This window comes from Mesoplodon mirus (assembly GCF_964341445.2).
Source record: "Mesoplodon mirus genome assembly, chromosome: 15".
Taxonomy (NCBI): Eukaryota; Metazoa; Chordata; class Mammalia; order Artiodactyla; family Ziphiidae; genus Mesoplodon; species Mesoplodon mirus.
Window position 1 is genome coordinate 21371129 of NC_138991.1, and position 71664 is coordinate 21442792.

Sequence of the window (71664 nt, forward strand, 5' to 3'; positions counted from 1 at the left end):
CTGTGCTAGAGCACTGAGGAAGCCTCAGCCAGCCCAATGGGGAGCTCTGGCACAGAGGCTGTTTATAGAAGAGTCCCATATCAGGCAGAAGGGGCAAACCCTTGTACACAGGGTGCTCAACCAGGGGCTGTCCAGGAAGCATGTGTCCTCAGCTACAAGCTGTATCCTGAGTCATCCACAGCTCACCGAACTTCCTGCAGCAGGCTTTCTGTTGAAGGGACATGTGAGTGGCACACTCCATGGCCAATACAATACCTTGGAACCTACTCATGTTAATAAGGGTGTGTAGGGGGCAAGACTCAAACCCAAGCCTTCTGTCTGCAGAGCCTGTGTCTTCTCCAGTGTCAATCTTCCTTGTACATTAGGGACCACAGATGGTAAATAAGCCTTGTCTGTAATGCCAGCTCATATTGATTGGTAGCAGCTGCCTGGGCTCTGTGTTGAGGAGGATTCTGAGGCTGCTTTTAGGTTCAGCAGGAAGTTCCATGACTGATTAATGATGTCTACTGTGGGTAGGAGAGGGGTGAATGTACACACGTGTGCCAAGTATTTCCTATCCTGATAGTAGGAACAAATAAGTATTTATTGAATGAATAAATTCTGAACCCCATGATTTTTTTTTTTTTTTGCAGTATGCAGGCCTCTCACTGTTGTGGCCTCTCCCGTTGCAGAGCACAGGCTCCGGACGCGCAGGCTCAGCAGCCATGGCTCGCGGGCCCAGCCGCTCCGAGGCATGTAGGATCTTCCCGGACCAGGGCACGAACCCGTGTCCCCCACATCGGCAGGCAGACTCTCAACCACTGCGCCACCGTGGAAGCACCCCCCATGACATTTTTTAAAAATTAGGCAACTGTCTTCCCACAAGTAAGACTGTCCCCTGATGAGATGTCCTGGCATCTGGCCCTGGGAATCTCAGAATCATAGGTAGAGCTGCCACTTGCCAGGCACTGTGTGAAGCCCTTTCAATGCATTATCTCATTGGATTCTCACAAAAATCTCATGAGGAGAGGATTATAACCTCCATTTTATGCTGAGGATACTGTGGCCTCAATCTGTGCAAGGCTACTCAGCACATCAGTAGCAGAGCCCATTTCCACATCCCTTCCCGGTTTTCTCCACTCTACCATACGTAAGACCGGTGATGGATTTTGTTATTTCTCCAAATTCAGTGTAGCAATTGGAGCAAGATTCAGTTATTCATTTACCAAAGAGAGAGGAAATGAATACTTGAATAGTCCTTGGAAAATCCTTTGGAAATTTCCTGAGAGATGAACCAAATCCAATCCAGCAGTTAAATTCTTGTATTTAGAGGCTGATTTCACAACGATTCGTCCCTAACACAAACACCACCGTTTTATGTGTTGTATATTAATTCTGCTGTGTACCAGACACAGTGCAAAGCACCTTACACTCATTAATTCACTTAATCCCCACCATGATCCTATGAAGTAGTAAATATTATTCTCTCTGGCTTACAAAGGATGAAGCTGAGGCTCAGGAAGGTGAACTTTTTTGAGGTCACACACAATATGAGGCCAAGGGGATATGGATACGTATGTGAGTGTATATCTTTGGTTGGATGTGGAATTGAACCATCTAAGTAGAAAGTATTTTTGGAAGAACATGTGATAGTAATAAAGTTGCAAAGAATGTCAAGAGACCCAAGGAATGGACTTTATAATGAGAACTTGTGGTTTATATGCAATTTCAGATCCATTCCCACCCTTCATACGCAACCTAATTTCCCTTTGGATGACCAGCTGTTCCTGATATGTTCAGGGTAGTGGAACCTTGGGCACATGGCCCAATGAGCATCTCTCTTTTAAGTCTTTGAACCTGTCAAGGAGAGACGCATAGCTTGGGATTCATTGTGGTAGCACAGGAAGGTAGTTTGTACCATCATTTCTAGAAATGGGTAGCCTTGTTCAATTTTGGACTCCACAGTTAACTCCTATCCAACTTTAGGCAAGCTACATAACCTCTCTGTGCCTCAGTTTTTTTTCTTCATCTGCAAAATGAGGACAATAATAGAATCTTCATCATAACTCCGTATTACACACTTAGAGAAGTACCTGACACAAGGAAAGTTCTACTTTGGTGTGTTTGTCTGTCTTGATGTAATTCCATCGGTCATCAAGGGTTTACAACTCATTCCTGCCCATGAGACTCCTGGAGCATCTCACTTATCTTGTGCTTTTCAGAGGATGGATCCAAGCCTTCTCACTGATTCTGTGAGCACCCGATACTCCACCAGTCCTTCATTTCTCTGCCTAACTCACAGTCAGTCCTGCTGCCTGCAAACCCAGAACACTAGATGTCATGTCAATTCTGTCTCACTGCAAAGCTGGAACTCTAGAACCTGCAAGTTACGATCCCCCCACCTCCCAGCGGAATTCTGCACCTGACATCAACAAGTCTGTTCTCTTGAAAACTCGGGTCTGGAGTAGTGATACCAAAACCATCCAGACCGGCTCTTGCAGGTTGGAGAGGGTTTATTTGATTGCTGAATACATACCATTGAGGGATTCCCCCAGGCTGAATGGCACGGGAAGCTAGTGGGGATTCTTAGTCCCGAATTAACAATGAACAAATGGAGGTCCAGGGATGTGAAGGGACTTGTTGAAAGTTACATAGCAAGATGGAATGGCTCCTAGCTCCGGTTCTATCTGCTAAAAGACTGGTTAACCTATGTGGGTTGGGAGATGGGCTGTGAATGTTGCTTGGACTTTGAACTTAAACCCTTACTACTATACTCTGTTTTCAGTTCTTCACTTACTCCCAATTTTTTTAAGCTTAGTACCACCTCAGGGCCTTTGTACATGCTTTTTTTTTGGCCTGGAACTCTGATTCTCCCCCCCACCCCATTCCCCACTCTTCACCTAATTCCTTCCCCCTTTAGATCTAGGCTTCTCTCCTCCTTCCTAGACCACCAGCTCTAGGCTGATCCCCCTACTGTGTCCAATGCTAACATTTGTCTGTTTCCTTATTAGCAGTTCCCACACTCAGGTATTACTTTTTTCTGTTTTTCTGTTTCTTGCCAATCTTCCCCACTAGGTTGTACATTACCTGAGGGCAGGGGCTCTGTCTTGCCCTGGCTCAGTGCTTGGTACAATGTTTGATAAAGTAATGGGTGAATCCGAGAGTCATCCAACCAGAAATAACTTTAGTTATCGTCTAGTTTCCCAGTCTCCCTCCAAAGCTGAGGCCTAGCAGGGAACAATGGCTTGGCCACAGTCATACAGCCAGTCACTATTTGAAAGAAACAAGACCAGAACTCACAAACAGCCGCCATCATCTCTAAGCCACGAGTTGGGTGGTCCTGGTGGGGTGTATGTAGGTGGGCTTCACAGGGGAAGGGCGTTGGGACATATGCTTACTCCTCACCACCAAATCTAAGAGGCAGGTACTATCATCACCATCATCACCATCACCATCAGCATCCCCATCTTACAGATGAGGAAACTGAGACCTAGGAGATTTCGTGACTTGCTGGAATGCCCCAACGGGCAAATGCATGAGGAAGAGATTCGACCCCTGTTCTGAATCCGAAGTCAGTACGCGCTTCACCCAGTGTCTGGACTGCGCTGGAGCCTCGCTCTGTGAAATGGGCGCTTCCCGGGGATGGGCGGGCTGCGAGACAAGGGAGGCGGGAGTGCGGGGAAGGAGAGAGAAGCAGCGCCGGCTGGAGTTCCCCTTGGCAGCCGCGCGGTCCTGGGCCGGGAGGGGGGCGTCTGGTTCTCATCACACGCCGCGGCGGGCGGGGTGGGAGAAAGGCGCCGGCTCCGAGGGGCGGCCTTTGGCCGCCGCCGGGTCCCACGCAGGGAGCAGCCCCCGCCCCGCCCCTGCGGCCGCCCTCGGTAATGGCCCGGCCGGCGCCGCCTGCGGCTCTTCCAGTCTCTCCCTGTCTCCAGTCTCGGTCTCCGCGCGTCTTTCCCGCACCCCTTCTCTCTGTCTCTCTCACCGTCTCCCCAGCTCCCTTCGAAGATGAGGCAGGGGTCGGCGCCCAGGGCCAGCCCGCTCCGCCCGCTCCAGGGCTAGGCGGGGGGCCGGGGGCTGCACCGGACAGACCGACGCGCGGACCGGACCCAGTGAGCCGTCGCCCAGGAGAGGAGCAGCCGCCGCCGCCGCCACCGCCACAGCTTGTACCCCGTCACCATGGTAACGCCTGCCAAGGCCTGGACCACCTTGCCCTGTCCCCTTTTGATGGGGCACAGCCCTCGAGGGGGTGTCCAGGGCAGACCCCCTACCTTTGACACTGAGACAACCCTCAATTACTGGCTGGGGGTCTGTGCTTAACTGCCTCAGGGGAGGGGTGGAGGGTGCAGGAATCCATCTCTGGCAACGATGTCCTCGCCATCTGTCCATGTGTGAAGTGGATGGAATAAGATTGCATGTCTGGTAAACTTTGGTACTGCCCTATCCCATGGCACAGATCAGAGCTGAAAACCTACCTCTGCGCCTTGGACAAACTTGAGGCGGTGTTGCATTTCAGACTTGGGGCTGAGGGTCAGATATGCCCACTGTTGCCACACGAGTTTGGATGGGGTTGGGGGTTAAAGTCCCCTCTCAGCCCAGTCAGGCAGCACAGGGCAAGGCGGGTTAGGGTACAGAGTGGAGAGGAGGGAATTGCTCACCAGAACTTGGGGTGGTATTGCTCCTTTAGACTCAGGGCAGCAGTGTCAGATCTGCACATTGGCCCGACATGAGGTGCTCCCATGGGAATTGGGTGGGGCGGTAGGCCTAGGGGAGGGGGAGGGCAGAGGGCAATACCCCACACCGTGTCTTCCTGGGCTGGCCCCTCAAGAAGGTTGCGGTGTTGTGTGTTTGTGTTTGTGTCAGTATCTGGTAACAGAAAATGAAAGAAAAGCCTGTTAGCAGGGAATCTCAGCCCAGCTCCAGCCAGGCCGAGGAGCCCCAGGCCGGTTCACAGGAGCAGTAGGGATTTGGAAAAGGGCTGTGGGGACAGGTCATGGCTTTAGCCCCTTGACTGTGATCGACCAGGTTGAATTTGTGTCGGCTGAATTTGTGCACACGCAGAATTCTCTACAGACATGTTCACACATACACACAGAGAGCATCCAAACATGCTCCCACTGACTCCCACGGCTGAATACACGTGCCCTCTCACACATGAGCCATGTCCACCTGCTCTCCCGGATTGCTGGAATATGAGCATACACCTGCATACATACTACAGACATACTACAAAACCAGGCTCCTAAATCCATGTACTGCAGGGCAGGTGTACACACACGTCACTCTTGGAGCTGTTTGGCAGTAATCATCATAAGCTAATGGTTATTCACCTCTCACCACAGGCAAGGCTCTGAGCTGGGCAATTTACATGCAGGAGATCACGTAACTCACACCTAGTCTAACAGTAAACCTGCTGGTGTCTCCACTCCACAGATGGAGACCCAAGGCTCTGGGAACTTAACTGGCTGCCCAAGGTCACTCTACCAGGAAGTGGCAGTCAGGACAGCCTGAATTCTGAACGTGACTTGGCTGTCATGGCCACCCCAGAACCACCTGCACCAAGTGGTGTTTGCCAAACTTTGCCTGGCTTCAGACTTAGCCCAATTATTAGTTTTCGAATCCAGAAATTCCTCGCTGAACCCCAGACCCCTCAGATCAAGGGTCAGGCACTGGGTGGCTCCTCTCAAAGGGTGAACAACTCTTTTCTGAATGGGAGTCAGGGACAAGTTTTCCTCCCACCTTTGCCTTTAAATATTAAAGGTTGTCACCTGCCCATCTCTCTGGCATCACCTCTATACTCCAGCCACTCTGACTTTGGTTCAGAGCCTCTTGTGTTTCGTGCTCCCTCCTGCCACAGGGCCTTTGCACATCCTGTTCCTGCTAAGTGGAGCACCTTCCCCTAATGAATTCCTGTTCATCCTGTGAATCTCCACCCAAATGTCACCTCCTCAGGAAAACCTTTCCCGAGTCCCCTGACTTTCACTCTAGCATGCTGTATATCTCTCCTTCATGGTACCCATCACAGTTGTAATGTTTGTGGGGCAATTTGATTAATGGCTATTTAGTGTTCTGGGGCAGCCCAAGGTCAGAGCATCTTATGACAGGGGGATGTAGGGTTTATCCCATCCCACATTTCTGAAGTTTCAGTATTGTCATAACAAATTTTGCATATCCACTTACTGGATAAGGTATTATAAAAAAATTATAAAATTTACTACTTATTATTTGCTTAATATTTTTCTTTAAATCAACTTACTTTATAAACTGAAAAATATATTTAAATAGGAAATTTTATATCATGACCATGAAAAATCAGTATTCATTGTCATAAATAGAAAGTAACTGTCAAAATACATACAATGAAGGCAAATATATGTTAGAAAATTCTGGCTCCATCAAGTTGGCTATGGATGATTCTAAGCCTGAGGACAATTTTCTTTTTCTTAAAAGGAGTAATAACTAAGTGTCTGAGAGGTGTCCAAGGTATACTGGCACTGGGGCTTCCCTGGTGGTGCAGTGGTTGAGAGTCCGCCTGCCAAGGCAGGGGACGCGGGTTCGTGCCCTGGTCCAGGAAGGTCCCACATGCCGCAGAGAGGCTGGGCCTGTGAGCCATGGCCGCTGAGACTGCGCCTCCGGAGCCTGTGCTCCACAACGGGAGAGGCCACAACAGTGAGAGGCCCGCGTACTGCAAAAAAAAAAAAAAAAAAAAAAGATATACTGGCACTGAACTTTCTCTTTGGTGTCATCAAGAGGACTGGGAGAGAATTGGAGTAACTTTCTTACTGTGATTTCACGTCAAGTTCGTGTCCTCCCCACATCGTCTTGTGGGCCACCTGTGATCCCATCGCATGCTTTGAGAAAAACTGATTGAGTCCAATTCAGTTCATTTAGCATTGCCAAAGTACTTACCTGATGGTGGTCCCCCAAAGTACCTACTGTGTGCCAGGCCCTGTGTAAGGATCAGGGCCTGGAGATGAGTCAGCCCTGCTCCCTGCCTGGGGGGCTTGCAGTCCCTGGTGAAGGCAGACCATTCACTGAGAATTCTGTGCTGTATGATGGGTAGTGGGAGTCTATCCCTTTGCCTAGAAGCACATGTATCATGAAAAAGAGATGCGGGTCGAGCAGGGCTCTGAAGGGTGGGAAGGAGCTCACCCAGTCTGGAGAGGGGTGAGTGGGAGTTCAGGCAGTGCTTCCCAAAGTGAGGAACCCACCAAGGGTCCTAAGGAGGGGAGACTTTTGATGGCACTTAGATGAACATTTTTTGTATAGCTTTTCATCTTAATGGGTGTTAGGAAGTGATTTAAACAGCACAATCACATGATAATAAATACAAGTTGAAAATGAAGTGACAAAAAGACTAAAATGAAGTAAATAATTAATATTAAGGAAACAATAAATTAGGTTAGGTGAACAGCAAGAAAAACTCATGAATGTGACGCATGGGTCTTCGGGAAGCCCCGAGCTACAGTGTTGTGTGTATTAGACATAGGAAGGGTATGCTGGGTGTAGATTGATGGGCCACTGATGCCAGGCTGAGTAGCTCAGGCAATGGGGAGCCACTCAAGATCGTTGAGCAGTAGAGGGTCACAGTTGGATCTGTGTGTTAGAAAGGCTATTGTCGTGGCCAAAGGGGAGCCTGGCCTGGTGGCAGAGAGCCTGGGGAAGAGGCAGAGGAAATGGGAGTTATGTGGGCAGGTTCATACCCCAGCTCTACCATATACTTGGGCTCAGTTTCTTAATCTGTAAAATGGGAATAAATATACCCATCCCATAGAGTTGTTGGGAAGATGAAATAAAAGAATGTACAAAAAGTTCTTAGGATAAGGCATGTCACAGAAGCCTTGCTCAGTAAGAAGAAGCTCTAGTAAAATTGTTATTATCCTTATGTGGTTTAGGTGGGGGATGGTGAACCCCAGGGCAGAGGCAAAGGGGATAAGAGGGAAAGGAACAAACACAAAACTAAGGCCCAGAGAGGTGAACTGGCTTGCTCAAGGTCACAGAGATGATACATAACAAAGCTGGACTTGAATGTGGGTCATCTAACGCCCACTTGTTTCTCAGTTCACTGCATCTGGGTTGTTTTTCCAGTTTCTGAAAGGTTTTATTAAGGAGCCAATTCTCACTCATACTTCCACCCCCACAAAAAAGGATTTAAAGCAGGAGAAGCTTTAGTTGGATGTGAGCAATAACTTCCTGGCAGCCAGAGCAACAGAACGCTGGGTTTAGACTCTCCAGCCTGGAGAAGTTCAAGAGGAGGGCCCCTGGTATTGAGCCTTGTGGTCGCAGCTTGACACCCACTGGGCTGCATCTGGCTTACAGATGTGTTTGGTTTGGCCAACCTTTAAAATTTTGGGAGGTTTTACTAAAATTTCAATAGACCTGGCAATGCTGGGCAAAGACAACTCTTGGCTAGAGCTGATGAGATGCGGTGTGTGCCCCAGGCCCCACCACTCCCTATTGTTTCCCTGACACTGAGGCCGACTGTCAGGGGCCACTTACCAAGGGGCTAGAGAGGTTATTTTCTCACATTTGGACCAATTCTGTCTTCCATGTCAACTCTCAGGACCCTGTAGGCATTTGTATTTGTGGCTGCTGGTTTAGACCCTCCCTGGACCTGAATAGGGAGATGGATGAGACAGACCTTTGTTAACTTTCTCACCAACTGTGGGTTAACTGATCCCATTTGGGAGCCATCCCAGCTCCAAACTTCCTGAACCTGATTGTACCTTGAATTCTAGAATGGCCCCGCTCGGAAGGGCCCTTAGAGATAGATAAGCCCAATGGTCCCATTTTACAGATGGGGAAACTGAGGCTAAGATAACCTAGTGAGTCAAGGGTGGAATCTCACCTTTCCTAGGCGTTTCTGCCACGGAGGAGAACAGGGGTTGAAGGTAGTAGCCCTCGGACACTGCCTACCTCAGCTTTTCTTAGTTCTCTCTCTTCCCAAGCTAGGAGGTGTCGATGCTAAGTGATGCTAAAATCTTTGCCTGTTGGAGTAAATGGATAAATCTGGACCTTTAAGAAGAGTTCAGCCCACCTCTCAGAAGGCCCAACTAACAGCATCTGGTGAGACCATTTAAAAAGGGAACCAGAGGGCCTCCCTGGTGGCGCAGTGGTTGAGAGTCTGCCTGCCGATGCAGGGGATGCGGGTTCGTGCCCCGGTCTGGGAGGATCCCATATGCCGCGGAGCGGCTGGGCCCGTGAGCCATGGCCGCTGAGCCTGTGCGTCCGGAGCCTGTGCTCCGCAACGGGAGAGGCCACAACGGTGAGAGGCCTGCGTACAGCAAAAAAAAAAAAAAAAAAAAAAAAAGGGAACCAGACTTAAAAACACACACACACAATCACACTTTTATATCCCCACCCCCAATTATAAGAGCTCCACAGTCTGGTAACTGAACGTCTGGAAAATCCAGCAACTATGAGGAAAATTAAAACTGTGACTTACAAGGCCCCTGTCCCTCACAGCCCTCAGGGGTAACTGCAGTTAACACTTTATTTCATGGCCTCTCGGCTTACACACATTTTTACACAGTGGAGATCACACTGCATGGGAATTTTCTTAAAAATTCCAATGGTCAGAAGAGTAGTTACTGCTGGACTGGGGGCTTGGCCTTGGAGGGGGCTTCTTTCTGGGGTGGTGGAAATCTTGTCTGTCCATCTGGGTAGTGGTTCCAAGGGTACATACAGAGGTAAAAATGCATCAACCTATGCACTTTATACTTGTTTATTTTACTTGATAAGACTTAAGATCACAATAATAATAGAGGCTCATTGCAAAGACATTGATCAGAAATTTACAAACACCTGTACTCCTACTCTTCCTTTGCCCAGACAGGACTGCTGGGAACAGACACTCTTCTGTGTCCTTTGGCACCATACAAGGTTCCTTGGGTCAGTCCAGAAGGTCTGTGAGCATCATATAGGTGCCAGCCCCCTTGGTGGGCTCCGTCTCTGGCCCTGAGTCGCAGGGAAGGGGGCTGAAGGGCTTCAGACTGGCTCTGGCCTGTGACACCCTCTTCTTTCTCAGCTCACACCGTCTCCTGCCTCAGCTCCTGTCGAGGAACAGTTAAAGGCCCGGCTGGGCTACGCTTATGGGGGAGGAATGGAAACATGTCGATTAAGTTTCACGGAAATCATTTTGAGGGGCCCACGTCTGGCCGATGGTGTTTGGGTTCCTGTGGTCCCAGGCTAGGCTGCCCGTTTGATTTTGAGTGGAGAGTAGCCAGCTTTCCTCCCTGCAGCCGCCTGGGCCTTGTCACCGTGTGCTTCCCCCAATACTTGGACAGCTTATGAGCCCCTGGGGCTCAGGCCTGTAGCAGGTAATGCTCTGGCCAAGAGCTCGGAGTCCCGTTGACTTGGAACATTCTTCCTTTTTACTGGCTGCCCCTTATATGGTTACAGTGTGCGGCCCGCTGAGCCAGTGTGTGAAAGCCAAGGCGTTCCAGGCTGCAAGCTTTGGTCTGTGAGAGGCAAACATCATTATTGGGCCCCGCTTGAAACAGTGCAGGATAGACAGCTGGGAAGGCCGCCTCCAAGGCTGGTGGCTGGTGGTGGCCCCAAGGCAGACACCCAGGGACAGAGGCAGAGGGTAGACTTGACCCGTCCAGACCTGCGTTGGATCCTGGCTCTGCCTTTCTCCCCTTCTCTGTGATCTTGGACCAGATAAAGAGTCTTAGTTTCTTTATCTGCAGAATGGGATGTTCCTACTTTGCCCCTAGGATGGTTGTGTGGCCAAGAAAGAGAATGTGAGTAGAGGGCCTGGTGAATCGCAGGCACCTAGAAACTGTCATTATTATGGGGGTGACCCTTGTGGATTCAGGAAGGGACCAGGAGGGGAAAGATGTCTTCAAACAGAGGCTGAGACTTGAGCTTTGTCCGACGGGATGAGTAAAAATAATAACAACAGCAAAAAACAACAGCAACAACTTTACTTTTCTTAAGACTCCTATATCTGTTATCCCCTTCTATCTCCAGAATAGTCATCTGAGCAAGGCAGGATGGGAACTAGAATCCCCATTTACAGATGGGGAAACTGAGGCAGGTCACTATTTCCCAGAAGTTGGAATGCAGACCAAAGTTGAGACACAGGTGGTCACAGACCAAAACTAAATAACACGGAATCGTGTGGTGAGAACCGGTCTCTTTTGAACTCTCCTCTGATCTTCTGAGGACCCAGGGAGAAAGTCTCCCTCTGGTGAAAAGATGTCTTTAACCCCTTTCTAGGGTGTGGCAATCTCCTTTTGGAAGAAAGAGAGATGTCTTCGCTTTCAGGAGATCACCAGATGTCCCTAGAATTTAATGGCAGTATTTCTTTTCATTGTTTACTTTTTCTTGTCAATATTTTTTTTACTGAAGTATAGTTGATTTACAAGGTTGTGTTAATTTCTGCTGTACAGCAGAGTGGTGCAGTTATACATATGTACACATCTTTTGATATTCTTTTCCATTATGGTTTACCATAGGATATTGAATATAGTTCTCTGTGTTATACAGTAGGACCTTGTTATTTATCCATCACTTTTTCTTTTAAAAATAGTTTATTTTTCTAGAAATTGAATGGTAAAAATAGATTTTATATAATAAATGTGTAATTATTTTATAGTTCTATATTAAATTATTTATATAAATATATACATAGCTATTATAATCATACATATAAATATACTTATGAATAAATATAAAAATATATATTTAAATAAATTTTAAACATATAAATATATATATTTAAATAAATAAAATAATATAAAAACCACCCAATGCATCACTGATTTATTTTTGGAGTTACATTCTATTTATGCCAATTGATACTGATTTTTCCACTTAAAGTAGTGATATCCATATAATAGTAACTATAATCTGACTACAAAAATAGAAGTGATGGCTGTTGTTTAAAGAGCACCTACTAAGTGCTAGTCCTGTGCAGAGAATCTACATGTATTCTCTCACTCAACCTCACTCAACTCTTTAAGACAGGTATAATGACAGTCTCCAGGTTTTTCTTTGTTTCATGTATTTTTTGGCCGCGCCGGGTCTTAGTTGCAGCGTGCAGGATCTAGTTCCCTGACCAGGGATCAAACCTGGGCCCCCTGCATTGGGAGTGTGGAGTATTAACCGCTGGACCACCAGGGAAGTCCCAATCTCCAGGTTTAAAGATAAGGAAACTCGGGCTTCCCTGGTGGCGCAGTGGTTGAGAGTCCGCCTGCCGATGCAGGGGACGCGGGTTCGTGCCCCGGTCCGGGAGGATCCCGCATGCCGCGGAGAGGCTGGGCCCGTGAGCCATGGCCGCTGGGCCTGTGCATCCAGAGCCTGTGCTCCGCAATGGGAGAGGCCACAGCGGTGAGAGGCCCGCGTACCGCAAAAAAAAAAAAAAAAAAAAAAAAAAAAGATAAGGAAACTAAAGCAAAGAGGGGCAAGTAACTTGCCAGGTCACATGACCAGTAAGTGGCAGAGCCAGAATTTGAACTCGGGCAGTCTGGCCACATTCTCATAACCTGTATGGTGACATAGAGTCTCCATTTAAAATGCAATTATGTACATTTTTTAAAGTAAGTGGATTTGGGGAAAACCAGTAAGTGATAATAGTACAAAAGGTATTCAGCTATGCTAACATTCATGAAGGTGACAGTGAATGATTAAATTTCCAAAAACAAAACAAAATACAGCTAGCCCAACTCCATGTGCACACAAGGAAAGAGGCCCAGAGAGGGAAAACGATTATTCAAGGCAGCACAGTGAAGTAGAACCTAGGAGAGGGGAGGGATGTGGCAGGGGAGGGGTATTGGCCTAACTGACTTAGTGTGTCTATGTATTCACGGGTGTCAGAGATGTCAGATGGGGTCCCCCAACTTCCTGTCCTCACTGCTGTCCTCAGTATTACATGGTCGGGGAGGGGAGGTGGTATTGGGCATGCTTGGGGTTTGGCCTTGCTTGGAGGAAGGTGAGGCATTGGAAGAGGTCACGAGGCCAGATGAGCCTTTCTCTGTTCTGCCAAATTGAACTCGCACCCCGACTTCAATGTGAAAGTAGCCCCTCCTCAGCTTGTACACTTGTGTGTGTGTGTGTGTGTGTGTGTGTGTGTGTGTGTGTCCGTGTGTCCCCTCTGGACTTACCAATGATGGTGCCAGGACCCTTTTTCCTTCAGAATGGGGGCTGTAGACATTCATTCATTCCTTCATTCATATATTCATTCTATAGATAGCGATGGAGGGCCTACCTTGTGCTCAGCTCTGTGTGGGTGCTGGGGACACAGCAGTAACACCAACATTTGTCTGAATGCCCTGGGCTAGCGTCTCCTATTTTACGGCCTCCTGGCATTAGAATCTTTCTGGGATGGAGACATGCTCTCTTCCTCTCCCTCAAAGTCTTTATTTTATTTCCCTGTCTCCAGGGGCCTCATTTATAAAAGTGATTTTTCTGTTCTAAATAAGCTCCCTTTATGCTGGATTCTTGTTTATTCTCATCTTCCTTTACATCCTTCAGCGATACATAGACTCAGAACTTGCAGCCAGTCTGGGGCAACCAGAATGGCTTTCATCAGGCTTTTTTAAGAGTCGAAAATCACAACCCTTGGATCCTAGTACCATACCTGGTTGGGACCCTCTGGCCTTGTCCCACTTGCCTATTTTACAGATGGAAAAGGTGTGGTCCAGAGAGGGACACTTTATTTTTCCCTCCACATTACTGAGCACCTATATTGTGCCAGGCACTGAAAACCCTAGAAGAATAGGAGTCAGTGCCGGCTGTGTTAGTTTCCATTGCTGCTGAAATTAACGACCACAAATTTAGTAGCTTACAGCAGCATAAATGTGTCATCTTGCAGCTCTGTAGATCAGCTGTCCAACGTGGGCCTCGCTGGGCTCAAATCAAGGTGTTGATGGGCTGTGTTCTTTTTTGGAGACTCTCAGTGAGAATCTGTTTGCCTTTCCCAGCTTCCAGGAGTCGCCCACATTCCTTGGCTTTGCCTCCGTTTTCAAAGCCAGCAGCATTGCCTCTCTCTGATGCTTCTTCCACAGTCACCTTTCCTTCTGACTCTCGCCCCTTCTGCATTCTCTTCTACTTTTGAGGACACTTGTGATTGGATTGGACTCACTTGGATAGTCCAGAATAATCTCCCTACTTTAAGGCCAGCTGACTGCAACTTTTATTCCATCTGCAACCTTAATTCCTCTTTGCCATGTAAGGTTCCAGAGATTAGGGGCATTGGGCGGGGGGGGGAGCATTATTCTGCTTACCACTCCTGTCCTCAGGGCGCCCTGGGTCCACTGAGGGAGACAAAAATCAGTGTGGGATTTACCATGGGAGCCCAGAAATGGGGACACCTGACCCAGCTAGGGTGGGAGTGGGAGATCAGAGAAAATCTCCTAGAAGAGACGAGGGCTGACCTGGATCTTGCAGAACGGGGAGTTAGCCTGGTGGGAATGGAAGTAGAAGGCATCCCTGGAGGAAGGAACAGCATGTGCAAAGTCCTGGAGGCAAGGGAGGGAATGTGTGTGTCATAGTGGCAGAAGCCTAGGGAGAGCAGTGAGGCTGGAGGTGAGGCCAGGTGCTTTCTGAAGGCAGTGGCGAACCTTTGAGCAGGAGACTGACAAGGCCAGATTTGCATTTGGGAAAGATCACCCTGGGGTCCTGGTGGAGAAGTGCTGGAGAGGAGGGAGACTAGAGATGGGAAACCAGTGAGGAGGTGATTCAGTGGAAGAGGTGATGGGGGCCTGGATCTGGGCGGGGCAGGCGAACAGAGCAGAGAGAGTGGGTTGGTGAGCTGATGGAGGCGAGAAGACTGTATAGGATGTGGCTGAGGGTTGTCTGTGGGCAGGGGAGGCAGGAGGAAGGGGCGGGATGATGAGCAGATTTCTGGTTTAGGAGTCTGACTGGATGGGGAGGCAATCACTAAGGTAGGGATGTGGGGAGAGGGGTAAGCTTAGGAGGGTATTGAGTTAGATTTATGTATTGGTGGTCTGTGCCCCATAAACATCTAGAGGAGGCATCCTGGATAGATGAAGATGGAGCTCGCATCAATCATATCAACTTGTGTCAGTTAGTTACTGCTGTGTAACAAACCACCCCAACTGAGTGGTATAAAACAGCAATCACTCATTATCACTCATGCGTCTGCATGTGGACTGGGGCTTGTCTCATCTAGGCTGGGCTTCGCTGGTGGCTCAGCTTCAAACTGCAGGTGTGCAGGTCTGCAGGTCAGCCAGGTGGTGAGATTTGGGGATGCTGACCTCTCCTTTCCCTCTGGCCCTGACCTGGATGCCTTCCCGTTTCTCTACTCCACCTTGGATCAGCAGATGACATTTGAGCAAAGATCTGCAGGAGGTGAGGGAATGAGGATGTCTTAAGGAGGAGTATTCTAGGCAGAGGGAACAGCCAGTGCAAAGGCCCTGAGATGGGATTGTGCCTGGTATGTTTGAAGAACAGGAAAGAAGGCCAATGTGGCTGAAGGGGGGTGTGTGAGTGGGAGGGTGTAGCAGAGGAGTTCCGAGTTAGCAGGAGCCTTAGTTATCTGAGGCCAGGAGGGTCAGGGGAAGTGGCCCCTACCCTTATTATTATTGCTACTATCACTTTTCATCCTCTCCTCCTGTCCCCCACAGGACCCCCCATCCTTGGATGCAGCCATCCAGCATGCCCTGGCAGGCCTCTATCCCCCTTTTGAGGCCACAGCACCCACCATCCTGGGTCAGGTGTTCCGTCTCCTGGATTCTGACTTCCGGGGCGATGGACTGAACTTCCTCCTGGATTTCCTGATCCCTGCCAAGCGCCTGTGTGAACAAGTGCGCGAAGCAGCCTGTGTAAGTCAGAGGGATGTGGGACCAGGGGACAAGCTCTCCCAGAAGGCCAGGGGCTGGAGGTTTGCACTTTGACTAACAGGGAGGGAGGCCAGCCTTGTGGGTTCTCTGGCCCCCCAGGAACTGGCATTGTTGGCATCGTCTGGCTGTCTTGGCTGAAGTGGTGCAGCTTCAATGGAAATAGTAGAGAATGTCCCAGACCTTCCCTGGAGCCCTCATGGCATCAGGACTCTCACTTTCGTCCCTGGAGACTCCTTCAACCCAGATCTCAGGGAGGCCTCTCCTCAGGCAAAGGGGAAAGAAAAGTGTTTTAGGCAGGACTCACTGGCTGCAAATGACAGATCCTTACTCAGACCAGGACAGGGTGATTCGGACCAGGGCCCGAGATGTTCCACTGATCAAACTCCTCCAGGACTCTTTCTGTCTCTTGTCTCTGCTTCTACTGCTTGCCAGAATCATTCTTACAGGTTAGGTGTTTCTCAAGGCTGGAGCCCAGGGCAGCACTAGGATCAAAATCCTAGTCTGGAGAGGAAAATGAACTCCTCCGCATCAGCTGCAGATAGAAAATCACAAGGAAGGATCCTGATTGGCCAGGCTTGGCTCCTGTGTCCCTGCTTGGACCAATCACTGTGGCAAGAGGAATGGGGTACCAGGATTGGCCAGGCTTGGATCCTGTGTCCATGCTTGGACCAATTATTGCAGCCAGAGGAATGGGATACCAGGATTGGCCACGCTTGAGTCATACGCCTACCTCTAAGCTCAGAGGGTGGAGACTGTTTTAAGAAAGGGTGGGGAGAGGCTTTTGGAGACCAAAGCCTCAGATGCCCACTGCTAGAACTTACCCACACCCTTCACAGAGTTGCTGACTCTGCCCTACTCTTCTGTTATTCAGTGCCCACCCCTACTGCCCTAGCGTCAAGAATCGCTAACAGCATCTTAGGTCCTACTAGCCTTTCCTGAGTTTCTCATGCCTGTCAGGGACCTGGCACATCAGGAGGACAAATAAGCAGAGGGACCATGTGCGTCGTTTCAGTGACAGAAAGAAATTGAATGTAGCAGCTCAAAGTTCAGGCTTAGGATCCAGAATTAGAGATGGTTGGAACTGGAAGGAAATAGATCATTCGTTTAAGCTCCTCAGCACAGTGCCTGACACACAGAAATAGCTCCATACACATTTGCTGTTCTTTTAGGAGAAGGAAGAGTCTTCCTGAAACATTGCAGCCGATTTCCACATATCCATGTTGACATTATTTAAGCCATATCCTCCCCATCCTTATTTCTTCTCCCTGACAAGCTGTACAACTGCCGCCTTCCTTTATTTGGCCATTAAAACTGCATTTGCACTCTTTCCCCATTTCTTTCAGGGACAAGGGTCACAACATTTAGATTTCTTTATTTCCAATTATCTTTAACTTTAATCATAATTATAGGTGAATTCGTGTCATCTCAGACCAGGGGGTAGTAGTGTGGGATTAATGTATGCCCCCAGGTTCAAATCCAGGCTCCATCACTATGAAGTTGGGGCATCTATGTCACCTCTCTGAGCTTCAGTTTTCTTATGTAGGAAGTGGGAATGTTAATAACACAGGATGTATGTACCTCACTGAGATGATACACACAGCTTAGCTCAGAGCCTGGCATGAAGTAATTGCTCAGTAGCTGCTGGCTGTTACTTTCCCACTGTCTCCTTTCTCCCTCTGAAATAAGAATGTGCCAGCCTCAAAGTCTGCCTTTATAACCACCAGCACCCAGAAAGACAGCCACCATCAATGAAGTCTAGAGGGACTAAGGACAGATACAGCTGACTCCAAATGTGAAAGTCTAGGCACAAGTCCTGCTTTTGCTACTTTTCAGCTGTGTGACTATGAGGCAGTTCTTTAGCCTCGGTTTCCTCATCTGTAAAGTTGAGGAACTTTCCTGAACTGCCTGCACCACTGAGTTACTGAGAGTCCAATAAGCTGATCGTAACAGTCATTTCTATGGTGCTTTGCTATTTGCAAAATACCTCTGGACTGTTTCGTCTCGTTCACTGAGAAGGTGACGGAAAGGATGTTGTAAACAGCAGAAGGCCATGTGAAAAGCCTGGAGTAACACAGACTCGTGGGGTTTACGGATATGAAGCTTCTTGGAGACAGCCGAATCTGCAGTGTAACTGAAATGAACTGGTTTAGCAACATGGTAGGTTCAAGTATGGTCAGATCACATTATTTCCCCAATTAATAATTCCAGGAAACACCTGCTTAATTAACAGGAAGTTGAGTGTCACCCTCTGGAGGTCTCCTATATACACATCCAAATTATATGAGATTATCCAGGGCTTATTCAATCTGTAGGAATCAGATCAGACTCTTTTCCAAAAGTCAGGTAGAGAAAGACCTGTTGTCAGGCCGGTGGAGCTGCTGTTTCTTTTGTTGCCACATGGTGTCACTGTTGAACACTGGGTCTGCACAGCCCTGACAGCCCCCCGGAGAGGCCCCAGGATGACTTGCTGTGTCTACCTATATAGAGAATTGCTGGCACCTTCTGTTTTAAATTTTTTTTTAGTGTTTCGCCTCACCTGCTGTGTTGTTAACTGCTAATGGGAAATAAATAAATAATAAACAAACAGGTAAATATTCTGGGTCTGACTTTCAGACCCAGAAGAGCAGAATGATTTTTCAGGGCCATCCAGCAAGTTCGTGGCAGGGTCAGATTTCCTATCTTCTCACCTAGTAGTGTTTCTGCTTCACTCTGTAATCTCTCTACTTTACAAATTAGAGAATGGAATAAAGGCAGTAAGTAACCTTTTATAAAGATTGAAAATCCTACAATTTTTCAAAAGGTAAATATTGTCAAAGGGAGAGGGAAATAATATTTATTGAACGTCTACTTATTATATGTTATGCATTGTGTTGGTTTTTAAAAATACATAAATGTATTTATAATCTAACTTAATCCTCATACCAACCCAGTAATACCACTATGTATCATTATTCCTATTTGCAAATAGGGAAATTGAGACGCAAAGAAGTTAAGTCATTTGCACAAATTAGTGATTCAGACCTTGGAAGCCACATCTCCCTGGCCCTAAAGGGGAGGGTTTAGCTTGAACTGGCTTGAGAGAAGTTTTGATAGATGGAGAGGAGAAGGGAGCCAGCAGGATGATCCTCGTGGGAAAGGTGCTTGCTAACTGGTGCCTGGCACTCAGAGCTTTTCTCCTTTGGCCCAGTAGGCTAGCAAGTATTTTCAAGGTCAGGGCCAGGACTAAGGTGAGCAAGAGGCATGGGAGGCACAACATTTAAGGAGGCGCTCCCTCTTGGGGCTGTGTGACTTGCAGGATGCTGAGAGTGGGGCCTCCTTGGATGCCGTGTCCTAGGCACCTTTCTTGCCTCACCTGAGTCCCCGACCCGTTCAGGGTTCCTTCTGGGAGAGGGAAGGAAGCAAACCCGTGGGCAGGGTTTTCAGGGCCAGATTCTCTGATGCTATCCCCTTCTCTCTGTAGACCCCCTACTCACACCACCTCTTCCTGCATGAAGGCTGGCCGCTGTGCCTGCGGGATGAGGTTGTGGTCCACCTGGCATCCCTCAATCCCCTGTTATTGCGCCAAGGTGACTTCTACCTCCAAGTTGAGCCCCGGGAGGAGCAGTCTGTCTGCATCATGATCAAGTGCCTCTCTGTGGACCTCCACACAGTGGACACGAAGCCTGTTCCTGAGTCATCCTACCCTATACTTTTCACCCAAGCCTGGCTGGAGGCCATCAACAGTGACTTTGAGGGCAGTCCCCTACACAACTGCCTGGTAGCTTCAGAAGACGGGATTGCCCCTGTGCCCTGGACCAAAATAACCAGCCCAGAGTTTGTGGATGACAGACCCCAAGCAGTAAAAGTCCTCTCCCCAGCCTGGAGATCCCTTCAATTAGAGGCACTGGATTTGAGCAGCCCCCAAGAGCTGCACCAGGCCAGGTCCCCAGGCAGCCAGGTGCTACTTGCCCAGAGTTTGGCCAAGGGCAAGGGCAGGACACATGGGGACAAGTATCCAGGACTCATCAAAGTGGAGCAAGCTGGGCCTGGGGAGGTGGGCTTCAGGATGGACGAAGTGGCCAGCCAGGACTTGGAGGGAGATTATGTGGCTCTCCTGGACTTTTCCCAAGAGAACCGAGGAGGGTCTCCCAGTAAGGTGGTGGAGACATCCAGTGGGTTTCCTTCTGGGGCACAGGAGGAGCTATCTGGAACTAAGGAAATCCCTTTCTCTCAAAGGATACTGCCTCTCTCAGGGGCCAATGGGGGGCCTTCTTTGGAAAAATGGACTTGTGAGAAGCCAGCAAGTTTGGGGGAGAAACCCTGTGTTTGGGACTTGAGGAGAAAGGTTAATCATAAAGTTCCCACCCAAGACTCAGAACACCAGCCCCAAGAGCCCTACCTCAGCATCCTTGTAAACCCACTGCATTGTGCCTCTGGCCTCGGTCCAGGTGTCTCAGAAGAGCCAGCTCCCTCCAAGACACAGGCACCTCTGGGAGACTCCGAGAATATAGTCCAGTTCAATCTGGGAACAAAACAAGCATCCTCTGCCCAGCTGCGCCCAGCTTCCCCCCATGCTTCTCCAGCCCCTGCAACCAAGATGGAAGAAAGGACCCAACAGGAAAATGGGAGACTTCCCAAGCCTGTGACCAAGCCGTGTCAAAACACTTCCCCCACTCCTGGGCTCAAATTCTCTTTCTTAAAGTGGCAGAGGCAAGGCCCTGTGACTCAGGAGAAAGCCTCGTTCCAGCATGACAGGCCCTGGAAAGTCTTGTGTTCACTTTACTCTCCCAAACCCAACCGAGACAAGTGCTTGGGGAAAGGTAAGTTGCCCACTCACTCAGCTGGACAGGGGAACTGCTCTCTGCATGTGATCAGGTGACAAGGTGGCACAGGCTGTCAGGGGCAGAGACCCACCTGGGCTGGCTCAGTCTCAGGGATTTAGAGCATGGAGTGGCATGTCAAAAGGCTTGAGGTCTCATGGGCCTGGAATTGGGCAAGGTTCTGTGATTGTGTTGAGATGGCCTGAGTCTACACCCCAGCTTGGCCACGCACTGGCTGGGTGACCTTGATCAAGGACGTAACCTCTCTAAGTCCAGGTCTCCCTGTCTATACAATGGGGATCTCGTCTGCCTCCTCAAGTTGTTTTGAGGGTCAAAGACACACCAGAAGTAAGGAGCTTAGCACAATGCCTGCCCCATAGAAGGAGATCAGTATTGTAAGCTGTTACTATTAGAATGTGAAAGAGAAAACATTTTCCCTGGGAAAATCCATCTTCTGCTTAACATTCTTTGTTGTTTTTTTCCCCAGCTGGAACAACTCAGACCAAAACATCTGGCCCAGACGCTGACTCAGACCCACTGACCGAGGAAAAGTCTGGCTTCCCAGAAGCTTCTGCAGGCCCTCCAGAAAAAGGACCCACTCTGAATGAGGAGCCCCCAGGGCCTGAGCCCAGGTTTGGGGCTCTGAGCATGGAGATCTTCCATTCCAGGATAGCATGCCTGCCAGGTCCTCAGGGATTGTAGGGGCAAATGGAGGTGGAGGGGAGAGAGCTGTGGGGATGGGGAATGGGGCTGGGGTCCCTGAGTACCCTCAGATGCGGGTGGGTATAGGGGAGGCAGGGAAAGTCCTAGAGGCCTGTGTTCTGGATCAAGCCTCCCTGGGACTCGGATTCCATATGTTTCCAATGAAGGAGGTTAAAGCAATTTCTAGCAATCCATCCATCCATCCATCCTTCCACCTTACTTTCAGCGAGGCCATCAAGGTGGATGTCTTAGGTCAGGTTCCCTAGAAGCAGAGCCTAAGACAGGGATCCGTGAAAAAGTGATTTATTTTACTGAGGGTTGCTGCCAGGGGAAGGGGGTAAGGGAAGCAGGGCAGGGCAAGGGAGGAGCTAAGCCTGGATGTGGCCTGATTTCCCGGGGCGGGGGATGGGGGATGGGGGGTGGCTCCTGGAGCATGAATTCCATCACAGAGATAGTTCCATCTTAAGGTTCAGGGGCTGACTTTGGTACCCCTGGATCTGTCAGTCATCAACTGCAGCCTGATCCTGGGATGGGGATGCAGTTGAGCCCATGATCCAGTTCAGCCGAGGGTAATTCTTCAGACAAGGGGACATCTCTAAGCCAATTTACAGCCAATAATTACAGTCTCTGGGGGATGGGTGCCCTGGCCTGATGAAGGGGTCTGGTTGGGCATTAACATCATCCAATACTGAGAGCATTATCACTCCTGTTTAATATTTATTCATCTTTGCAATGAATATTTATTGAGTACCACTGTGTACCACGCCCTGGGCTTAGCACTGAGGATTCAGCAGGGAACCAAGCCTGCCCTCAGGAGGCCTATATTCTAGTGGTGGAGAAAATTCAACAGGTTATTACAATACAGTGTAAAAAAATTGTGACTGTGGGGCAGTACAGGGGGCTGTGGGAGGACAGATGTGGCCCCTGGCCCAGGCTTGGGGTGGAGAAAGTAATGTGAAGCTCAGTCCTGTGGTATGAGTAGGTGTTATCCATGTAAAGTGGTGGGAATGGTGTTCCAAGCTGAGGGAACAGCATGTGCAAAGTTCTGGCAGCAAGAGAAACCACTGCACTTTCTGGGAACTGACTGTTCTTCAATTCTGTTTTACTTCATAGACTTCTAAATCTCTGCAGGACACGTCTGTGGGGACATTGCTCTGTCATTTTGAAGCTCCTGGGGAGCATTGTCTGCCATCTTCTCGGTCCTCACTGTTGAAGCGCATGCTGTTTATTCCCACGTTAATGTACACAGAATCTCACGATCCTTTTAGGGCTGTCATGTTACAAGAGCTCAGATTTTATACATCCAAGTCCCTGTTCTTAGAGGCTGGAGACCTTCATTCTAGTTCCAGCTCTACCCCTAGCTCCCCGTGTGACCTTGGAAGAGTCACTTGCCCTCTCTGAGCCTCATGCTCCTCCGTGTGTAAGAGGAGAAGGAGAGGAAGCAGACTGGACTTGACTCGCTGTCACTCTTTCCACAATTACTCTCTTATAATTTGTTTGGCTTGCAACGTATACTGATGGGTCCCAAGTGCCCGAACAGTGCCTGGCACATAGTCGGTGCTCGAAAATACTGGAGTGAATGAACATTCTCCACATGGACGTTCTTTCCATTCCCTTCCTCAGCCTCCTCTTCATCAGCGATCTTGTCCTCATTACCCCAGCTACTCCTCCCATGGCCGTCCCCCATAACTCACTGCTCCCTCCCTCATTACAGTGTCTCTCTTCCCAGATCACACATTACCTCAATTTTTTTTTTTTTTTTTTTTTTTTTTTTTTTTTTTTGCGGTACACGGGCCTCTCACTGTTGTGGCCTCTCCCGTTGCGGAGCACAGGCTCCGGACGCGCAGGCTCAGCGGCCATGGCTCACCGGCCCAGCCGCTCCACGGCATGTGGGATCTTCCCGGACCAGGGCACGAACCCATGTCCCCTGAATCGGCAGGTGGACTCTCAACCACTGCACCACCAGGGAAGTCCACACATTACCTCAATTTTAATAGCCCCTTTGTCCCCCAGAACTCTCAACCCATTGATCCAACCACCTTTTCACTGTCCCTCCCCACCCTCCATCATGTCCCCACTTCCTCCTTCCCAGCCTCCATTCTGTGGCTCGTCAATGTGATCACTTCCTTTTAAACACTCTCATCTCCCTTGCCTTTCTCTTTGGCCTTCGTACTTTCCTGGAGAAATCCCAATCTCAGTTAAATCCAACTCTCTGCCTGCTTTCCCCCCTTGCACCTTTACAGCTGAACAAAGCCAGAAAATCCACATAACCACACCGACTGGTTGCCCATTTGATTCCTGATCACTGGCCTCCAGTGGGTACCACTGGTGCCCATGGATCCTGTTACTCTTCCAGAGTCTTGAAAGGTGCCCCCACTGTCCTTCCTGAATGACGATTTCACACCTGCTCCCTCCTCTGACCTTCACCACCATCTCCCTCAGCCTCACTCTCAGCTGATGACCTTCCTTCTTGTTTCACTGAACAAGTAGAAGCAATCAAAAGGAAAGCCCACAAACTCCTGCCACCCCATTTAGCTACCTACCTGCATCGGTACCCACCCCCTCACCATTCTATTCCAGATACAGGGAACAATCCCTCCACTGGTGCACTGCACCTCCCCACCTACTCAAAGACATCCCCCTGGCAAGATTCTCCTCTCTTCTCTACATAATCACCTTTCCTCCTCTCCATTGGACCATTTCCATCAGCATAAGAGCGTGCCCAGCTTGGAATGACCCATTCTGGGCCCCTATTCTCATCTTTCTTTTACATCAAAACCCCACATAGGAGTTGTCTGTGCTCCGTATCTCAGTACTTCCTCTCCTCTTATTCTCTCATCAACTCACTCTAATCAGAGTATTTCCTCCACCTTGACATTGGAGCAGGTCTTTTCAAGGTCACCAATGACTTCCATGTTTCTAGATCCAATCATCAATTCTCAGTCCTCATCATCCTTGACGCATCAGCAGCATTTGACACAGATGACTGCTCCCTCCTTACTGAAAGCCCTTCTCAACTTGTCTTTCAGTCTTTACTCTCACCTGGGTTTCTTCCTATTTCACTGGCCACACTTGCTCAGCCTCCTTTGCTGCCTCCTCCTCATGTCTCAACCTGGAAACCTTGGAGGCTCCCCAAAGCTCAGTCCTTGGACCCCTTCTCCTCTCCCCCCTAGACTCACTTCCTTGGCGATCTCATCCCATCTCACTGGTGAATTTGTTTTAAATGTTGTCTCTACACTGATAACCCCCACATTTATTTTTCCAGCCTGGACTCTGCCCATGAACTCCATACTCATCCATCCATCTGTGTACTTGATGTTTCTACATAGATGTCTAACAGGCATCTCTAACTTAACATGACCAAAGATGGACTCCTGATTTCACACCCCCCTGCACCCTTCCCAGCCTTCTTGTCTTTCCTAGAACACTAGGTCCTGGAGGACTTTCTCTTACACCCTACATCCAATTTGTTAGCAAGTTCTGTCAACTCTTCCGTCAAATTATATACAGAATTTGATGACTTCACACCACCCAGGGCCAAACCAGCATAGTTGCTTGCCTATTACAGTAGTATCCTCACTGGTCTCTTTGCTTCCATTGGAGTTTCCTTGTAGCGGAAACAGTCCCCAAAGTCTGTGCTCCAGGATCAAGATCTGCTCCAGGCCTGTGTGAAGCAGGCATCCCAGGCTCCCTATTAGGATCTTTCCCTCACCTCCTTGCCTCCTTTCTTCTCCTCAGGTCCCTTCAGCTCCAAACTTTCCACAAAGATCTGTTCTCAGGAAAGAGACTAATCAACACTAAGGTGTGAATGACTGCTCCCATTCTGAGGATGGGAGTTACATATTCCTTTCCAATTGTGGTCATAGCAAATTACCAGAAACTCAGTGGCTTTAAAAAACATAAATGTAATATCTTACAGTTCTATAGGTTAGAAAGCCCAGATCTCGCTGGGCTGAGATCAAGGTGTCAGTGGACTGTGTTCTTTTCTGGACGCTCTAGGGGAGAATACATACCTTGTCTTTTCCAGCTTTTAGAAGTTGCCTACCTTCCTTGGCTTGTGGTCCCTTCCTTCACCTTCACATCTAGCAACAGCACATCCCTCTGACACTTCATCTGTCTTGATATCTTTCTCTGACGGGCTGAAGCCAGGAAAGGGTCTCTACTTTTAAGGATCATGTGATTAGATTGGGCCCCCTTAGATAATCTAGGCCTAGATTATCTCCCCATCTCAAGGTCCTACCTTAGTGACATCTGTGAAGTCCCTTTGCCAGGTAAGCTAGCACATCCACAGGCTCTGGGGATTCCAGAATGGACATCTTTGGAGCCATGAGTCTGCCAACCACAGGCACAGAGCCTCTGGAGAGGGCTTTTCACAAAAAGCCCCTGATGCAGAAGAGAGGGAACAGGGTCCCAGGGGTTGAGACCTCACCCTGAGCTTTCAGTTGCTCTGTACATATCTTTAAAATCTTTGTCTTTAAAATTTCTATACATTATTATAATTCTTATAATTAAGAATTATATTTACACTTTCATATAAAAATGTATATTTCAATATTTTTAAAATGCTTTAAATTGCTTGCCAGTTAAATTACTAACATCCCCCCCACCAAGACTTGGAGTGAGTGCTTCAGAAGGTACAATAAGTTTTTCAGTGCCTTTGGGTAACACCACCCACCACCTCCCAACCTGCTGTCTCCATTTCTTCCTGAGATCATAACCCAATGTGAACAGCGCAGCTTCCAGCCAGGCTCTGAGATGCTAACGATGGTATTCCTGGCACCAGCTGTCAGACAGGGCAGCATCTGGGGCAAAGGGGCCTTCCAGGTGAAAGCAGATCAGGTGGACAGCTGTCCATCACTCCAGTGCACTCAGCCAGCATCTGCATGCTCAGCCGGCCCTGGCTGTGTGCAGAGCCCTGTGCCAGGCAGAGCTTGGCGGGGGGACCAGACACTTGAACTGGTCACTGTGTCCCAGCATGGAATGTCCTGAGTGCTTGAACCCTTTGCTACTCAAAGTGTGGTCTGGGGACCAGATACATCAGCATCACGTGGAGCTAGAGAGAGATGAAGAATCTCAGGCTTGCTGGACCACGGTGTGCATTGTAGCAAGATCCCTAGCACACCAAAGTTTGAGAGGCCCTACTCTGACCATTTATTCATTGGTCAATTCCTGACATTGATTATTGGCTCCCGTCCTGTGCTGAGCACTGGGATATAAAGAGTTTGAGCCAGTGAACACCCTTAAGGAGCCCTCAGTCTTGCAGGATCTAAAAGAGGCCTAGGTTTGCTGGGGGAACCTGGGGTGGGAGAAAGGTCTCTCTAGAGGGCAGGGAGGATGTCTTCCTGGAGGAGGTGGCATCTCAGCTGGACTTTGAAAGCTGAGGAGAGTTTCACCAGATGGAGAGGGGACAGGGAAGGGAACCTCTGGCGGAAGGAACAGTGTGAACAAAGGTGGGGAGGTGGGAAGGGGTCAGGCTAATTTACGCAGTGACAGATGACCCATTCCAGCTGGGCCATTGGTGACAAGGAGAGACATAGTGTATTAGTCTGCTAGAGCCGCCCTAACAAAGTGTCATAGACTGGGGGGCTTCAACAACAGGAATTTATTTTCTCACAGTTCTGGAGGCTGGAGGTCCAAGATCAAGGTGTTGGCAGGGCTGGTTTCTTCTGAGCCTCTCTCCTTGGCTTGTAGATGGCCGTCTTCTCCCTGTGTCCTCACATGGTCTTCCCACTGTGTGTCTGTGTCCAAATTTCCTCTTCGTATAAGGACACCCGTCATATTAGATTAGGGCCCACCCTAATGGCTTCATTTTAACATAATCACCCCTTTAAAGACCTTATCTCCAAATGCAGTCACATTTTGAGGTATTAGGGGGTTAAGACTTCGACATATGAATTTGGGGGGAGAGGACACAATTCAGGTCATAACCCAAAGTATATTAAATGAGGCTGGAAGAGTGTGCAGATCCTGGGGAGACTTAGGTGCCACCGGGTTGAGAAATTTGTGCTTTCTGCATGAGGCCATGAGGAGCCATGGAAGGTTCTAGAGCAGGGGAGTAGCACCACTGGAGCTGTGATTGAGCTCCAATACAGCAGACAAAAGCTCATCTCTCGGTGTGGTCCAGGGTCAAGGGCTGAATCAGGCATGACCCCCACCTTAACTGGCAAGTTGGGTACTGTGGCAGACGGGGAAGCTGCTTCCTCTCTCCAGGCCTCAGTCTCCTCATCAATAAAATGGGCCCAGGGACATAATGTAGCATTTCCTGACCTGAGGGACCCGATGGCTCTGAGAGGATTTCAGAGGGATATGTACAAACATCTCTAACTTTGCAAGTTATGTAATTTTTTTCATGGTTTAATTATTTCACTTTTTAAAAACTTTCTCTTATGAATAATTTCAAGCATAGAGAAAAGTAGAGACTATAGACTAATGAAAACCCACATACCCATTACTCAGATTTAATAAATCTTAACATTTTGGCATGTTTCGTCTTTTTTTTTCTTGAAGTATTTTAAAGTAAATTACAGATCTTCATATTTTACCTGTAAATATTTTAATGCACATCTCTTAACTACAAAGACATTCTCCCTAATAACCACACCTAAAAAAATTAAAAATAATTCCTAATACTACTCAATACCCAGCTCATATTCAAATTTCCCATATTGTCCCCAACAAAATGTTTTCCTTTTGGAATTTAGTATAAATGAATATTAGGAAAAGTCAAACCCATGATATCAAGAGGATATAAAAAAATATATATACATATATATGCACATATATGTACAAATATATATATTTGTGTGTATATACAAATGTATATATTAATGTATATATTTTTGCATAAAATGTATATACAAATGTAGTTTTTTAAATTTTAAAATTTTCAAACATATGTGAAAGAAAGAATGCTCTAGATGGTTGCACCCCTGTGTAAGGCAGCACTTGTGAAGGTGATTAAGTTTGTCCAAGGCTTCATGAGCTACAAAGGGTCTCACACACTTATACACTGCGGAGGGTTGTACCTGCATGCAGTAGGTCTTGCTCATTGCAGGGTGGCCTTGAGTGAGGTGATTCTGGGGGGCAGGGCTCCGAGCCCAGGGTGCAGGACAGGCTCAATTTCCAGAGGCCTGGGACTCTTTCCTCCTGTACTTTCCCTTCCCCACAGCGTAGACAGGCTGTGCTGACCCCCTGGGACTCAGACTCTTGACCCCTGTGGGGAGCACGGAGCACCCTGTCCTGATTCCTGGAACAGGAAATAGTCGGTGGAGAACTCGTGGCTGGAAGTCAGCAAGAATAAATAGTGAGCTGGCAGCCATGGGCTGCGCACTCACCACAAGGGGAGCTGAGTTGAGGACAGAAATGATGATTGTTATAACGGCTGCTGTTTATTAGGCCCTTGCCCTGTGTCAAGTGCTTCTCAGGAACTGTTTCATTTAGTCTTCAAAATACCTTCATAAGTTCAGTATTGTATTCTCCCCACTTAACAGATGACAAAACTGAGACTCAGAGACACACTGACTTGCCTAAGGACACACAGCAAGTCAGTGTGTCCCTTAAACATGGGTTTAAGCTGGGACTTAAACCCATGTCTGTGTGACCCCAAAGCTCATTCCGTGAGCTTCGTTTCCCAGGTTGCCCAGTACAGAGGGTGACCAGAGGAGGGTAAGCCTGCCTCTGCATGGAGGAGTGTTTCAGGGGTGACTTTTCTGAGGAAGTGGCTTTTGAGCTGGGTCTTGAGGGATGAATAAGAGTTCAGAGTTCACAGGGGGAGGAGAGAAAGGGTATTCCAGGCAGAGGGACCGGTGCAGGCAGAGGCTTGGAGGCCACAGAGCAGGTTCCCATAGAGGGGGCTCCACCAAAATTCTCAATGTGTGTGCTTTCTCCTATAGGAGGTCGAGACAGGGCAGGGCGGCCCCTGCTTCTGGTGTCAACCACCAAGGGGCCCTGGGAGGCACCATGGTGCACGGCCTCAGAGGTCACCAAGCTGTTCTCCTACCTGTGCACCATCCCCAGGTAAGGGGCTGGGCTAGCCTGACCACCCCATCCCCCCTTGACCTCTCAGTCCAGAGCCCAGCACCAGGTAGCAGATGGAGAGATCCTTCAGTCCAGTCATCTGTTTCCAGAGCTGGTCCTGAGCCAGATGCTGGGGGGAAAGCAGGACAGACTTGGTCCCTGCCATCAGGGCGTTCACAGGCTGGCAGGGGAGGTGGATGGTGTGCAAGAAACAGACATGGACAAGCAGCTCTCAGGGGTGTTAATGTGGTGAAGAAAACAGGGATGTTGTAGATCAGTGGTTCTCAAACTCAACAGGCATCAGTATCATCCAGAGGTCTGTAAAAACAGATGGCTGGGCCCTACCCCCAGAGTTTCTGATTCACTAAGTCTGGATAAGGACTGAGAACATGTATTTCTAACAAGTTCCTGGTGATGCTGATGCTGCTGGGCTGAGGACACATTTTGAGAGCCACTGTTGTAGAGTGAGAAGGGGGTGGGGGGCAGCTAATTTCAATTGAGAAATCAGGGAAGGCTTCTCTGAGGAGGTGATAATTGAGTTGGCATATGAATTATAAATATTTTTTGAACAAATGAAGGAAAAGGTGAATGGATGAATGAATGAATAAGTGAGAGAGTAAAAGAATGAATGAGTGATGAGTGATCAGGCTGATTTCTAACACCTCCCCTTCCCTCCATACCCCCATTCAGACTTCATGTTGGACTGGCTGGGGAAGAAGCACCATCTTTCCTCTGAGTCCCAGCCCCCAGCCAGAGTGGTCTCAGCGGTGGTGTTTGCTTGGGACTGTGGCTATAGATCCCAACCTAGAGGTTCTGCTGCTGGGGTAGGGGGTGGAGGGACAGATGGAACCCTTTGGAACCTTCTCCACCCCACAGGAGCCATCACCACCACCTGCTGGCCACTGAGATTTTTCTTCTTGTCCAAAGTGGAGTGGCTTTTCTGGTCTGAGGAGGAGATGGACACCCCCATTCTGTGTTAAGTGTCATGGTAGACAGAATGCTGGAATCCCACCAACCTGCTGTGTTACCTGTAGGTGGTAACCTCCCCTCTCTGAGGCTTCCCTGAAAAAGGGGGATGACTAAGTGGGCTCTGAGGACCAAGCATGGTCACAAGAGGTGGGGGTGAGGTGCAGTGTGAACTATGCATGGGGTTCTCATATGCTGGGCTGGCTTCTCCACTCCATTGCTGGGCACCTGCCCTGGGCCAGGCTTCATGCTGGGCCATGCTAGGGACCCAGATACTCCTATATTGGGCCTTGACCTCTAGGGGTATCCAGGCTGGTAGTGGAGGCAGGTGGAGAAATAAACCTCTCTCCCAGCATGGGCATAGCGAGAGGCAGGTGAGGTGTGGGGCACGAAGTCAGAGCCCTGGCCTCACCTCCGAGAGCCTCCTCTCACTGTCTGCTATGGCACCGCCGTGTACCTCAGTTTCCCCCCCTAGGATAGTGATGACAGCAGACATTGACATGCCTGTTACTCTGCGCAGTCCCTGAGTACTTTACAGTAATGAATCCATCAGCCCTCAGCACAGACCCCTGAAGCCCGCACGATTATTATCCTCCCAGACAGGTGAAACAGCGTGCCTGGGTGACTGCCATAGCTCCACCCCTCCACTGGCCACCTCTGGTTTCGTCTATGAACTGGGTGGTTGTAAGGCTTGAAGGCGGTTGGGGGTTATTTTCCCAATTTGGCTGAATGGTCAGGGCACTTGGAAGCATAGACTCCCTGGCTCCCCCCCCCCCCCAGCCTGCTAGACAGATTTCTTGGAGGGTGGAGCGGGAGTGGGGGTGAGGAATTGGTATTTTAACAAGTCCTGCAATTGGGCCACTTTGGAAAATCCTAAGGTAATCACTGAAAAGTGCACTGTGAACCCATGAGGGTGTTTTGGCTGCAAGTAACAAATTCCAATTCAAAATGTCTTACCTACTAAGGAAATGTATCAGTCTATGTCTCTGCCTTATATCTCTTTGTAAGAACTTTTTAAAGGAGAGGGTATCTTTCCCAAAAGCCCCCAGCAAACATCCCCTAACATCTCATTGGCCAGAAAATGTCACATGTTCCCTATCTAAACCAATCATTGGCCAGGGGAATTGGGTCTACTGTGGGCCTCAACCAATCAGAAACCAGCCCCTGGCAGAGGGGGGACGTGATTATATGGAGGGAATTGAATTCTTGAACAAAGTGAACCTTCTGCCCACACAAAAAGGGTGGATGAAGGTTAGGTGACTCCTACTGCAACTGGGATAGTAGCTTATAGTTCATGATTATTAGGGTGTAAGAGAGAGCTGTGTGAGGTACTGTGGGAGCACCGAAGAGGGAATAACGGACTCTGCCTGGAGAAGAATCATGGAGGGCTTCCTGGAAGTGGTGTGTGTCAGAGGCACAGGGAGACACTGGAACTTAGTCCCATGGGATGAAAAGTTCACCAGTAAATCCAGGCTTCTAGCAGCCAGTTTCCCTCACCTTCCACCAGGTCCTTCCCCCTCGAGGGCCCTAGTTCATCCAGCAAGACTGTCAATTCTGTTTACCACCCACAGGCCTGAAGATAAAACCAAGGGGCTGGCGGTCGTGATTGATGCCAGGAAACAGCCCCCACATCCTGGTCTGGTCAGTGCCTTGCAGGCCACCCAGGTGAGTGGGAGGTGGACAGCTTCAGCCTCGCAAGTCTTGCGAGCACCGGGGGCCTTAGGATATTCACAGATCCTGAGGGGCTCAGAGCTGGGACCAGGAGCCCAGCTAGGGAGTCTTAGCTGCACATAACAGAAACCCCAGCCCAGCCACGCTTAAAGACAAAGGTCATTCATTGGTTTATCTGACTCGATTGTCTGGGAGTTAAATCCAACTTCAAGTATGGCTTGATTCAGGGGCTCAAATATTGCCACCAAGATCGGGTTTCTATCTCCCTATTTCTGGCCCCATTCTCAGCCAGGTCCCCCTCTTGGTGGCAGTGTGGTTCCCTGCAGCTCTAACTTCATATGGGCTTTCATTTAAGTCCAGTAGGAAAGAGTGATTCTTTTCCCAGAAGTCTCAGCAAAAGTTTCTTTGTGTCTCCTTAGCCCAGGTTCGTTCAGCTGTCCGTCCATCAGCCAATCTCTGTGTCAGGGGAATGCGACATACTGATTGGCTTAGGCTTAGCTCATGAACTGAGAATGGGGGAGGGAAGAGATTGCTAACTCACCAGTATGGGCAGCAGCATAAATGGAAGTTGGGCATATGCTCATCTCATGACCTCCACCCCCTCTTCCTCTTCCTTCTCCCTTTACAGATGAGGAAACTGAGACCCAGAGTGGGTGGGGCACCTGGGAAGTTTGCAGTCCAGCTTGGACCTGCTGTTCTCTTGACTTCCAATGACTCCCAATAAGTCATTTGACTCACCCTCCAAATAAGGATCCGAGCCCTCCATACCACATAAGGGTCCCAGCCATGGGGAACCCTCACCCCATCCCTGTGGCCCATTTGCCTACATCTTAGCCGGGAGGCTCAGTGAAAGCCTAGGCAGATCAGCTCTGAAATGATTCTCTCTGACAGGCTCTGGTCCCAACCTCCATCCGTGCCCTGCTCTTCCTGGGGGAGCAGGAGGCCGCTCTCCAGCTGGAGGCATTATCTGACATCCAGGTGAGGGGAAGGCAGCATCGGCTGAGGCGGAGGGGAGGTGGGCTGGAGCTGAGCTGGGGTGAAGAATGGCAGAATTCACAAGCTAGGAGAGGCCCTGAAATAATCAAGGGTAGGTCCATTAGATACGAGTCCAGGATGCTACAACTCTTCTGCCCAGCCCCCATGGCAAGCATTGCCAAATCAGCCCCAGAATTATTTCTCCCTGGCAACCCTAGCAGCTGCCGGTGGGCACGACCACGTGATTGAGAGCTGCGCACAGCACGAAACCCACTTGAAAGCTTCGTCTTGTCAACCCCTCCCCCCTTCTTCTCAGATGGGGAAACTGAGGTCCAAGGCCACACAGCAAGCTACAGGGGCTGTTTCCACACCTCACCTGGCCCTTCCCGTATCTCTCTCCCTAGTTTCTCTCAGCATCTCCAACTTAGATGCTAAGTTGATTCGGGACTTCACGGGAAAGAGCACTGCAGGTCCCTTTACTCAGTGCCATGTACCACAGTCACGAGCGTGGGCACCCTGCCCTCTGCCCTGTTTCAGGAAATGATTTTAAAGGTCTCCTTCTACCTCCTGGTTAGCAAAGAGGCACATTGTAAACTAGAGATGTACTTTTCAAGCTTTTAGGTGCCTATGAATTTCTTGGGGATTGTCAGAGTGCAGGTTCTGATTAAGTAGTTCTGGATGGGAGCTGGGATTCTGCCTTCTAATGTGCTCTTAAGTCATGCTGGTGCTCCTGGTCCGTGGACCACACTTTAAATACCAGGCATGAAAAATGGGCTCCAAAACGCCACAGAATTCTCCCCATGCCAAGCTTAGGTATCTGGAGCCATTCATAGCATAGCCTCAAGTATCACTGCCTGGGAGATGCGGTCACCTAGTCCCTGCTCCATATCTTAGGGGATACTGTTAGGATTTGGTGACCTTTCTCAACAACCCCAAGAAGATAGTACCTTGATGGGTCTCCAGAGAACAGTACAATGATTACAAAGAAGTTACATGACATGGGCCAGCTTCAGTCGGTTTGTTTGATTGCCTGGACAACTGTGCTGGGAAAGAGCCCAGCTCAGAAGGAAGGGGTTCCGTGATTGATTAATGTCTGCCTCGGGCACAGGCTAGGAGAGTGGCAGCACGAATGCTGTTTATTTGCCATTCCTTACCCAGGGTCTGGTTCTCAATTTTGATTTGTCAGAGTTTCCAGAGAAGATCCCTTGCCCAGAAAGCAGCTCTTAAAGCCAGGGCCAGCCTTACCCATGGGAAGTGGAGTGGTGCTGGGGCGTGGGTCTGGGCAGGACCTTCTCAAGCACCTGTCTCTACACTGAGTCCCCTGGTCCTTCTGACTCGCTTCTTTGTCTGCAGGTAGAGGTGCTGACCTCACTGAAGGCCCTCAGCCACCACGTGGACCCCAGCCAGCTGCCCGTGGCCCTGGAAGGCCCCTTCCCCTACTGCCACGGTGAATGGGTGCAATTCTTCCAGGTGTCTACCATCACAGCCTTCACCCCACACCCTCACCCCTTCTGTTTCTCCCTTCACCATCCTGCCCCATGGATCCACTGAACTTATCAGGTTCAAAGACAGTCATTCAACAAGTGTTTATAATGAGGGTGCAGAGTGGAGTGACTAAGAGCTCAAGCTCTGGGGCCAGAAGGCCTGGGTTTCAATCCCAGCTCTGCTGTGTGACCTTGGGTAAGTTATACACCTTCTCAGAGCCCTCCTCCTCAATGACGAAATGGGGCTTATGGGAGGCTTGAGTTACTGTGTGTAAAGATCTTAGAAGAGTGTCTGGCACGTGCTAAGAGTGATGTTAGTGTTAACTGCAAATACATTTACAGACATCTGCTTTGTGGACACACAAAACTCGGGGAGCTTGGGGTCTGGTGAGGGAGGCAGATGTGCTCCCTCCTATAAGAGGGAGGAAGTAAGGAAACTTCCAGGGCTGGGCTCCTTTCCTGTGTGACCTCAATCCTTCTTCACCGCAACCCTGCGAGGGGGGCACCTCATGCCCAATTTAACACATGAGGATGCATAGGATGAGCACAACTTCCACAGCCACACACAGGAGCTTATGGGCTTAAACCGCAGCAGGACCAGTGCCCATAGTTGCCCGCCCAGGGCTTTCTCTAGACCAGGGCAGCTCGACCTCAGCACTATTCACATTTGGGGTCAGATAATTCTTTTCTGGAGGAGCTGCTGGCACACTGTCATGTGACTAGCACCGTCCTTGGCCCCTACCCACTCTGACAATAGCATCCTCCAAATTATGACAACCCAAAGTGTCTCCAGACATTGCCAGATGTCCCCTGGGGTACGAAGGCATCACCCACGCAGAAGCACTGGTCTATAGTCTAACGTGGCTGTTTGCTTATTTGCTTTCGGCCCGGTGCTCTTCTTTTTAAGATTGGGTCTATTTTTGAATAGACCCTGTGTTCAAAATTCAAATGGTACAAAAGGGTATATACTGAAAAAATCTCTTTTCCTATTTGTCCCACAGGGCCCCAGTTCCCCTCTCCAGAGGCCTCCAATGAATCCAGGGGCTTTTGAACTATATTTTTGCTTTAAAACCTTCCCTTTAAATGAAATCTTACCTATAGAGCCAGCATATAAAACTGATAATGAGGATGAGTATCGGTGCTATTCTAAGTGCCTGACACAAATAAACCCATTTAGTCCTCCCACAAGCCTCTAAGGGAGGAAATGGGGAAATGGTCCCATTTTGCAGAAGAGGAAGTAGAGGCACAGAGAGGTTAAGAAACTTGCCCAAGGCCTCAGAGCTAGTAAGTGGTGGAGCTGGGCTGAAGTGGGACCTGGAGAGGATGTCCTCTACCCCTGCCCTCTCACCCCCTCCTACCACTCCCTCTCCCACAGGCCTGGGAGTAGGTCAGGCCTGTCTTCTCTCTTTTTCTCTCTCATTCCCAGCATGAGTGGTTCTCAAACTGTGGTCCCTGGACCAGCAGCATCAGCGTCACCTGGGAACCTGTTAGAAATGCACACTCTCAGGACCCACCCCAGAGAAACTAAACCAGAAACTCAGGAGGAAGGCTCAGCAGCCTGCTTTTTAACTGACTTTCCAGGTGATTCTGATGCAGCTAAAGTTTGAGAACCACCACGCCGCGTGTCCTCCTGGTGGGAGGAGGGGCGAGGCACGCTCTTCACCAGCCCAGGCTCACATCCCCACTCTTGCCTCCTTTCCTGCAGAAGCTGGACCCTTTCCTTGCTGACCTCCGCCAGGCCTCCTCGCTGCTAAAGGCTTCCATCAAGGAGTTTGAGAAGGGTGACCCCCCTGGAGGGGTGCAGGTGAGACAAGAGCCTGAGGTGGGGAAACCACACCACATCCCTTATTTCATGAACCAAGGGCTCAGTGAAGGGGCTCTGTTTTCATTCATTCATTCAACCGATATTTAGTGGACAGTCACCATGTGTCACGGCCTGGAGACCCAGCCTGGGGCAAATCGACTTGTCCCTGCCCTCATGGGGCTCATGGTACAGTGCGAGAGGTCATAATTTAAAAAATAAACAGAAATGGACATGTCATTACAAGTGATGCTGAATGCTGTGAAAGTAAGATTGAGAAAAATGGGGAAGGAGGGTATAGAAGTTGAGCCTTGAAGGATGAGACGGAGCCATGGGACTTGGTCTGTGCTTGGTCTGTTCAGGAAGAGCAAGGAGGCCAGTGTGGAACAGAGTGGTGGAGGGGAGGATAGAACGAGAGGATCTTCTGGATCCACGGGGCTGTATCAGGGAGGAGTTGGGTTGGGATTTGATTCTAAATGGGCAGAGACACCGCTGGAGAGTTCTAAGTAGCAGCACTGGGATGATCAGATTGGCACTTTGAGATCCATGCAGTTGTCATTCAGAGAACAGACTGCAGGGGGAGCCAGAGTGCCTCAGAGATATCAGTGAAGAGGCTGGGATGGGCATCCCAGCAAGAGATGAAGGTGCTTGGACCAGTGAGGTTGCCACGGTGATGAGAGGACGCTCGACTTGCGGAGATGTTTTAGAGATAGAAAGGAGAGACTTTCTGTAGAACCTTGAACGCCAAACTGGGGGAGTCAGGCGTGATTGGAGTGTGGGGAGCCCTGGAAGGTTATAGAAGGAAAGTGGGGATTGAGCCTCAGACTACCTCCCTACCCTGGCAGGAGGCCTCCAGGTGTCTGAGCAAGTCCAAGGAGCTGATGGAGGCTGTGCTGAGGGACCCAGGCCTGTTGGGCCTCCAGCGGGAAGGCGGAGCCACCCTGGCCAGGCTGCGACAGGAAGGCAGCAGGCTGAACTTCAACCCGGACGTCAGGTACGGACACCAGGCTTTTCCTTCCCCGCCCCATCCTGTTCCCCAGGCTGGGACTCGGGGCTGGGGTCACTTCGCTGAGGGGACACATAGGGTGGGCTCTGAAGATGCCCAGGATGGGGTGTTTGCCGGGCCCATATCCTGGGCTGAGGCCTGATCACGGGCCCCCAGCCTATACCTTAGCAAGTCCCTTCTCTGCTGCCCCTCCTCGGCCCAGGCATCAGAGGACAGCTCCCCCATTTCTGGTCACTGTCATGGACCAAGGACGCTCTCTGACCCAGACACTGGGCTGAGCCCCTTTAAGAGCCCACCTCTTATTCCTCAAAAGACCATGTGAGGCTCATATCCTCCTATTTGGCTGATAAATACCTGAGGCTAAGCAAAGGGAAGTAACAGCCAGACCAGCTGAGCGCTAACCCCTGCACTGCCCTACCCTTCGTGGCAGGGGCCAGGGGAACCTCGTGCTGTGCCAGGGTCACAGAACCACAGAGCAAGAAATACGCATTCCTAGAAAGAACCAATTTTCTTAAATTTAGGAGTGGGGTGGAGGAGAGGTGCAAATCAGTCATTAAATCAGCCGGTAGTTGTATATATTTTATCTCTGTTAGAACGAACACAATTACAAAGTTTGCATAATCCAAGAACATTTAATTTATTTAACCTCCTCCTCCCAATAGCACTTAGTATGAACACAGCATTGTTCTGAGAGCTTTAAGAATATTAATGTGGTTAATTCCCACCCACGAAGGGGCTCCTAGTGTTATCCTCATTCTACAGTGGAGGAGCCTGAGGTTCAGAGAGAGGTTAAGTGACTTGCCCAGGGCCACACAGCTGGGATGTGGTGGGGCTGAGACTTGAACCCAGGCAGCCTAGCCCAGAATCTTGAACACACCACCCTGAGCTCTGCCCACAGAGAGATTCATGCTGATGTGAGCGCTGGGCAGCAGTGGACCCTGGTGCTCGGTGTGGAGTTGTCCTCACTGCCCCTCACACAGCCTGGTGGGGCTGGCACTGCCTTTCCCAGCATGCTCCTGCCTCACTGACTGGGCCCCCAAGCCCCTTTGGTCCAACATAGGCCCCTCCAGACCGTTGGCCACCAGCAGCTCCACCAGGGGGCGCTGTGGTCCCACGTGAGCCGCTGCGTGTTTCTCAGGCAGCTCCTGCCTGCCCGCCCGTTTCTCCCTCCCTTTGCCAGACAGACTGGCATTTTCCATCCCGTTAATGCACCCTGGGTGCTCACCCCTTCCATGGGAGGGCAGTGACCTGTGGGAAGCTACAGTCAGATAAGGAGGCTTAGGGCAAGGCTCCCTCCAGGAAAACAGGCTCTTCTTCCATCTCCTCTTTTTCCTTTTCCTTCTAAAGGACCCCAAGGGCAGAGGAGGGTGGGGTGGGATTTGAGGGGTGTTGGGAAAGCCCTGAGATTCCTCCCTTCATCCAAGTTTCTCCTGAAATCCCATCTGCACCCCTTCATTTATGTCTTGCTGGCTTTGATCATTTTTTAAAATCATGTGCAGAAAAGGGCGTGGACTGAGTTCCAATTCAGACTGCCATGTGTGTGAGTCAGAACCTCTCTCTGGAGGATCAGTTTTCCTAAGTGTAAATGTTTTCCTATCTGTAAAATAGAGGCCAGAGTGGAGAGGTGTGTTACAGCCACTTGTCATCATTACAATTGAAATAACAAGCGCTTTGTAAATAAGTTCATTCGTACCATTTTTTTAGATTCCACATAAGCAAATGAACTTATTTACAAAACAGAAATAGAGTCACAGAAGTAGAAAATAAACCTGTGGTTACCAGGGGGAAGAGGGGGGGAGGGATAAATTGGGAAATCGGGCTTGACATATACACACTACTGTATATAAAATAGATAACTAATAAGGACCTACTGTATAGCACAGGGACCTCTACTCAATACTCTGTAATGACCTATATGGGAAAAGAATTTTAAAAAGAGTGGATATATGTATATGTATAACGGATTCACTTTGCTGTACAGCAGAAACTAATGCAACATTTTAAATCAGCTACACTCCAATAAAAATTAATTAAAAAAAAAAAAAAAGAAATAACAAGCGCTAACAGCACCGTAGGCCAGGCACTGTGTTAAGTGTTTTGAGTGCGTGAGGGTGGGTTTGCCTGAGGAGCTTTGGAAAGCGCTGAGGTCCAGGCCACTCTCTGAGCAGGACTCCGGTGGGTCGGGGAGGGGCCTGGGCATTGAGATTTTTAAAGCTCCCAGAACAGGTTCTAATTGTGTTGCCAGGGTTGAGAGCCAAGGGGTTAGATCATTTAATTCTCACAACCCCCCTGTGAAATGGGTTCTGTTATCCCCATTTTTTATAGCTGAAGAAACGGAGACAGAAAGGTTGAGAAATTTGCACAAGGTTCTGTTCCTAGAATGTAGCAAGGCTGGGATTTGAACCTAGGTCTCTCCAGCTCGGTTCCTACCCTCCTGGGGAAAGGGAGGGTCATTTGGTTTCTCGCTGTGTCCTCTGGTCCTCCCAGTCCCACAGAAGGCCAAGGCTGAGGCCCAGAGAGGTGTAGGGACCTGCCCAAGCTCACACAGCAAGTCAGCAGCTGAAATACCCAGGCCAGGGCCACAGAGCTGGTGGGAGCTGGGGAGGCATGCCTATGCTGGGCAGGAGTGCTGGGGCTTCAGGGCAGGGGGTCAGCATCTTGGGTTTTCTCTCACACTCCTCGGCCTCCCAGGAGCCATCTGGCCGAAGCTGCTGCCCTGTACAGCCTCGTGGATGAACAGCTGCATGTCCTTGTCACTGTGTCCAACCACCTCCTGAGGAGGCTGGAGCTCCGCGTCCGCCTGGGCCGCCTGGAAGCTGCCATCCACCAGGTGAGAGAGGAGGAGGAGGCTGGCCCTGGGACGTGAGGAGGGGTGGGCGGCTCCTACCTCTCCAGGCCCCACCCCAGCCAGGCGCTTTGCTCTGGTAAAACGACACCAGGCAGGCATTCTTGGAGCACATGACATGCACTCCATAGTGCTTGATAGGTGAAGACATAACTCCAGAAGCTGCATTTCTTAAACACCAACTTTGCCCCAAGCCCTGGGCCAGAGCCTTTGTGTCCATCACTGCTTTCCAACCTCATCCCTTACCAGTGATGTGGGGAAGATGCTAGGATTTCTCCTACTCATCGATAAGGAAATTGAGACTGGGAGACATTATGTCATCTGCCCATGATCGCACACCTAGGGGTCTGATCCTGGAGCCCACACCTGGCACCACTCTGTCCAGCTGTTGATGCCTAGAACCAACGCACCCCTTCATGCTCTGGGCCGTGGGACACAGTGTGCCTGGAACCAGAAGGCCTGGTTCCAATGCTGGCTCTAGCACTTACTAGCGGTGTGACCCTAGACAAGGTATTTAACTATTCAGTGCCTCGGTTTCCTCACCTGTTCAATGGGGGATAATATTAGTGCCTGCCGCATGGGGCTTTGTGAGGATAAAGTGGGTGATGCTCTTTTAAGACACCCCAGAATACGAAGAAGACTCCTGCTTATGGGATCGAGAGCCATTTTATCCCCTCTGTCCTTCCTTGAATCCTCACATCTACCCCATTTTGCCACTGAATAAACTGAAGCCCAGAAAGGGGAAGGGACTTACGCAGTTCACATAGGGAGTTCATGGCAGGTCCGTGCACCTTCCTCTGGCGCTGTTTGGATGGTGTGAACCACGCCCCACCCCCACCCCAAGCTGTCTCTTCTCCTCCCCAGAGTTGGGAGGGTTTCAGTCCAGGCCAGTGGCATAGGCCCAGCCCCCAGATGACCGAGGACAAGACTTCAGCTTCCCAGGAAGGCGGCGAACTGGCCTAAGGATGTCTCCTCAGCAGCCCCTCATGTCCAAACCTCCCTCCCCTGCCCCAGGTCAGCAACTGGATGGAGCAGGAAGGAAGCCAGTGCCTGCAAGTGCTGACCCCCAAGGACGGAAGCTTGGAGACAGTGGAGAAAGCCCACGCAGAGTTTGAGGACTTCTTCCTTCAGGCTGCGGTATGTTTAGAAAACTGAGGGGGGTGGTGGGAGCAGATAGAGAGGGCAGGAGACGGGGGTGGCACTGCTGGGGAAAAGTTGCGGAGGCGGGAGAGTGGAAGAAAGCTTCCCAAGACAGTGAGGAGAGCAACTTGGAACACAAAGCATTCAGCTTAGATATTGTCTTCTCCAGGGAGCCTTCCCTGACTACCAAGTGCAAAGATGACCCATCTCAGAATGCCTGGAGGGTTTCTTAAAATACACATTCCAGGGTCCTACCGTAGCCCTACTGAGCCAGCCTCAGAGAGCTGGGGTGGGGGGAGAGAATCTGCATCCTTGATGTGCTGGGTCCTGGGGCACAGGGTGATTCAGCCTCTGTTTCAGCCCTTGGGGAACTTCCAGGCCAGTAGAGGGTGGGGACAAGATGCGGGGCTGGGGGCAACAGGGAAATAGCCAGAAAGGGAGAACTGTGGGGACACAGATGAGGAGCCTGTAACCCAGACTCTGGGGTTGGAGAATTTTGCCAGAAGGGGATGACGCTAAGCAGAATCCCAACAGGCAAAGTAAACCCTGGGTTCCCATTTTATAGATGAGGAAACTGAGGCTCAGGAAGTCTCATAACCCAGTAGTAAGGCTGGAGCTGAGTAGACACCCCTCCCCTCCCTGCTCAGGCCCAGTACCGCCGTGGCCTGGAGCTGTGCAAGCAGGCGGTCCAGCTGGGAGCTGCAGCCAGGGCCAGGGAGGCGGGAGGAACAGAGCTTCTGGAGCTGGCAGGCTTCACCTTCACCCAGCGGGCCTTCCAGGCTAAGCTGACCCACTTCTACATGGCAGCCGAGCGGCAACGCACAGACCTGGAGACGCTGCTCCACCTCCACCACTTCTGCAAGAAGGTGAGCCTGGCGGCCCACCTGCATAGACTCCCCTCCCAACACCTAGGACATAGGGTGGGGGCAGGGAACAGCCTAGACACAGCACTAGGCTCTTTTCATTCCATAGTCCCGTGAGGGGGAAAACGCATTACCTGCATTTTCCAGAAGGGAAACAAGGTTTGCAAGGTTAAGTTACCCTCCTTAAACCAGGTCCAGCTAATCCCTGACCCCAGCTTGTCCCACTACACAGGCAGTCTCCCAGTGACCCGGATATCATCTCTCAATGGAAATCACCTGCTTCTTAAACACTGGGATTAGGGGAAGTATCCTGGGGATTTCTGAGAATCTGATCAAAGCCATAGACTTTCCCTCCACACATAGACCTCTGCAGGCAACTTCATAGGGTCAGGACCAGGCTCAGAACCTTGATCTCATCCCACCCCTCTCTTGCAGTGTTAGGGAAACAGGATCAGAGACGTGCCATCACTTAGCCAAGGTCACACAGCGAGGCATGGCACCATTCTTGTGCTCTTTCCCATGCCCCACCTTGCCCTGCACAGATGGGTTGGAGGGGACAGCTGGGGGAGGAAGGGAGGGACAGCTGGCTGAGGGTGGGCCCAGAGGCTGCTCTGAGCATCCTCAGAACAGAGGCCTCAGTCCTCACCAGGAACCCAGCGTTTGGCCAGGAGGGAGGAGGAGGGGGTAGGGCTACTGGGGCAAGGGTCGGGGACACGGGCAGAGGTGAGTTAGGAAGCAAGAATAACTCCGTTACTTTGCATCTGTCGTCTCTTGGAACCCAGTGTGGCAAGGTTGACCAGCTCCATTGTACAGATGAGGAAACTGAGGGCCCAGAGAGGGGCAGCATCTTGCCCAAGGCCACACAGCTAGAGAAAAGAAGAGCTGGAATTTGAACCCAGATGTGTCCATGTGCTATGTTCTTCTCCAAAGGGGAGGGAAATGACAAGCAGTTCTTGTGTCCAAGCAGACGTGATGACGATGGTGATGAGGGTTAGATGACTATTATGGGGTAGCCCACATTATTGACTGTGTTCACCACGCCAGACCCTCCTAAAAGCACTTTGCACACCTTGCCCGATTTAATTCTCATCGTATCTTTGTGAGGGAGGGGCACCAACATTGTTTCCATTTTACAGATGAGGAAACTGAGGTCCAAAGAGGAAAGTGGCTTTCTCAACATCCCCTAGCCCGGTTGGTCAAGCAGGATTTGACTTCCGAGCCCCTGCCCCTCTTAAATCCATTTAGCCAAATCCCTCGTTTTTCTGATGGGGAAACTGAGGCCCAGGGGGAGCAAGGGAGCAGCCTGAGAGAGCTGTAACCCAGATGAGAGAAGAACCCACACCTCTGGCCTGGGCCCAGTGCCCTCAGCTGCCCCTCGCACTGGCCACTGACGATGGAGCATGGGAAGGGGCTGACCTCAGCCTCCCAGCTGTCAGGCCAGCCCAGCACACAGGGCACCAAGAACGCAGATGCTTCGGGGGCAGCGGGAGGGACTCGGTCAATTCACACCTGGGGCACTGGAAGGACAGGCCACTCTCTGTCTCCCTCAGGCAAGGGAGGTAGATGTGGGCAGAGGCAGCGAAGGGATCCCCCGCGCCCAGCTGTTCAGCAGTTAGAGGGCGCGACAGCAGCAGGATCTGAGACTTGGTCAGGGATAGGCCTGCCGGGCTCTGTGATCTCAGCAGTGGCCTTCACTGCTCTGGGCCTCAGCTCCTTGTCAGGAATAACGATGGGGCTTCCCTGGTGGCGCAGTGGTGGAGAATCCGCCGGTCGATGCAGGGGACACGGGTTCGTGCCCCGGTCCGGGAGGATCCCGCGTGCCGCGGAGCGGCTAGGCCCGTGAGCCATGGCCGCTGAGCCTGCACGTCCGGAGCCTGTGCTCCACAAAGGGAGAGGCCACAACAGTGAGAGGCCCGCGTACCGCAAAAAAAAAAAAAAAAAAAAAAAAAAAGAAAGAAGAAGAATGATGATAATAATAATAACCAATGCTTAGGTACGGAGTTCTTATTGTCTGCAGGCCCTGTTCTAGTCATTTCACATATGGTTTTAGGGTCACTCCAACCTTGTGAGGCAGGAAACACAGAGAAATCAAGTCACTTACCCAGGGTCACACAGCTAGGAAGTGGCATAGTTGAGATTCAAACCCAGGTCATCTGGCTCTAGTGCAGAGAAGTGAGAATTAAATTAAACGTAAGTAACCCCTCCCCCCGCCCCTACACCCGACTTTGCTCAAATCTGGAATTATTATTTTTAACACCGATATTATTATTGTCACTAGTAGTAGTGGTAGGAGTAATGCCTCATGGGTTAAGGGGATCTGGAAGCTTCTCTCCCTTTTTTACTAATTTTAGCTGATTTCAGCCCCATCAGCCTTCCCTGGAGAAAGCAAACTGGCTCCAGCACTGAGGCCTTTGCACTGGCTGTTCCCTCAGCCTGGAAAGCTCTTCCCCTCGACAGCCCCTTCTCCTCTCTGGCCCTGAATTTTACTCCACACAGCAAGGGGTGGGGCAAGATGACTTCTGAGGTGTTCTCCACCTCTGTCCAGCTTGGCCTGGAATATCTGGTCCCAGACAGACGGACAGACGGACAGACAGGACAGCTCAGTGCTGGGCTCAGCCCCAGGTGGAGAGTAGGCACGCGGCAGCTTTGGCACTAAATAATAATAACACGATTGTGTCGCTAACGGAGATTTATGGAGCCCTTTCCCAGCCATGAGCTCAATGTGCTTCTGCAAATATGAAACCATTTATCTAAAGACAAGTTCCCTTAATCCGCGGAAAGATGGTTTCCTCGGAGAAAATTGTTCTCCAATCCCCACTACCTAACAGCTTGCTTCTAAATTAATGGAGAGAAAGATGATGTTTTTCACGAGCTGCTGGGAACATGTTGGCTCCTTTGCAGCCTGCAGACATTTTGTGGGTGAAGTGGGGACAGGCAGGATCCTAAAATGTGGCAGAGGCCCAGCCAGAGCGAGGGGGCCTCCGGGCCTGGGCTGGCTGACAGTCTCACTGTGTGACTGCAAGGGCAGGGCCCTTCCTGGGCCAGTTTCTCCTGTGCAAGGAGGTGCTTGGAAGATACCCTCTTGAGGGCTGGTCAGAGCTGAGTTTGAACCCCAGCTCCTCCCTTACTTGCAGCGTGACCTGGGACAAGTGATTTCACGTGTGTGAGCCTCAGTTTCCTCCTCTGTAAAATGGGCTGCTGGTTCAGTGTGATCCTACATGAGATGCACAGAGCCTGGCAAACAGTCAGTGTTCAATAAATATTAGCCAGACTCCTCCCTCAGCACCACTTATGAGGGGTTCATACAATCTGAGAATCCAAATTTTCGGCACTCAAATTTTCAGGATTATGTATCACAACCTCTACTTTACTGAGGGGGAAACTGAGCCCCAGAGAGGGGTGAGTCCTTGCTGGCGCCTAAGTCTGTAAGACTGTGCCTGAAGATCCCAAGGGTTCTGGGGACTGTTTCCCGGTGGGTAACGGAGGGTGGTGTTCCCTGGGGAAGAAAGGGAAATATTGTCATCATCAGCAGTGGAGAAAATCACAGCTGTGCTAAGAGAGGCCCTAACACTGATTGGACATTTTTGTATTAATTCAGTCTAGCTATATTTATTCTTTAAGCCTCCTCTTGGCTCAGAGAGGCATATCCCTGGCCTCATGGGACCCCCATCTCCCTCTCTTCTTGTCTCCCAGATGACCTGGTTCCACATGGACTGCCAGGACCTGATGGCCCAGCTCAGGCTGGGCAAGGCCCAAAGGGCCAGCCCTGGGGACCAGCGCCGCCTCCACCGCTACCTGCAGCGCCTGACGTCCGAGTTCCCTGCTGAGAAGCTCACGGCCATGCGGCTGCAGGTGGCCTCTCTGAGCTGGGAGGGCCTGGGCCAGGACCTGTGGGAGGAGGCCCGAGAGAGGCACGAGGAGATCCAGACCCTCCTGAAGAAGGCACTGGCCCACTGTCCACGCCCGGCAGGTCCCCCGTCCCACCCGGCGGGCCGGGAACTCAGAGGGGCGGCCGCCGAGGACCAGGACCTGAATGGAGAAGTCACTTACAAGGGAAGATGGGACCTGCCCCTCCAGGACTCACTGGGTCTGGATCATTCGCCAAAATCCTGTTGGCCTCCTTGGACCCCCGGACGTGTACAGAACAGAAATTTCCAAGCAGCCCCTCCACCCCAGGAAGCTGGCCAGGCTTTTGAAGCTGATGAAGGCAGAAGCCCGCATGGGCCCCTGGATCCTGCCCCTGAGCGTTTTCTCACCACCCTCCTCTCCTGGCAGCGGCTCCCCAGGCAGAGTCAGATCCCCCGGCCCACTGCGGGCAGCTTCTCCTCGGAGGGGACGGACTCACAGACGTCTCTGGAGGACTCACCCCACACAAGTCCCCCTGCATCCCTCTAGCTGGGAGTTCCCGTCAATCACACCAGGCTCCGGCAGGGATGGGTATGGTTCGGGTGGGGCCCAGCTAAAGACAGAGCTGGGGAGCCCTGGACCATCCGTCAGGACGTGGCTACTGAGTTTGGCCCATGCTCGGTGGATAAGAACTCACGCCTGCTCCCGGCCCCAGGAAGCTCTGGGAAGATGCGACTCTCACATTCAGAATAGTGAGAGGGCAGGGGAGGGCAGGGCAGGACGCGGAAGAGTGTGAGATGGGCTCCAAAACCCTGGAGTCTCATCATGGAAAGAGCTGTTGGTACAGATCCTTCCAGAGATCTCCGACCTAGGCAGGCCAGATCCCTACCTGGGGTTCAGGGGTATGTAAGCTTCCCCTTGGGGCACAAGGGGCAAAGTTGCCCTCATAATAGAACCCAGGGTGGGGAGATTGGGGGAGTGGCTTCTTGTCTTAGGGTCCTACGAAACAGACCACACAAGGATTCGAGTGCGCATTTATTTGGCGGAAGAGCAGGGGAGCGAGTCTGGGAAGGGAATAAAGGGGGTGCTGTCAAGTGAATGACCACATGTAATTTATCCACTGACGCCACTGGCCTTGGGCAAAGAGAATCACCTGCTGGAGGCCAGTTAGTGCACAAGGAAGGGGTAAGGGAGGGGGACTGTCTGCTGCACCTCTACTCTGTCACTTGGCTTCTCCAACAGACATGAGCATCTGTCTCAAGTTCAAGGAACCCCAGAGAGGACCACCTCCCTCTCCCATGATCTCTGCCTTCTTCCCCTCCCCACCACAGCTCCTCAGACCCACCCCCAAGCCCGACCTCTCTTTAGGCACAGCCTCTGGTGCCTGGCGTCATTGGGTTCTGCTATGGTTGGGGCTGGAGGTTAGGGAGCCTTGTCCCCATCCAGCAGGTGGTGTGGGAGGACAGTGAGAAGAGGCTTGAGATGCTCTGATTTCAGATAGAGCATCTAGAAGACAGCCCAGAGTGACCATGGCTAGCGCCTCCCCTGAATGTCATTATCCTGAGAATGTGCACCCATCTCTGCCCTAGGATGCATCACCAAGATGGCCTCTGGTAGCCCAGCCCTGGAATTTTCCTGGCTCCAGGAAGAGGGTGGGGTGCACATCCTCCCACAAGATGAGGCTGTGGAAGGAGAGGGAGGCAGGACTGGAGTGGGCCTGAGAGGACAAACAGGGTTTCTCAAGGGTAATCTTGGGCTTCCCTGGTGGCGCAGTGGTTAAGCATCTGCCTGCCAATGCAGGGGACATGGGTTCAAGCCCTGGTCTCGGAAGATCCCACATGCCGCGGAGCAACTAAACCTGTGCGCCACAACTACTGACCCTGTGCTCTAGAGCCCGCAAGCCACAGCCACTGAGCCCATGCGCCACAACTACTGAAGCCTGCGCGCCTAGAGCCCGTGCTTCGCCACAAGAGAGGCCACCGCGATGAGAAGCCCACACACTGCAACGAAGAGTAGCCCCCTCTCGCCACAACTAGAGAAAGCCCGCGCGCAGCAATGAAGACCCAACTCAGCCAAAAATAAATAAATAAAATAAGTAAATTTTAAAAAAATTATTTAAAAAAAGAGTAATCTCAGCAGAGAGAGCCACACAAACCTCAATGCCCAAAATACCTTCGGGAATCTTCCAGGACTCAAGATTTCATCAAGAGTGGTCTGGGGCCTGTCTGCCTCAGAACCACGAGCAGAGCTGATCAAAGGCAGTGTCTTAGGGGATCCCACCCCAGATAGTTAAAACCAGACCCTTGGGGCAGGGGTGGCTGGAGTCTGCACGTGTAACCAAGTGCTCATGCAACACAGTGAGGTGGGGTGCTGTTGGGAAACCCTTGGGGCTGAGGCCTGAGCCGCCCCCAACCCCCACCCCAAGCCAGCTCTGATTCTTGCATTCCAGTCTCCTGTCTTCTGTCCAGACAGGCCTGAGGATGCAGGAGGCATTTGATCAGTCCATCTCCATCCAGGCCTGTTGCCTCAGAAGGGGGCCGAAGGCTCTTAAAATGCTGTTGCCATAGCAACAGCATCCAGCCAGTAGGGACCACAGGCAGGGAGCCAGGGTACCCGGGGTGCAAGGATGAAAACTGACTTCTGAGAGACTACAGCTATGGCTAGTGCTCAGGGGGGCTGAGGAGGGGTATGGATAATACAAGAATCCTTGGGAGGGAGGGGCCCCCAAAGCCATCTTGTACATCCCTCTGTCTCCAGAAAGAGCCGAACGCCCACAACTTGTCTACTCACAGCAGCCCAAAGGGGAGAAGGGGATGCAGAAATGAAATATAATAATGAATAATAATATTACTAGCCAACATTTAGTCTGCATTTTCTTTGTGCCTGACTTGGTGCTAAGCCCTTTAAAAGCTTTGTGGGGCTTGTTGAAATGTTCACAACAATCCAATGAAGCCAATACTAGTTTCACCCCATTTTACTGAGGAGGAAACTGCTTTTCAAGCTCCAGGGGTTGGTGGGCAAGAGGTGATAGGAGGAGCATGGCCTGGGAGTCAGGGACCTCACGTGACACTTCCGCCCTGCTGCCAGCTGCCTGTGTGACCCCGGGCAGGTTGCTTCCCCTTTCTAGCCCTTGGTTTACCCTATCTGTACAATCAGGTCATTGAATGGATAAGGATCTTTCTTGTCTTTGGAATCAGAGAGGCCAGCCTTTGAATCCAGGCTTAATAGCCTGGTGATTCTGAGCAGATGGCCACCTCTCAGTTTTCCCATCTGTCCAATGGGTTTGTCAAGCCTGCTGGGCCAGGATAATAAGATCCTGGGATCTCTGAGCTCCACACCAGGCCTCTTCCTCTCCAGAGGGGTGGCCATCTTGTAAAGTCTGAGAAACCCACTGGGGCAGTGGTAGGACTGAACCCAAATTGTAGTTTAGGCACTTTACAGTTTACGGTGTATTTTTTGTCCATACATTTCTTCATCCAATATTCCCTACAACCCTGAGGGCACAAAAAGTCACACTGTAGGATGTCTCCATTTTACAGATGAGAAGACTGAGGACTGGAGAGGGGAGGGGACTGGCCCAAGGTCACACAGCAAGGAAAGGAATGACTAGAGAAGGGGAAACCTCAAAATCTGGACCTAGTTCTTGTCCATGCCTAATCCAGGAGAGCAGATGTCAGCCACTCTGGCACCCCACACCCTCATGCCTTCAAGTTACCCACATCAGACCCTGACAGGGCAGTAGGCAGCACAGGCTGCCCTCCTGAAACAGAGATGTTCTGTTCTCTGCAAGCTGTGAACTGGCTTCCAGCCCAGGACAAACCCATCAGGCCCGAAACCCCACCCACTCCCAGCTGCAAAATAGCTGTCTGAGGCCAGAGCCAGTGGGCCTCCTGGAGAATAAACAAGCCCTCTGGCTGGGCGGCAGGATCCTTGGATCCCATCCCCTTCAGTCTGCGGCATGACGGGGACCTGGGTGAACCACCGCACTTCCTCAGGCCTCATTTTCTCCATCTTTGAAGTGGGGGGATTGGGCAAGACCAGGGATGGCAAACGGGTGTTGTCTGGCCTGTGGAACTCCTGATCTGCCCTCCCAATCCTGCCTCCCTCTCTGTGTACTGACTATGCATCCAGGCACCCAGGCTGAAAACCTGCAAGATGTCCTTGAACTTCCCCAGAGCCCCCAGATCCACCCCCCTCATCTCTCTCTAATCTTCTTTCTCCCTCCACCTCCCCATCCTCATCCCAGTCTCCATCCTCTCTCCCCCTGGACAGTTGTAACAGTATCCTCAGTGGTCCTCCTGCAGCCACTTGGGCCCTTTTATCCATCCTCCACAGAGAGGCTAGAGGGACCTTTGCAAAATGTAAAATAATGCCAGTCCCTGCTTAATAGAGCCCAGTGGCATCCCATGGCTCTCCAGATAACCCCCATCCTGCCCATCTCGCTGTAATCTACAAAGCTCTGTGGGGTCAGGCCTCTGCCCACCACTCTAGCCTCACCTTACTCCCCAGTCTCCATGTTCTCTGAGTTCCAACAACACTGACTTCCTTTTAGTTCCTCAGCCATTCCAAGCTCTTTCAAGTTCCCTAGAAGCACACCTGGCAACAAGGATTCAGGTACAGGTGATTTGCTGAAGGGATCATGAGAGAGACCACAGGAAGGGGAAACAGGACAGAGAAGGGAAGGAAACCAATGTACAATTTCAGATCAAGGCTCAGCCTCTGCCTGATCACATGGGGAATGCTGGGGGGTATTTTTACACCTCCCGAGGCACTGCAGGCCTCAGCAAAGGCCTGCCACATAGAGCAGGGTCCAGGAACCCTAGGGCAGTGCTTGCTTGGAGGAGGGTTGCTGGTGTGGGCCCATAGAAGATAATATTCTGTATTACAAATATATAGAATGCTCTCACCACTAAATTATAAATTTTTAAAACTCCAACTTAAAAATAGGTAAAGGATCTGAATGAGCATTTCTCCAAATAAGATGCATAAAATTCTAATAAGGACATGAAAAAATGCTCAACCTCATTAGCCATCAAGGAAATACAAATCAAAACCACAATGAGATATCACTACACACTTACTAGGATGGCTAAAATTTAAAAGTCCAATAATAAACGTTGGCAGGATGTGGAGAAATTGGAACCCTCATACATTGCTGGGGGAATGTAAAATAATGCAACTGCTTTGGGAAACAGTTGGGCAGGGCTTCAAATGGTTAAACATCCTTTTACAATATAACCCAGCAATTCCACTCCTAGGTATACACCCCAAAGAAACAAAACCATATGTCCACACAAGAATTTCTACATAAAGGTTTATAGCAGAATTATTCATCATAGTTAAAAGGAAGAAGCAACCCAAATATTGGTCAACCAATGAATGAATAAACAAAATGTAGTATATCCATACAAAAAGATGTTATTCAGCCATAAAAAGGAATGAAGTCACTTCCTAACTTACTCTGTGAAGCAAGCATTATCCTGATACCAAAGCCAGATAAATATATCACAAGAAAAGAAAATTACAGGTCAATATAACTTGTGAGTATAGATGTAAAAATCCTCAACAAGATACTAGCAAACCAAAGACAATAGCACATTAAAAAAATTATGCAGTGTGACCAAGTGGGATTTATCCCAGGTATGCCAGGGTTGTTAAAGATAAGAAAATCAATCAATGTTATATACCACATTAATAGCATGAAGGGAGAAAAACACGATCATCTCAGTTGTTTCAGAAAAGACATTTGACAAAATCCAACAGCTTTCATGATTAAAAACAAAACAAAACAAAACAAAAACAAGAACAACAAGAAAAAACACTACTCTGAAAACAAAGAATAAAAGGGAACTTATTCAATATGATAAATGGCATTCATGAAAAACCCACAACTAAGATCAAACTCAATGGTGAAAGACTGAAAGCTTTCTCCCTAAGGTCAGGAGCAAAACAGGATGCCTATTTTCACCACTGCTATTCAACGTTGTATTGGAAATTCTAGACAAGAAAATTAGATAAGAAAAACAAATAAAAGGAATCCAATTAGACAAGAAAAAGAGCAGTTAGCCTGCAAAAGAAAGAAAAGTCATCCAAACTGGAAAGGAAGGAATAAAGTTGTTTCTATTCACAGATGGCACGATTCTGTGTATAGAAAATACAAAATAATCCACAAGAAAGATACTAGAGCTAATAAACAAATTCAGCAAAGTTGTGGGTTACAAGATCAACACACAAAAATCTGTGTTTTTACACACCAGCAATGAACAATCTGAAAAGGAAATTAAGAAAGCAATTTCATTTCTAAAAGCATCTGAAAGAATAAAATACTTAGTAATAAATTTAAGGAGGTGAAAGACATTGTATTCATAGGTAGGAAGACTTAACATTATTAAAATGTCAATACTATCCAAAGTGATCCTCAGATTCAACATAATCCCTATCAAAATTCCAACAGCTTTTTTTGGGACAGAAATAGAAAAGCCAATCCTCAAATTCTTATAGAATTTCAAGAGGCCCCCCAAGTAGCCAAGACAACTTGAAAAAGAAGAAAAAACTTGGAGGACTCTCAGTTTCCAATTTCAAAACTTACTGCAAACCTACAGTAATCAAAAGAGTGTGGTACTGCCATGAGAATGGACATCTAGACACATAGAATCAAAATAAACCCATAGGTCTACAGTCAATTGATTTTCAACAAGGCTGCCAAGTCCATTCAATGGGGAAAGAGTAAGTTCTTAAACAAATGGTGCTGGAACAACTGGATTTCTTCCGTAAAAGAATGAAGTTGGACCTCTGCTTCATGCCATATACAAAAATTAACTCAAAACGGATCAACAACCTAGATTTAAGAGATAAAACTATAAAACTCTTAGAAGAAAACATAAGGGTAGATCTTCATGAGCTTAGATTTGGCAGTGGGTTCTTAGATATGATACCAAAAGCATGAGCAACAAAAGTAAAAGTTGATAAATAGGACTTCATCAAAATTAAAAACTGTACATCAAAAGACATTATCAAGAAAATGAAAAGGCAACCTACAGAATGGGAGAAAATATTTACAGATCTTATATTTGATGAGAGTTTAATATCCAGAATATATAAAGCACTGCTACAACTCAGCAAAAAATGACAAGCAACCCAATTTTAAAATGGGTAAAGAACTTGAATAGACATTGCCCCCAAAGAAGATATACAAATGGCTAACAAGCACATAAAAAGATGCTCAACATCATTAGTCATTAGGGAAATGCAAGTCAAAACCACAATGAGACACCACCTCACACCTACTAGGATGGGTATAATCAAAAAAGCAGAAAATAACAAATATTGGTGAGGATGTAGAGATTTGGAACCCTTGTACCTTGCTGGTGGGAATGTAAAATGGTGCAGCCCCTGTGGAAACCATTTTGGTGGTTCCTCAAAAAGGTAAACATAGAATGACCCAGCAATTCCACTCCTAGGTATATACCCAAAAGAATTGAAAACAGGGACTCAAACAGATACTTGTACACCAATGTTCACAGCAGCATTATTCATAATAGCCAAAAGGTGGAAATAATCCAAATGCCTATCAAAATGTGGTATATACATACAATGGAATATTTTCCAGCTGTAAAAAGAATGATGTTCTGGTACATGCTACAGTATGGATGATCCTTGAAAACATTCTGCTAAATGAAATAAATCAGACAAAAAGGACCAATATTGTATAATTCCATGAAATATCTAGAATAGGCAAATTCATAGAGACATAAAGTAGGTTAGAGTATATCAGGGGCCAGGAGGAGGGAGGAATAAAGAATTAGTATTTAATGGGTCCAGAACAGGCAAGTCTATGGAAACAGAAATTAGATTAGTGGTTGCTTAGGGCTGGAGTGTGGGGTGGGAGGAGATGAATCCCTAAAGAGCAAAGGGTTTCTTTTTGAGGTCATGAAAATGTTCCCAAATTGACTATGGTAGAGGTTGCACGTATCTGTGAATATAGTAAAAGCTATTGATTTGTACACTTTAAATGGGTGAATTGTATGGTATGTGAACTATATCTCAATAAAGCTTTTTCTTTTCTTTAAACAAAACAAACAAACAAACAAAAACAGATAGAAGCCAGAGGAGGGATGCACAGAAACAAAAAATGATCATAGGGAATCTAGTGTAGCGCTGACAATTTCTGCTTACAAGCTCTTTCTTGTCTCAATACCTGGAATATCCTTCCCCTATCTTTTCAATTAGTCAAGCACTCTTTATCCTTCAGATATCAGCAACAGGGTCAGGCTTTCCGGGTCACTCTGAAGGAGTCAAAATCCCCCTTTATAAAGACCACGTAGTTCTCTTTCATAGCACTTATCTCAATTGCCATTTTGCAGTATTTTATTAATACTCATATCCCCCACTAAACTGTGAGTTTCACAAGAGCAGGAACTGAACCCGCCTGTTCAATGTATCCTTGGCACAGGGAAGAAAATCACCAAAATTTGTTAGACGAATTGATGAATGAATGAACGAATGAATGCCAACTTTGATTGATTAGTAGGGTCTGCCTAGAGCACCTGGTTGGCTCAGTAAGAAGGAATTCTATGACTGATTAATGATGTCTGCCATGGAGGAGGGCCGCTATAGAGATACTAGCCTTGTCCCAAATTTGCCATACCTGAATTACAGAGGACCATCCCTCAGGGTCCCCCATCAGAGGGCACTCTAGAAACAGTCTCATCTCCGCCAGCTCCCAGGAGGAGAGTGCAGCTGTCATCCCAGCTGGCCTTGATAATCAATCACACAGCCATGCGGTGTCATTAGGATTTGTCACTGAGCCACATCCAGGTGCACCAGGCAGGAGTAAGCAAGCTCATTTGCATTTCATCTGCATGGAAATTTGCATACGCCTCCACAGCTCTGTCTCCTTGCAATTTTCATGTTAAAATGTCATTATCACTCCTGTGAAGCCTGTTATTTCTTGATTTCATTCTCCCTGCTCCTCTAACCTGACTCCCGCCTAAGCCTCAGACACTCAAGCCTGGGCTGGGAGAAGGAAATGGTTTGAGCTTTGGTTCTGCTGCTGATTCACTTGTGATTTCCCTCTCTGGGCCATGTCTGTGCCACTAGGCACAGAGACAGGGATGGTCCTATGGGAGCTGCCCTTTAAACAGTCACAGGAGGGCTGCCACAAACTTAGCCACTCAGGACTGTCCCCATGAAGCCTCCAATTCCCCACCTCTAAGCCTTTGACCTTGCTGTGCCCTCCTCCTGGAAGAGCCTTCTCCCTTTCCTACAGGGTGAATGTCCAACATCCGCCCCTTTCTTTCTCTGCTTATACCGTGCCACAGCCCCTCAGTGGTAAACCGGTTGGATGAAAAGATAGACATGTGACCCAAGCTCAACAATAAGATTCTTTTTCCAGGATTTGGATTTGGGAATCGGATATGCTAGGCAGTTTCTGAACTGAGCATGTGTAAACTTGAGTTCAGAGGGCCACTGTGTCCAGCTGTGTACATAGAAAGCAGAAAAGTAGTCCTGGGGGTGGAGGACCAAAGCTGATCACCCAGAGTCAGCCTCAAGAGATGGAGAGGTAGCAAAGGCCCTGGCTCCCGGTCTAGCCCCCATCCCTAAGCCCCAACCCTGAGGCCTGGCTGCCCTGCTCAGTACTGCTTCCAGCACTCACCACCTCTGCTCCCTGTCTCTTTTTATGCTTCAGCAAGCCCTAGGGCCTTGTGTTCCTTGCAACTGGGATGAAACAGTAGAAGATGAAATGTGAGCTCAAGGATCCCAAAAGGAAGTTTTTAAAAAAAATATTTATTTATTTATTAATTTAGCCTGCGCCAGGTCTTAGTTGTGGCATGCGGACTCTTAGTTGCCACATGTGGGATCTCGTTTCCTGACCAGGGATCGAACCTGGGTCCCCTGCATTGAGAGCACAGAGTCACCCACTGGACCACCAGGGAAGTCCCCCAAAAGGAACTTTTGAGGGAAAAAAATTTGATACTTGACGTCTCAAAAAGAGCATGGAAGTTGTTGTGAAGATAGAAAGCAGAACTTGAATGAACTTTCTTTTTTGGTGTTTATACCGAGAAAAGGGGGCATCATTAAGTTCTTTAGAAACAGGAGCTCTGACTTTTTCTTTCTTTTTAAAAATTTTTTATTGAGGTATCATTGATTTACAATATTATATGTTTCAGGTGTATAACATAGCTGTTCACAATTTTTAAAGATTGTACTCCATTTATAGTTATTATAAAATATTGGCTATATACCCTGTGCTGTACAATATATCCTTGTAGCTTATTTATTTATACATAGTAGTTTATACCTCTTAGTCCTCTATGCCTATCTTGCCCCTCACCCCTTCCCTCTTCCCACTGGCAACTGCTTGTTCTCTATATCTGTGAGCCTGTTTCTTTTTTGTTATATCACTAGTTCGTTACACCTTTTAGATTCCACTTAAGTAATATCATACAGTATTTGTCCTCTGTCTGACTTATTTCACTTGCATAATACCCTCCAAGTCCATCCATGTTGTTGCAAATGGCAAAATTTCGTTTTAGTTATGGCTGAGTAGTATTCCAGAGATGCATGTAACGCTCAGCATCCGAGGGCTATAAATGGGAGGTGGCATCATTATTGATGATCCATTTGCAAGGGACTCTGAACCCTAAGAGACATCTGCTGGACCACCTCAGTGGAAGGAGATGGGGCCCCAGGTTCAAGTCCCAGCTTGGCCACTGGTTTACTGTGAGACCCCAGGCAAGTCCCTCCCCGTCTCTAGGCCCCAAATTCTCCTCTGGTTACTGGGGAGAGTATCAGATGGTGGAGGAGGTGGAAGTCTGGAATCATCTGGATCAGGGAGCTGTTGCTAATCTACCTGGGGGCTGGCCTGGTTCTCACATCTTGCCCCTGAATCTCAGCAACCCTGATCTCAATGATTCTTTCTCTGAAATCTGTTCATGACCATGTAACCCAGGGGTGCCCTTGGCCTCTTAAAGGGGCCTTATTTCTACCATCTGCTCTCCAAGGGTCTCTGCTCTGTGGGTCCAGCCCAGGATCGCAGCTCCACCCTCCAGCCCTCAACACATAATCACGTCCTGTGGCTCGAGGAAGCATTTCCCAGCTGTTTTGTTTGTTTGTTTGTTTGTTTGTTTTTTGTGGTACGCGGGCCTCTCACTGCTGTGGCCTCTCCCATTGCGGAGCACAGGCTTCGGACACACAGGCTCAGTGGCCATGGCTCACGGGCCCAGCCACTCCGCGGCATGTGGGATCTTCCCGGACCGGGGCATGAACCCGTGTCCCCTGCATCGGCAGGCGGACTCTCAACCACTGCGCCACCAGGGAAGCCCTCCCAGCTGGTTTTGTCTCAACATTTCCCTACCTGCTTGGCCAACCATCCTGCAAAGCTGGGGTCACCAGGGCTGCTGTGTGCGTGGAGGTCGCTGCTCTTGTTTCCTTCGTTGTTTGTAAGAAAAAGGCTTAGCAGCTCTGGCTGTTAATATGTTCCCGCTGAGGAAGAGACCCAGGATTAGCTCTGGAAGAAGATATAAGACTGAGCGTGAGCTGGGTTTGACCAGAATAGGCATGATGTGGTCTGAGGGAGGGGTCTGAGCCATATGGGCTCCCAGTGACAGCGCCAATGCTGCCTTGAACCGGGAGATCTTGGGCCCAGACCCCACTAGGGGGCCCTCACACCACGTGTATGGGTCGGGTTGCATTTCCCAAAGGCGGCTGTGAGAGCCTCTACCATCTCATATGCTTTTCTTTTCTTTCTTTTTTTTTTTTTAATATGGAAAAAAAAATTTTTTAAATAAATTTATTTATTTTTGGCTGCGTTGGGTCTTCGTTGCTGCGCGCAGGGGCTACTCTTCGTTGCGGTGCATGGGCTTCTCATTGTGGTGGCTTCTCTTGTTGTGGAGCACAGGCTCTAGGCGGGCAGGCTTCAGTAGTTGTGTCTCGCAGGCTCTAGAGCGCAGGCTCAGTAGTTGTGGCTCGCGGGCTTAGTTGCTCCACGGCATGTGGGATCTTCCCGGACCAGGGCTCGAACCCGTGTCCCCTGCATTGGCAGGCGGATTCTTAACCACTGCACGACCAGTGATGCAAGGCTTACCCTAGGTTGACAAAATCCAGACACTTAGTTGAGTGAAATCACGAGGGTCAGCAAAGGTCAGTATCTTCATTCCTTAGGCTCCAGTTAGTCTGGTGGTTGAGTGCTCGAGGGGGTTGGATCCTGCAAAACAACTCAAAAATGTGCTTCAAGCTGATCTCTACCTTTGAAACAGAACTGGGAGTCTTCACGATTGACTTATTACCTTTGCTATAGTTACTTCTCTTGCCTGATCACTGTCGTTTGTTCCTGCATTCTTTGTTCTTTTTAAAATCATTAATTACAGAGACCTATTCTTTGTTTCCACGTGAAGACCTATAGGAGGCTACAGTTCACCTTTCCTCCGATCATCAGTAAGGAGAACACAGAGGGGTTCTGAAATTCACACTCTGGTTCTTAATTTAAGCTGTTCCAGTGCATGTTACACTTTCTCTTATTGCTTTGTATTCTACTTCCGCAAAATACAATGTAGTCTGGTTTAACCCCATCCTTTCCTTATAACTGTCTGGCTAACACCTTGGAACTCAGCCACCAGACTGTAATACAGTCCAAAATTGTCCACATAGAAGGGACCACCAGGAGGGGCCCTATGTAGGTGTTTTGGCGACAGCCCGACTGAGCCCCTAGCTGACAGCCAGCATCAATCTCCAGACGTGCAAGTGAGGATGCTTCCGTGTGATTCCAGCCTCCAGCCACTGAATCACCCTTCGAGTGTTCCCAGCTGATAACATGGATCAGGACAAACTGTCCCTAATTGTGCCATGTCCAAATTCCTGGCCCACAGAACCAGGGAGCATCATAAAATGCTTGTCTTAGACCATGAAGTTTTGGGTGGTTTGTACTGCTGAGAGTGTATGAGAGCAGTGGCCTTGCTAGAGGGTGCCCACCCAAAGTCCTGAGCCCTCCCCCACTGTGTGGATCTCATCTCCCTCTCCTTACTGAACCTCACCCAGAACATCCCCTCTTATTCAGATGAAGAAACAGGTTCAGGGGGACCAGGGAGTTGCCTAGGATACCACAAACTTCAGTGGCTAGCTGCTCTGCTGCGGAGAAGCTCTGATTAAACAAGGTCTCTTAGAGCAATTGCAAATGACAGCCATGGGGTTGGTCCACTGCCTGTTTTTATAAATAAAGTTTTATTGTAACACAGCCACGTCCATTTATTTACATATCTCCTGTGGCTGCTTTAACACTACAAGCGCACAGTCAAGTATGGGCCACAAAACCTGAAATATTGACTGAGCTCTGCCCACCAAAGCAACAGCCAGCTGAACCCACCACCAGTCCCTCCCATCAGGAAACTTGCACAAGCCACATAGATAGCCTCAGCCAACAGAGGGCAAACAGCAGAAGCAAGAAGAACTACCATCCTGCAGCCTGTGGAACAAAAACCACATTCACAGAAAGAGAGACAAGATGAAAAGGCAGAGGGCTATGTACCAGATGAAGAAACAAGATAACACCCCAGAAAAACAACTAAATGAAGTGGAGATAGGCAACCTTCCAGAAAAAGAATTCAGAATAATGATAGGAAGATGATCTAGGACTCCGGAAAAAGAATGGAGGCAAAGATCGAGAAGATGCAAGAAATGTTTAACAAAGATCTAGAAGAACTAAAGAACAAACAAACAGAGATGAACAACAAAATAACTGAAATGAAAAATACACTAGAAGGAATCAATAATGGAACAACTGAGGCAGAAGAACAGATAAGTGACCTGGAAGACAGAATGGTAGAATTCACTGCTGTGGAACAGAATAAAGAAAAAAGAATGAAAAAAAATGAAGACAGCCTAAGAGACCTCTGGGACAGCATTAAATGCAACAACAGTCACTTTATAGGGATCCTAGAAGCAGGAGAGAGAGAGAAAGGACCAGAGAAAATATTTGAAGAGATTATAGTCGAAAACTTCCCTAACGGGAAAGAAGAGAGCCGCCCAAGTCCAGGAAGTGCAGAGAGTCCCATACAGGATAAACAGAAAGAAACATGCTGAGACACATAGTAATCAAATTGGCAAAAATTAAAGACAAAGAAAAATTATTGAAAGCAGCAAGGGAAAAATGACAAATAACATACAAGGGAACTCCCATAACATTAACAGCTGATTTCTCAGAAGAAACTCTACAAGCCAGAAAGGAGTGGCATGATATACTTCAAGTGATGAAAGGGAAGAACCTACAACCAAGAGTACTCTACCCGTCAAGGATCTCATTCAGATTCGATGGAGAAATCAAAAGCTTTACAGATAAGCAAAAGCTAAGAAAATTCAGCACCACCAAACCAGCTCTACAACAAATGCTAAAGGAACTTCTCTAAGTGGGAAACACAAGAGAAGAAAGGACCTACAAAAACAAACCCAAAACAATTAAGAAAATGGTAATAGGAACATATATATCGATAATTACCTTAAACGTGACTGGATTAAATGTTCCAATCAAAAGACACAGGCTTACTGAATGGATACAAAAACAAGACCCATATATATGCTGGCTACAAGAGACCCACTTCAGACCGAGGGACACATTCAGACTGAAAATGAAGGGATGGAAAAAGATATTCCATGCAAATGGAAATCAAAAGAAAGCTGGAGTAGCAATAAAATACTCTCAGATAAAATAGACTTAAAAATAAAGAATGTTAAAAGAGACAAGGAAGGACACTACATAATGATCAAGGGATCAATCCAAGAAGAAGATATAACAATTATAAATGTATATGCATCCAACATAGGAGCACCTCAATACATAAGGCAACAGCTAACAGCTATGAAAGAGGAAATAGACAGTAACACAGTAATAGTGGGGAACATTAACACCTCACTTACACCAATGGACAGATCATCCAAACAGAAAAGTAATAAGGAAACACAAGCTTTAAATGACACAATAGGCCAGATAGATTTAATTGATATTTATAGGACATTCCATCCAAAAACAGCAGATTACACTTTCTTCTCAAGTGCGCACGGAACATTCTCCAGGATAGATCACATCTTGGGTCACAAATCAAGCCTCAGTAAATTTAAGGAAATTGAAGTCATATCAAACATCTTTTCTGACCACAACGCTATGAGATTTTTTTTCCCCTGTAACTGATTTCTAAATCAATTACAGGGGAAAGAAATGTAAAAAACACAAACACATGGAGGCTAAACAATATGTTACTAAATAACCAAGAGATCACTGAGGAAATCAAAGAGGAAATCAAAAAATACCTAGAGATAAATTACAATGAAAACACGACGATCCAAAACCTATGGGATGCAGCAAAAGCAGTTCTAAGAGGGAAGTTTATAGTTATACAAGCCTACCTCAAGAAACAAGAAAAATCTCAAATAAACAATCTAACCTTACACCTAAAGGAACTACAAAAAGAAGAACAAACAAAACACAAAGTTAGCAGAAGGAAAGAAATCATAAAGATCAGAACAGAGATAAATGAAATAGAAACAAAGAAAACAATAGCAAAGATCAATAAAACTAAAAGCTGGTTCTTTGAGAAGATAAACAAAATTGATAAACCATTAGGCAGACTCATCAAGAAAAAGAGGGAGAGGACTCAAATCAATAAAATTAGAAATGAAAAAGGAGAAGTTACAACAGACACCACAGAGATACAACGCATCCTGAGAGACTACTACAAGCAACTCCATGCCAATAAAATGGACAACCTGGAAGAAATGGACACATTCTTAGAAAGGTATAAGCTTCCAAGACTGAACCAGGAAGAAACAGAAAATATGAACAGACCAATGACAATAATGAAATTGAAACTCTGATTAAAAATCTTCCAACAAATAAAAGTCCAGGACCAGATGGCTTCACAGGTAAATTCTATCAAACATTTAGAGAAGAGCTAACACCCATACTTCTCAAACTCTTCCAAAAAATTGCAGAGGAAGGAACACTCCCAAACTCATTCTATGAGGCCACCATCACCCTGATACCAAAACCAGACAAAGATACTACAAAAAAAACAAAATTACAGACCAATATCACTGATGAATAGAGATGCAAAAGTCCTCAACAAAATACTAACAAACAGAATCCAACAACACATTAAAAGGATCATACACCATGATCAAGTGGGATTTATCCCAAGGATGCAAGCATTCTTCAATATATGCAAATCGGGCCTCCCTGGTGGCGCAGTGGTTGAGAGTCCGCCTGCCGATGCAGGGGATACGGGTTCGTGCCCCGGTCTGGGAGGATCCCATATGCCGCGGAGCGGCTGGGCCCGCGAGCCATGGCCGCTGGGCCTGCGCATCCGGAGCCTGTGCTCCGCAACGGGAGAGGCCACAACAGTGAGAGGCCCGCATACCGCAAAAAAAAAAAAAAAAAAAAAATATATATATATATATATATGCAAATCAATCAATGTGATATACCATATTAACAAATTGAAGAATAAAAACCATATGGTCATCTCAATAGATGCAGAAAAAGCTTTTGACAAAATTCAACACCCATTTTTGATAAAAACTCTCCAGAAAGTGGGCATAGAGGGACCCTACCTCAACATAATAAAGGCCATATATGACAAACCCACAGCAAACATCATTCTCAATGGTGAAAAACTGAAAGCATTTCCTCTAAGATCAGGAACAAAACAAGGATGTCCACTCTTGCCACTCTTATTCAACATAGTTTTGGAAGTCCTAACCATGGCAATCAGAGAAGAAACAGAAATAAAAGGAATACAAATTGGAAAAGAAGAAGTAAAACTGTCACTCTGCATATGACATGATACTATACATAGAGAATCCTAAAGATGCCACCAGAAAACTACTATAGCTAATCAATGAATTTGGTAAATTTGCAGGATACAAAATTAATGCACAGAAATCTCTTGCATTCCTATACACTAATGATGAAAAATCTGAAAGAGGAATTAAGGAAACACTCCCATTTACCACTGCAACAAAAAGAATAAAATACCTAGGAATAAACCTGCCTAGGGAGACAAATGACCTGTATGCAGAAAACTATAAGACATTGATGAAAGAAATTAAAGATGATACCAACAGATGGAGAGATATACCATGTTCTTAGATTGGAAGAATCAATATTGTGAAAACGACTATACTACCCAAAGCAATCTACAGATTCAATGCAATCCCCATCAAATTACCAGTGTCATTTTTTACAGAACTAGAGCAAATAATCTTACAATTTGTATGGAGACACAAAAGACCCTGAATAGCCAAAGCAGTCTTGAGGGAACAAACGGAGCTGGAGGAATCAGACTCCCTGACTTCAGACTATACTACAAAACTACAGTCATCAAGACAGTATGGTACTGGCACAAAAACAGAAATATAGATCAATGGAACAGGATAGAAAGCTCAGAGATAAACCCACGCACCTATGGTCAACTAATCTATGACCAAGGAGGAAAGGATATACAATGGAGAAAAGACAGTCTCTTCAATAAGTGGTGCTGGGGAAACTGAACAGCTACATGTAAAAGAATGAAATTAGAGCACTCCCTAACACCATACACAAAAATAAACTCAAAATGGATTAGAGACCTAAATGTAGGACCAGAACTATAAAACTCTTAGAGGAAAACATAGGAAGAACACTCTTTGACATAAATCATAGCAAGATCTTTTTTGATCCACCTCCTAGAGTAATGGAAATAAAAACAAAAATAAACAAATGGGTCCTAATGAAACTTAAAAGCTTTTTCAAAGCAAAGGTAACTACAAACAAGATGAAAAGAGAACCCTCAGAATGGGAGAAAATATTTGCAAACAAATCAATGGACAAAGGATTAATCTCCAAAATATATAAACAGCTCATGCAGCTCAATAGTAAAAAACAAACAACCCAATCCAAAAGTGGGCAGAAGACCTAAATAGACATTTCTCCAAAGAGGACATACATACAGATGGCCAAGAAACACATGAAAAGCTGCTCTACATCACTAATTATTAGAGAAATGCAAATCAAAGCTACAATGAAGTATCACCTCACACCAGTTAGAATGGCCATCATCAGAAAATCTACAAACAACAAATGCTGGAGAGGGTGTGGAGAAAAGGGAACCCTCTTGCACTGTTGGTGGGAATGTAAATTGATACAGCCACTATGGAGAACAGTATGAAGGTTCCTTAAAAAACTAAAAACAGAATTACCATATGACCCAGCAATCCCACTACTGGGCATATACCCAGAGAATACCGTAATTCAAAAAGACACAGGCACCCCAGTGTTCACTGCAGCACTATTTACAATAGCCAGGTCATGGAAGCAACCTAAATGCTCATTGACAGGCAAATGGATAAAGAAGATGTGGTACATATATTACAATGGAATATTACTCAGCCATAAAAAGGAACGAAATTGGGTCATTTGTAGAGACATGGATGAATCTAGAGACTGTCATACAGAGTGAAGTAAGTCAGAAAGTGAAAAACAAATATCGCATATTAACGCATATATGTGGAACCTAGAAAAATGGTACAGATGAACCGGTTTGCAGGGCAGAAATTGAGACGGATGTAGAGAACAAACGTATGGTCACCAAGGGGGGAAAGCGGTGGGGGGTCGGGGTGGTGGTGTGATGAGTTGGGAGATTGGGATTGACATGTATACACTGATGTGTATAAAATGGATGACAAATAAGAGCCTGCTGTACAAAAAAATAAATAAAATAAGATTCAAACATTCAAAAAAAATACCAAAAACCCTGAAATATTTACTAACTGGTCCTTTACTGAACATTTGCCTTTCTTAAAGGCCTGAGGAAACTGCAGCCCCTCCCAGAAGCTCAAACCTCCCCAAGGGATGAAACGGAAAATTTTCAGCCAAAAGCTCTAAGTTTTACCCCAGGAGACCTGGGTTCTAATTTCCTCCTTCTCTGCAGACCTCACTTTTTTCGTTTACAACGTAGAGCAGTAACTGTCCTTGCTCCTGACAGGTGCAGGGAGGATGGAGGAAAAAGGAGGGTAAAGACCCTTTGCCTGCGAGCCCAGCACACGGTGCACGGCAGGCCTCAGTCCTGTGAGCGGCTGCCCATCCTCCTCCCTTGCACTCTGAGAAGTTTCTGGCTTGCAGGGAGGGGCAAGAATGGAGTTGGAGCTCCCAGAGAAATTAGTTCCTTGGCCCCTCCCCGTGGCATCACCTCATTTGTGATGTTAATTGCATAGATTTGCATAATGTGCTCACTGAGGTGTTATTTTACTTGCACATTTAAAAAATTTAATCATCTGTCTTTTCCCCCCTCTTAATCTTGAGATGCCAAGAGGAGGAGGGGGAGGTGAAAGAAAGACAGGAGACTGTGCGTCTCTAGGTTTCTCTTTCTCTGACTGCATCTCTGTCTCTGTCTCTGTCTGTCTCTGTCTCTCTCTCTCTCTCTCTCTCACACACACACACACACACACACAGACAAAGTGAACTCCCAGATGCAACCCTGATGTTTTAACATTCTCTATCTCCATCACTGGACTCCAGCCACACTGCCTCTTGCCCTTCCTCATACACTAAGTACATTCCAGCCTCAGGACCTTTGCACTTGCCTTCTCCTCTGCTTGGAGGAGATATCCTTTCTCCAGATATCCACACAGTTCTCTCTCTCACTTTATTCACATCTTGCCACTTCAGGTAATACTTCCTTGACCTCCTTGTCTTATTTAGTAGCTTCTATCCTTTTTGCATTTTTCTGCAAAGCACTTGTCACCACTCAACATTGTGGTCCATCTTTTGTCAGCTCCTTTAACAGAATGTGAGCTTCACAAGGACAACGGTTTTATTTGTTTGTTTGTTTTGGCTCTGCAGCGAGGTATGTGGGATCCTAGTTCCCCGACCAGAGATCGAACCCATGCCCCCTGCAGTGGAAGCGTGGAATCTTAACCACTGGACTGCCAGGGAAGTCCCAGGGCAAGGGTTTTGTTTTTGTTTTTCTGCTTGGTTTTTGTTTACTGCCATCTCTCCAAGTGCCTAGAACAGTGCCTGGCACATAGTAGGTACGCAGTAAATATTTGTCAAATTAAGAAACATACATTGAAGGTTTAAAAGCCCTAAAAGGATAAGATGTGACGACTGTACAGTCACAGGCTTCCAGGCCGTTGTCGGCTCTGGGTCCAGGACCCAGGTTTGCTAGCACTGAGGCCAGGCTTTCTCCAGTAATGGAGCTGTTTCTGGAAGGCCCCTTAAAGAAATGACCCCAGGTCAGCCTCCCCTGGGGGCTGACATTTCCTGGGCAGTAAGAACGGCTGTCTGGGGTCTGGGCAGAGTCAGTCTGAACTGGCAGCCTTCCAGAGAACTGAGCAGTTGTTTCACAACTCCAGGCGTCATATGTGGCGGAACTCAGTGGTCAGAATGATAAGTCCGGAGGTCACGTTCTGACCCTAGCGGGCACAGGGAGGAAGGCTGAGGGTCACAGGGAGAGAGGTCACTGAGAGTCCTGAGAAGGCTGCTGTTCCCACTTCCCAGTGGATGTTTTGAGTCAAGGATCAGAGCTGGATATCCAAGCCTCCTCTGCACCATTGTACAGATGAGGAAACTGAGGCTCAGCCTAGGGAATTGGCTTGTCCAAGTGTCCTGAGCAGGGCCCATCTCCCACAGGAGCTCCTGGGTGGAAAAGCCCTGATCTGGGAAGTGCCAGGCACGGTTCCCACTGCCTGTATTGTGCCCCTTCCTCCTCCAGATCCTCCTCAGATGTCACTTCCTCCAGAAAGCCCTCACTGATACCCTCAGTTTAGGTCAAATTCCTCTGTTCTCAGAGAGTCACACACCCTCCCTTCAGAGCCCACATCTATTTGCAGGGACAGTCTGGTGTCTGCGTCCCCAGCCAGGCTCTAACCTCCACCAGGCAGGGACCATGAGGTGCTATTCCAGTCACCTCCATTTTCAGAGCCTAGCACATGGTGGGTATGTTACAGGGACTCGATGCCCATTGGTTGACTGAACACACACAACACGTGCAGATGCTTAGACAGTGCAGGAGCATATTATAGACGACAAGGCGGCCACAGGGGCTGGCCCAGGGACTGGGGCCGTGGCTCTGCCCACATCCTTGGATCTCTTTCCTGTTTCCTGCACACCAGCTTCTGGTGTGCGCTCATTTCCGCAGCCTGCTCCTGGGTCTCTGTCCTGGTCTGCCTCGGGCTGCCAGAAGCCCCGTCGCCTATGCCGGGCAGAGTGGGGGGAGAGCTGGGAGTACCTGGGAACTGAGGCCCCCTGCCCGCTCCTGGGGTGTGCCTCCTGCGTACAGGGTCATAAAGACTCTAGCTCTCTGCCCCATCTGCCCGGCAGGGCACTTACCTGGCTGATGCACCTTTGCTTGACCTCCTACCTTGCCCTGTCCCACTTCCCCACTCAGCCTCTGGTGTTTCCTGGAGACATTCCCTAATAAACCACCTGCACACAATCCTGTCCCGGGCTCTGCTTCATCTCACTCAGGACCCCGTTCACACCTGGCAGAAGCTCGAGTCAGACACTCCTGGGTCCAGCCCCGACTCTGCTTCTGACCAACTGTGCAGCCCTGGGCACCTTCATCTGCCTCCCCAGCCTCCTCTGTAATATGCAGCAGCAAGAATTAGAAATGGTGTTTGTAGGGTGCCTGATCCAGGCCAAGTCCATCTTGGGTCTCAGTGACAGTAAGTGTCCATCTCTGTCACCAGCAAGTTCTAACTCTAAACATCCTGGATCCCACCACCTGTTGAAGCCTCAAATGGGATATACAAGTTCAGAAAAGCAGCCACCCTGGCCCTGAGCTGTGCATGTGTCAGGAGCTCAGGGGTGTGTTCTATAAATTTCCAAAGAAACTGCCTGGCCTGCAGCTTCCTGTCTCTGCTGAGTGTCATTGGCCCGGTCTCCAGCACACCCACAACATCCTCCTGCCCCTTGTCTGGGTCAGAGCAGGTCTTGAAGTACTCAGAGACCTAAACATCAGGGATCTGCATGGGTTCCCCAAGCCTCACTTCAGGATGCCTGCCCTCCTACCTGTTCTTTAAAAAGGTGCACTTTCCTGCTCCTCCAGGTCTTTGCACCTACTGTTATCATTTGCCTGTCCAGTGAACTCCTACACATCCTTTAAAGTCCAGCTCCGATGTCACCTCCTGCTGGAAGCCTTCCCTGACCATGCTGTTCCCCAGGTGGGGTTTAACGCCTTCTCTGGGCATCCACATCTCCCGTTCCTGACCCAATACAGAGCTGGCCACATATGCACATTTTTGTAGTTGCCTCTTGACTTGTATGCCTCCAGGAGAATTGGGACTGGTGTGCTCATTACTGAATCCCAAACGCCCAGCACAGGGCCTGGAATACAGTAGGTAGTCAAACAAATGTTTGGTGAATGAACGAATGAATGAATGAAGACATCAAGCCACCCCCAGATTTATCATCTAAGTTTGTAGCTCAAATGTCAGGGCTGGGGGTGGGTCTAACTGCTCATTGTGGGTTTGTCTGGTTTTGGATTTCATTTCATTTCATTTTTGGTTTTTCCTTTTCTAAGGAAATGGTTTCAGTCCCAAGGGGCCCTGTCTTAACTCTCTCATTTCCAGGAAATCGTGGGCCCTGGCATCACGGGAGCATCTGGCAAGTCCAGGGGTAGCTACTGACTCCTTCCCCTTTGGGGGTTCCCACACACTCTACCCACCCAGCCTCTTCCCACCTCCTCTGGGAGGCCCTCCGGTGTGTGGAGAGCTGGACTGGAGGGGCAGACAGACAGATGTCTGGCTCCTTTGCTAGCTAACTGACCTTGGGGAAGTCACTTCCACACTTACTGCCTCAATCCCCCCAGTTGTAGAAGTCCTTGTGGGCGTTCTGGGGCTCCTCCCCCTGTCTCTTGGCCCTGGGGAAAATGAAGGGCCAAAACATGTGCTCAGGGAGAGAACAGGAGTCTGTTTTCAGAAGAGGAAGCCGGAGCTCAGGGCAGGGCTGGGAGCCTCAAACTCTTGGGGCTGAAAGTCCCGCCAAGCACAGCCTCAGCCCAGGGGAGGGCAGCTTTGCCACCAGGCCCCCAGCAGGGCTGGGCAGGCTGGGCTGGCAGAGGGAGAAGGCTTGTTTTTCAGGGCCTGGCCTTCCCTGGGGGCAGCCTGTCCTTAGCCTCAGGGCTCAGCCCAGCCCCTGGCACAGCCAGGCCTCAGCTGGGGCGGGAGGTACCAGGAGGCAACGCTGGCCTGGCTCCACGTTGGCATTTCCTGCTTTTCAGCCTGGGCATATCTCCCCTGGAAGCCACCCTCAGGGGCCTGGCTCTCCCACACCAGAGACCAGCAGCGGTGAGGGCCAAGGGAGCTGCCTGTAGCAGTGACCATAGGGCTCAACCATGGTGAGATTTCTGGACAAGCATAGCATGGTGGTTAAGGGCCTGATGGCTGCTTTTTAAAATCCCAGCTCTGGGCTTCCCTGGTGGCGCAGTGGTTGAGAGTCCGCCTGCCGATGCAGGAGACATGGGTTCGTGCCCCAGTCTGGGAAGATCCCACATGCCGCGGAGCGGCTGGACCCGTGAGCCATGGCCGCTGAGGCTGCGCATCCGGAGACTGTGCTCCGCAACGGGAGAGGCCACGACAGTGAGAGGCCCGCGTACCGCAAAAAATAATAATAATAAAATAAAATAAATAAAATAAAATCGCAGCTCTGCCTTCTAACTTTGCTAGGCCTCAGTTTACTCATCTGTAAAATGGGACTAAGAATAGTTTCCATCTCTTGGTGTTGCCAAGAAGATTGGATAAGCGATATTATATTCGCTTGGCACACACCATAATAAGTTAGTACTTAGATTCAGGGACCTGTGGGAGACCCGAAGTTCAGACCCTTCCCTGAAAGTCTAGTTCCTGGAGACCTGAGCAATGCCAAACAGATGGGCAGCAGGACAGACAGGGAGAGTGTCAAGGGAGGGAGGGAGGAGAAGATAGGGGGGCTCCAGGGCAAGCTAGAATGTGTGGCAGGTAGAGCCCATCTTTCTTTGACTGGGAGGATGGACTGCTTTACTTTAGGTTAAGAGACCCTGAGGGTGTGTGCATGTGTGTGTGTGGGGGGGGTGGGGGTAGGCTGGGGTAAGGGCAATGCCCTGGACTGGGGTCAGGAGAGCCGGGGTCCCAGCTCCAGTTCAGGCCTGTGCTGCTGAGTGACATAAGAAAGCCACTGCTTGTTTGTAGGTCCTAGATTTCTTAAAGGCTGGCAGCTAGAACCATATGGTCTTGAGGGGTTGCTTCCAGTGCAGTTGACGGCTGGGGCTGAATCCCAGAATCCTAACTCAGGAGGCTGTCTAACTCTGAGCTAGTGACAGGAAGACACGGTTCTGAACCTCACTGTGATTATTTCTTCCCTTCCACCCAGGAAAGGACATTATGGCCATTTTACAGATGAGGAAACAGGCTCAGAGACTCAGCAGCTCACTAATAATTCGTCACCTTTCGGCAGCAGGAATGGGTTCCAGAGCCCTTCTGCATGCACTACAGCCCACTTAAATAAACTGTCTGTTACCATATCACACGAAAACAACTGAGTGGATTTTCACACACCAGGGAGGGTATGTTTAGGACAATCTGGTGTTAAATATAGGCCACGCTAGAGTATTCAGAACTCACGTTGGGGTTTCCAGGTCTACTTGGGGCATCTCAGGGAGAAAGCAGCTACCATCTAGCGGGGCTGGACCCGAGGCACAGGAAGAGACTGGTGGGAATTGAGGCAAGTATATCCAGGCGCCAAGCAAAGAGAGCAAACAAGCAGGGGTGGAGGGGTGGATGCTCCATATACAGACACCGATTTTTGACCAAGCTACCATCACAAAATCAAGTGCACACTGTCAGAGTCAAGTGCCTCTCTGGGAGAAGCATCAGGGCTTACTTATATAATGGTCATCAACTTGATATTCCCACTCGAAGGAACTCAGACTTCCCACGTCCCAAATCAAACTTCTGGCCAGCTCCTCCCACAGCCGTCCCATCACAGACAGTGAAAACTTCCTCCTTCCTTAGGTCAGAACTCTTGGAATCATCTTTTCTTTTTTTTTTTTTTTTGGCTGCACCACGTGGCATGTAGGATTTTAGCTCCCTCCGACCAGCGATCGAACCCGTGACCCCTGCAGTGGAAGCGTCTTAACCACTGGACCGCCAGGGAAGTCCCCCTTGGAATCATCTTTGATACCTGTCTCTCACAATCTGTTAGCAAATCCTACTGGCACTACTTCAAGTTATATCCAGATAGGGACTTCCCTGGCGGTCCAGTGGTTAGGACGCCATGCTTCCATTGCAAGGGTCACAGGTTCGATCCCGGATCAGGGAAATAAGATCCTGTAAGCCGTGTGGTGTGGCCAAAAAAAAAAATCCGAATATATCCAAGATATATCCAGATATATCACCACCTCCCGGACTACCACCATCATTTCTCGCCCAGATGTTGCGGTAGCCCCCTCATGCATCTATCGACTTCAAACTTTCACCCTGCAGAATCCAGAGCATCTGTTAAAACCTAAGTCAGATCACTTGTCTCCTCTGCTCAAATTCCTTCAATGGCTCCCATCAAACCCAGAGTAAAAGACAATGTCTTTGGAATGTTCTAGAAGGCCTAAACAGTCTGGTCCTCCTTGTTGGCTCTTTATAATACCCCTGGGAGGTAAGCAAGGGAGGAGGGATTGCTCTCACTTTACAGATAGGGAAATAAAGGACTGGAGGATGGAGACTCTGCTTGGGCCACCTGTCCTGGGACTCTGTCCACCACTCTGTCCCGGAT

The 71664-nt window shown here is 48.8% G+C and overlaps 1 protein-coding gene across 1 annotated transcript; it reads left to right on the forward strand.

Moving 5' to 3' along the window:
• The first annotated feature begins 4105 nt into the window (after window positions 1-4105).
• On the forward strand, window positions 4106-47022 carry KIAA1755. Its single transcript, XM_082644629.1, has 14 exons — window positions 4106-4158; window positions 15570-15767; window positions 19246-20584; window positions 21072-21269; window positions 29179-29302; window positions 31840-31933; window positions 32831-32917; window positions 34268-34384; window positions 36104-36202; window positions 37045-37193; window positions 39897-40035; window positions 41065-41187; window positions 41838-42056; window positions 45747-47022. The coding sequence occupies exons 1-14, from the start codon at window positions 4156-4158 to the stop codon at window positions 46446-46448; spliced, it is 3591 nt and encodes a 1196-aa protein (XP_082500755.1). The 5' UTR covers window positions 4106-4155; the 3' UTR covers window positions 46449-47022.
• Window positions 47023-71664: the final 24642 nt, after the last annotated feature.

Bases quoted from the DNA above. Each gene is read 5' to 3' on its own strand.
- KIAA1755 (XM_082644629.1), top strand. The intron at 34,385-36,103 runs GTGTCTACCATC...CCTTTCCTGCAG, and splicing joins AATGGGTGCAATTCTTCCAG to AAGCTGGACCCTTTCCTTGC. The intron at 42,057-45,746 runs GTGAGCCTGGCG...CTTGTCTCCCAG, and splicing joins TCCACCACTTCTGCAAGAAG to ATGACCTGGTTCCACATGGA.